The sequence below is a fragment of the Hevea brasiliensis genome, chromosome 14 (genome assembly GCF_030052815.1).
Source record: "Hevea brasiliensis isolate MT/VB/25A 57/8 chromosome 14, ASM3005281v1, whole genome shotgun sequence".
NCBI lineage: Eukaryota > Viridiplantae > Streptophyta > Magnoliopsida > Malpighiales > Euphorbiaceae > Hevea > Hevea brasiliensis.
Window position 1 is genome coordinate 17847804 of NC_079506.1, and position 72089 is coordinate 17919892.

The 72089-nt window shown below is 32.6% G+C and overlaps 3 protein-coding genes and 2 non-coding genes across 5 annotated transcripts; 2 read left to right on the forward strand and 3 right to left on the reverse strand.

Annotated features, from left to right (window-relative positions):
• Positions 1-6482: 6482 nt before the first annotated feature.
• Positions 6483-6589, forward strand: LOC131173547 (small nucleolar RNA R71). Its single transcript, XR_009143863.1, has one exon. It is a non-coding gene; the product is annotated as a small nucleolar RNA R71 (small nucleolar RNA).
• A 7986-nt stretch (positions 6590-14575) lies between these two features.
• LOC110645216 (L-type lectin-domain containing receptor kinase IX.1) lies at positions 14576-16702 on the reverse strand. The gene has a single exon (XM_058134346.1). The coding sequence runs from the start codon at positions 16700-16702 to the stop codon at positions 14576-14578; it is 2127 nt and encodes a 708-aa protein (XP_057990329.1).
• A 16925-nt stretch (positions 16703-33627) lies between these two features.
• LOC131173601 (small nucleolar RNA R71) lies at positions 33628-33734 on the forward strand. Its single transcript, XR_009143914.1, has one exon. It is a non-coding gene; the product is annotated as a small nucleolar RNA R71 (small nucleolar RNA).
• An 8631-nt stretch (positions 33735-42365) lies between these two features.
• On the reverse strand, positions 42366-47368 carry LOC110645215 (L-type lectin-domain containing receptor kinase IX.1-like). The gene is made up of 3 exons (XM_058134347.1): positions 47288-47368; positions 43600-43992; positions 42366-43370 (listed from the first exon to the last, which is right to left on the reverse strand). The coding sequence occupies exons 1-3, from the start codon at positions 47366-47368 to the stop codon at positions 42366-42368; spliced, it is 1479 nt and encodes a 492-aa protein (XP_057990330.1).
• Positions 47369-50429: 3061 nt separating this feature from the next.
• On the reverse strand, positions 50430-52607 carry LOC110645214 (L-type lectin-domain containing receptor kinase IX.1-like). The gene has a single exon (XM_058135143.1). It carries the CDS (start codon positions 52603-52605, stop codon positions 50587-50589), a length of 2019 nt encoding a protein of 672 aa, XP_057991126.1. The 5' UTR covers positions 52606-52607; the 3' UTR covers positions 50430-50586.
• Between the last annotated feature and the right edge of the window lie 19482 nt (positions 52608-72089).

Genomic DNA, 72089 nt, shown 5'->3' on the forward strand with positions numbered 1-72089 from the left:
GCAGACCCTTCCTTGCTGCAAAATGTCATTTTTTTTTTCCTCTCTGCATAAACCAGGTAGCAGACCTGCAAAGGTTATGCAGCAAAAATCAATCAATTTTGGGAGAGTTAAAGGATAAAATATCAGTTAAGGGTCACTCCCCAGCAGTTCACCAGCCTGTCTCCATTGAAATACATCTACAAGGACAAGATTCAACAATGTCAAAAATTGAATTTGGGGAGATTTAAGATAAAAATAAAAGTAATGTAGATAAAAGTAAATCAACAAAAAGGAAAATAAAAGAACTTGGGATGCCTCCCAAGAGGGCTAATTTATAGTCCTCAGCTGGACTCTTCATGCACTTCACTAAAAAGGGGTGAGGGATTGGAGAGCTTGTAACAACTTGCTCCCTTTATTGGGTCTCCAGTTATGTAATGTTTTAATCTATGCCCATTGACCTTAAAATTCCCAGATTTTTCACTCCAAATTTCAATTGCTCCATAAGGGAAAACCTTAGAAACTCTATATGGACCAGTCCACCTTGATTTAAGTTTTCCAGGGAACAATTTCAATCTTGAGTTGAACAATAAAACTGAATCACCCTCTTTAAATTCCTTTTTCCTAAGATGCTTATCATGCCAAACTTTAGTTCTTTCTTTGTAAATACGGGCACTTTCATAAGCATCCATCCTTAATTCTTCAAGCTCATTAAGTTGTAATAGCCTCTTTTCACCAGCTTGGTTGAGATCAAAATTCAAGGTCTGAATGGCCTAATATGCTCTATGTTCTAGCTCCACAGGTAAATGACAAGACTTACCATACACCAACCTAAAGGGAGTAGTTCCTATAGGGGTTTTGTAAGCAGTCCTATATGCCCATAAAGCATCATCTAGTTTGACAGACCAATCTTTCCGAGAATTGCTCACTGTTTTCTCCAAGATATGTTTGAGTTCTCTGTTAGAAATTTCAACTTGTCCTGAAGTTTGAGGGTGGTATGGGGTAGCTATCTTGTGCACTACACCATATTTCCTCATTAAGCTCTCAAATTGCTTATTACAAAAATGTGAACCCCCATCACTAATTACAGCCCTTGGAGCTCCGAATCTACTCAAGACAAATTTCTTCAAGAATTTCACTACAACTCTAGCATCATTAGTTGGAGTTGCAATAGCTTCCACCCACTTTGACATATAGTCAACTCCAACTAGAATGTATTTATTACCATATGAAGGAGGAAATGGCCCCATAAAATCTATTCCCCAGACATCAAATAATTCTACTTCAAGAATATCATTTAGGGGCATTTGATCTCTTTTTGACAAATTTCCACTCCTTTGACATTTATCACATTCTAGCACAAATTTCCTCACATCCTTAAAAAGATTTGGCCAAAAGAAACCAGCTTGTAAAATTTTACTAGCTGTTTTAGAGATTCCAAAATGCCCTCCATAATCAGAAGCATGGCAATGATGCACAACACTCTGTGTCTCCTCATCAGGAATACATCTTCTTATTAAACCATCACAGGATCTCCTAAAGAGTAAAGGATCATCCCATCTATAAAATTTTACCTCATGCAAAAACTTTTTCTTTTGTTGCCATGTCATTCCTAGAGGCAAAACTCCACAAGATAGATAATTCACAAAGTCTGTATACCAAGGTAATTTAGCAACAAGAGAGAAAAGTTGTTCATCCAAGAAAAACTCATCAATAGGGACTTCATCCATTTCTTCATCATCCAATTTCAGCCTACTAAGATTATCTGCAACTACATTTTTCGCTCCCTTCTTATCTCTAATCTCCAAATCAAACTCTTGTAGCATCAGAATCCACCTAATGAGCCTAGGTTTAGCCTCCTTTTTACGGAGTAAATACCTGATGGCTGCATGATCTGAAAATATAACCACCTTTGAGTCAATAATGTAAGGTCTGAACTTTTCCAATGCAAAGACCTAAAAATTCCTTTTCAGTTGTTGCATAATTTGTTTGAGCCTCATCCAGTGTTCTACTAGCATAATAAATAGCATAAGCCTTTTTTTTTCCTTTCTTTGACCAAGAACAGCTCCAATTGCATAGTTGCTAGCATCACACATAATTTTAAAAGGTAGGCTCCAATCAGGTGGTTGCATGATTGGTGTAGTGATAAGAGCTTGCTTCAACCTGCAAAAGGCATCCAAACACTCTTGGTCAAACACAAATGGTATGTCATTACTTAACAAATTAGACAAAGGTTTGGCTATTTTAGAAAAATCCTTGATAAAGCGTCTGTAGAACCCGGCATGTCCTAGAAAATTTCGAATTCCCTTGACATTGGTAGGAGGAGCCATCTTCTCTATCACTTCAACTTTGGCTTTATCAACCTCTATTCCTCTGTTAGACACCAAATGTCCAAGCACTATCCCTTCCTGAACCATGAAATGTCACTTTTCCCAGTTTAACACAAGGTCAGTATCTGCACATCGCTGCAAAACTTTAGAAAGGTTAGCCAAGCATATGTCAAATAAAGATCCATAAACAGAAAAGTCATCCATAAAAACCTCCATTATATCTTCAATGAAATCTGAGAAGATTGCCATCATGCACCTTTGAAAAGTGGCTGGTGCATTACACAACCCAAATGGCATCCTCCTATAAGCAAAGGTTCCATATGAACAAGTAAAAGTGGTTTTCTCTTGATCATTTAGATGGATAGGGATTTTAAAAAAAACTGAATATCCATCTAAATAGCAAAAATAAGAATGCATAGCCAGTCTTTCTAACATTTGATCAATGAAGGGAAGTGGAAAATGATCTTTTCTAGTGGCTATATTTAATTTTCTGTAATCTATGCACATTCGCCAACTAGTCACTGTTCTGGTGGGAATTAATTCATTATTTTCATTTTTGACCACTGTCATTCCACCCTTTTTTGGGACAACATGTACTGGACTCACGCAAGTCGTGTGACGAGGGTGGGTCCCCCATGTATGTAAATTTGGACCATCCATCAGATCCCGTTATAATTTCTCCTTTAAAGAAATCCAAGTCACTGGGCCTTTGGGCTGGCGGTAACGGGTTCCACCCATCAACCTTTTCCACGGGAATGCGGATTATTAAAAATAGAATAAAAAGTCTGGCCCACCGCCACAGACACAGATAGCGAAAAAGGAGGGACAGAGAATATATATATATATATATATACGTAAAACAGCATATATCCTAATCCAAACCTGAAATAGTTCTTCAGCCGAACCCAAAATTCTCCGCAGGTCTCTTTCTATCCTTAAACCCTTCTTTTAATTCTACTTCTCCTCTCTCTTCTTTTTAGGGCTTTTTTAAATTGGTTGTCGATTTTGTCGGTAATTACTATTCCTTATCCGTCGTCTCTCTGTAACTCAACTTGTCTCGTCGACGAACCAACAGCATTGTAAATTTTCAATTTGGTGGTGTTATTCTTCCCTTGAATTGTGCTTCTGCTTTCATTTATCATTCTCATTCTGCTACTAGGGAAACAGTGTCGTTTTCCTTGTGTTGGGACTTGGGAATTCCAAGGCCCTAAAGCACACGTGCGTTTCGTTTTTTTTTTTTTTTAATGAAACGTTTTGGGCTATGGGAGATATGCAGAAGTTTTGGCGGGTAAATGATGATTGTTTTTCTCTATAGGCTTTGTGGAGTTGTGGTAAAATTGTGGGGAGAATGTACGACAATTGGTTTTCTTTTCGCGGTAATTTGGTTCTAGTAATTATATCATGGAGTGGAAATCTGTGGTTGTATTTGGTTTTATTTAAATTTCGATTTAGTTACTTTTCTGCTCATGATAACTGATTGTAAATTTGGTAGGAATTAGTTTGAATGTAGACAAACACCAGAGTTTATGGGTGGAGGCATTTTGATATGGTAAATTCCTTAGAACATTCTTGCATTTGGGGGGTTCTGAATGATGAAGTAGCTCACAAAGTACATTGAGATGAAGATGTTTGTAGATGAACAAATCTTTTTTTTTTTTAATTTCTCATATTATGCTTGTTATTCAATTTCTAATCGTTGTATAGTTCTTGCAGTTTGAATAAACCTACGTGACTGATAAAGATGCTTGCAAATGGATACGTGCGAGGCGAGTCTTTGGCCGACACCAAGCTATCCTTTCTCAAAATTTGTCAATCAATCTCGGTTGGGAGCAAATGCTCTAAATCGATTACCCAAAATGACTGAATAGCTTTGAGTGGTAGCGCAAAGATCCCAGAATCAGTTTCTTTCGTGATTTAGTTAGAGAGAAAATGTAAGTTCAAAATCTCAGGCAACTTCAAAATTTCCTTTTTAACAACTTCTTTCATATTTGGGTTCAACCTCCTCTGATGTTCAATAGATGGCTTACAATTTTCTTCCAAAATAATTCTATGCATGCAAAAGTGTGGGCTTATTCCCTTAATGTCATCTATGGTATATCCTAAAACTTTCCTAAATTGCCTCAACACTCTTAACAACTTAACAGCCTCTAAGGTACTTAAGTTTGCATTTACAATTACTGGATAAGTGTTATTAGTGCCAAGAAATTCATACCTGAGCTGAGAAGGAAGTTGCTTAAGTTCTACCTTAGGTGCATCTTCTTCCTTGAATGATGGTTGCTTAGATTCGACTTTTTCCTTTTGTGTGAATTGAAAAACTGGAGCAGAAATGAATGGTGGACTACCCTCTAAATGTTGAGCATATGCAGCCACATGAGGGTTGTCATAGTCTATGCCTCCTCCATGAACCAAACAATTTTCAAGTGGATCTTCTGGATATTTCTTTCTGAAGTGTTCTTCAACCAGCTCATCAATGATATCAATTCTCAAACAAGTATCAGCTTCAGAATGATGCTTCTTCATAGTGCTATTAATGTTGAAAACCAATTGATCTTCACCAACTCTAAGAGTCAATTTTTCTCCCTTAACATCAATCAATGCTCCTGCTGTAGCTAGAAAGGGTCTTCCAAAGATGATTGGGATATTAGAATCTTCTTCCATGTCCAAGATGACAAAGTCAACAGGTATATAGAACTTCCCAACCTTTAGAGGCACATTCTCCAAAATCCCTTCAGGATACTTAATTGATCTGTCAGCTAACTGGAGAGAAATGTGGGTTGGCTTAAGATCTCCCATATTGAGCTTCTCATAAATGGAGAGGGGCATAAGGCTAACACTAGCCCCTAAATCACATAAAGCTTTTGTAGAACATGATTCCCCAATGTGACATGGAATTGAAAAACTCCCTGGATCCTTGAGCTTTGGAGGAAGTTTCCTTTGGAGGATAGCACTACATTCTTCTGTCAAAGCTACAGTCTCATGGTCTTCAAGTTTCCTCTTATTTGAGAGAATTTCTTTCAAGAATTTTGCATAAGAGGGCATTTGTGAAGAGCATCAATAAAAGGCACATTTATGTATAGCTTCTTCAAAACCTCTAAAAACTTCCCAAATTGCTTATCAAGCTTGGCTTTTTGAAATCTTTGTGGAAAGGGAAGTTGTGGCTTGTAGGGCTCTGGAGGTATATACTTCTCTTCCTTCTCTTCAATTTTCTCTTTACATTTTTCTGCACTCCCTTGTTTTTCACTCTCTTGTTTTTCATTCTCATCAATTTCTTTCTCATTTTCTCTCTTCTCACTATTTTCACTCTTCTCATTATTTACAACTTTCCCACTTCTTAAAGTAATAGCTTGACACTGCTCTCTTGGGTTTTCTGGTTGACTTGGAAGTTTTCCAAAAGACTTGATACTTGAGGAAGATGCTTGTTGTGCAATCTGATTTTCCAGCATTCTGTTATGTGTTTGCATCTGTTCTAGCCTTGCTTTCATCTCTCTCATCTCCTCATCATGCTTAGTTTGGTTAAGCAAGAATCTGTTGCAATAAAGCTTCTGTGGTGGAACTTTGTTCTTGCTGTTTTGGTGGAGGTGCAGGATTCATATTTCTTTGCTGAAAATTAGGCAATGGTTGCCTATTTTGCTAATATGGGATTCCTTGTTGCTGTTGTGGTTGAAAATTCTGATTTGGAACTTTACTTTGCTGATTTCCCCATGAAAAGTTGGGATGATTCCTCCAAGTTGGAATATAAGTTTGAGAGTAAGGATTCCCCATTTGTTTGTTTCCATAGTTACCAACATATGCAGCTTGCTCTCCATAGTCTACTCCACAGCTGGTAGTTCCTTCTGCATAAGCAACTTGTTGTGAACTTCCAGATGATGATGATGAACTAACCAACATACTCAAATCTTCCATCTTCTTAGCCAAGACATTTGTAAGTGCATCAAACTTTGCATTAATCATGTTGAACGGATCAAGGTCATACATTCCAGCAGCTTGCCTTTTTGAGTTGGAGCTGGTCCTCTTGGACTACTCCAAAGATGAGTATTCTTTGCAATTTTCTCCAATAGCTCATAAGCTTCATCTTCATGCTTCATAATAAATTCTCCTCCTGTTTGAGCATCAATAATCCCTCTAATTGCAGGAGTGACATTTGTGTAAAAATTCTGGTTTATCATCCATTTTGGAATGGCATGATGTGGGCATTGTCTCTCTAATTCCTTCCATCTCATCCATGACTCATAAAGAGTTTCATCTTCTCTTGGTCTGAAAGCTGTCATTTGATTCCTCAATTCTTGAGTTTTTCCAGGTGGAAAATATTGTGAAAGAAATGCATCAGTAAGTTGCTCCCAATTTGTAATGGAGTTGTGAGGTAAAGAATCAAGCCAATCCAGTGCTCTATCTTTCAAAGAGAACGGGAATAGCTTCAATCTTGCTGCATCATCAGACACTCCAGGTTGTTTTTACATGTCACAGATCATAGCAAACTTCTTTAGATGTGTGTGTGGATTTTCAGAAGGATGTCCCCCAAATTGGAAATTTTGAATCATTTGAAGAACCCCAAAATCCATCTTGTAACTATTTGCATCAATTCTTGGTCTTGCTATGCTCTCTCTCTAGTCATCAAAACGAGGAAAAGCATGATCCATCATACTTCCCCTAGGTACATTAGCATTTACAACCTCTTCACCTTGGGCTACATTTTCATTGTTTCGACCATTTCCAGCATTACCGCCACCAATTCTAATTCTTTCATCAGCCATGTCTGCTTCTAATTCAGTTTCTCTCAATGCTTCTTTCCTTTTTCTGGTTTCTTTCTTGTTGGCTTTACAAAATTTCTCAATTTCAGGATTAAACAATAAGGATGTGTCACTTGTGTTTCTAGCTCTTCTCATAAAAGATTAAGAGTACCTGAAAAAGAACAAACAAACACAAAATGAAAAGATAACAAAGATAAAACTATAAATAACTAAAATAATCAAGAATTCAATCTTAAACAAACAACTCCCCGGCAACGGCGCCAAAAACTTGATGTGGCCCAACCGCAAGTGCACGGGTCGTACAAGTAATATAAAAAAGATATCGTTCCCACGAGGAGTTGTGTTAATGATTGAATTTTTGATATAAAAAGTTGACTAAATTGAACTATTTTTGAAATTAAAGAAATAAATTGATGGGTATTTGAGTATGAAATCTATATGTGCAAAATTAATAATCTATCCAACAATGTATTAATTAAACTAAAATTGCATCAATTTGAAATAAGCAAGTTGAAATATGGCAAAATTTAAAATGGCAAGCAATTAAGTTTGATTAGAAATTAACAATTATAAAAAGGCGATTCCGGAGTTCGGGATTTCATATTCGGGCTATTTTGGGATTTCAAATTGGTTATCCAATCTTGTGGAACTTACGGGTTTTAAGGAGATTAATTCTTAAATCCTTTGAATACCCTTTCAAGTGAGACAAAGAGTGCCTTAATCAATCTAATTCTACTTTCGTGGAGTTAGAGTTAATTAAGACCCATTAGGTTCTTTAATTAATCTGTGAGTCCTCTTAATCCTTAGTCTATTTCTAGATCTAAGTTAATTAATTCCAATTTCTTGATTATCTATCACAAGGCCTTCTCCTTTCGGTGCCTCAACCATGGATTAAGAACATCACTTAATGGGATCCTACACTAAGCATGTCATTAAGCATACAAGAAATGAATAAAACTCATTAAGACCACAAAATATGGATTACCCAATCAAAATCCACAAAATATCTCAAATATTACATCCCTTACTCCAGAATCAAATTAAACTACTCACTATCCATAATGCTTACAAGATATTCTAAGTTTAAATGGAAATAAAGCTTTAATCAAAGCTAAGAAACAAAAAGCTCAACACTAGAAATGTAGAAAAAATGTAAGAAAAGAAAGAAATCTCCAAATCTGATTGGAAATGGTGTGAAAAATGATTGTGACTCTTCAGCTGCTGCCTTTCCTTCCCTTTTCTTCCTTTTCTTCTTCTGCTCCCCTTCTAAAATGGGAAATGAGACTATTTATAACATTTTTTGACATGGAGCCCTAAAATGGTGTGTTTTAGGAGAGATTTTCAGGAAGAATCTTCTGCCAGCTCATTAATGAAATCTTTGTGGGACTGCATAAGTGGACTGCATAAGTCATGCAGTCCCTTATGCAAGTTTCGGCTGGTTTCTGGTTCACTTATGCAAAACTGCATGACCAGGTGCATAGGTTATGCACAATTCCGTGAGATTGCATAAGGGGGCGTGAATCTGCATAAGCCATGCACTCTCCTTATGCACAATTCGGCAGGTATTGGAACAGTGATTCTTCTCCTTATGCAGATCTGCATGACTTATGCGGCAAGTTATGCGCAATTTGGCCAATGCATATTTCAACTTGAAAACTTGTTTTTTTGACATCTTTGGCTGTAGAGATCACTCCTCAATGGCAAAATTTCTTTTTAGTCCTTCAAAAACACCATTTTTCCTACAAAACAAAGTAAAATTTACAAATTAATCCAAAATTGACAATTATGAAAAACTAACTAAATAACTAATGAAATTAGCTAAAAGTGACTAATAATCAAATAAAATGGTTATGAAATTAAACCTAAATGATTATGCAAAATGTATGCATCAAATGTCTTATACTTGATATTAGTGGTGTTTATATTGAAGGGTTCACTCAATTAAAATATGCCACCTACAATAATGAGTGCAAGTGGATGAATTATCGGTGAATATGCAGGTAATTACAGCCATAAGGTGATTTTCCCTTTTAGATAAGTGGGTATAGATTATCATGAAAATTAGCCATGTCTTAGACTTTTTGTAGACTAGTTATGTCAGAAAAATCTTCTTAAGGGTTCTGGCATGTTTAATGTTACTGCAAGTCATTAAATGCTAGGGATCCCATCACAAAGGCGATTCATATTGTCAATTCTAGGAATTTTTATCTTGTACAACCACTGTACGTGTAGCTAGCGATTTAATTATAATAATTGATCATAGTAAGTGTTGTCCCAAAATAGTTCAAGAGAGGGGTGAATTGGACTTAAATAATTTTTTAGTCCTTGTTTATAACCTAATAAAAATTATCACTTTGTTCAACTAGGTGCTCCTATATATAGTGAAAGTGATATGTGTTTCAAGAATGTGTCTCTAAATTGCAATTCAAGCCTTAATCAATATTTATAACAATTTTTGACATAACATGCATCATAAAATATTCAACTAATTTCTCAACCTACTCAATATATCTTCAAGTATATCAACTCAATCTATTCAATCAACATTTAATATTATGCATAGATATTAAATTACACAAAAGTAAAGAGGTTAGGGTTAGAGAAATCAAACACAAGAATTTTTATAGTGGTTCGGCTTAACTAGCCTACATCCACTCTCTCAAAGAACCCTCTTTGAGCCTTCACTCCACTATTTGCTCTTTTAAAGGCAAGAAACCAAAAATCCTTTACAAATTTTTCAACACCAAGTTTTTACCAAAGTAGCTTGAAACCCTAACAAGTGCTATCCTAAGCACTCACACTCACAAGCTTCAAAAGGTGCTTGTACAACCTCTTTTAAATGCAATTTAATATTTCAACACTCACTCTCACACAATACAAATCAAACTATAAAGAAGAGATGAGTTAATTTGTCAATGGTAGCTCAAACACTTAAAGCCTCTTGAATAAAAGCAATAAATAAAAAATCAAGATTGAAGTACAATTGTAGACTTTCATTATTTAAAATGAAGTAAAAAAAGTGTATTTATAGTCCCAAATAATTTTAAACTGTTTGAAACCTTGTTGGAACGTTACATACTCTGTTCTGGACAAATTAGCCGTTATTTTATCTTTTTGCACGAAGTAGAATAACTCTGATCATTTAGCAAACTAATGAAATTTTGATAACATTAGCAAACTATAATTTTAGCAAACAAGTTAGCAAACTAATTTACCAGATGCCTGTTTCAAATTTTTAATCTTTTTAAAAGATTTGATTTAGACCTTAAAAGAAATATATATTCCAATAAAAATATTCAAGGTCATGATGAAAGAAAATTTTATAAAATAATTAAAAGAAAGATTTTTGAGCTCCAATTGACTAAAATTTTCATTTATTCTTTTTACACAAGTTCTAAGACTCAATTCCTAACTCTATGACTTTCATACATTCACTTCGAGTCTTAGCTTTCATAATCTTATTCTTTCTCAACTTGGACTCATCTTTGGAATGTATTTGAGTGTCTTTCCTCCTTAGATGCAACCTTAAGATTTCTTTCATGAATAGAAGAAGGAATCTACACATCACTTAAATTTGAGTTAGATAGATTTTAATTGAGTTTTGTTATCATCAAAATCAATACTCATTTTGAGTTACATGAGATCAACAATGAGATTTATATAAGACTCACTACAATTAATGGTTACTATTAAATCGTTGTAAAATTGGTGTCATTGTATAACTTTTCCAATTCCGATTGCTTGTTGAAGATAGCTCGTAAGGTCATATATATATATATATATATATAAGCTCATGATTGTGAGGTATTTTTGCATGACTGTTTCGTACTCTTTGTGCCTCTAGATACGCCACGCTCACTTCTGATGCTGGTACGTTCATCTTTAATATTTTTTATGGGTAAATTGGATTAACCGTTGCTCAATTTAGATAATTATTCATTTTAATTATGTAATTTTAATTTATTTAAATAAAATTCTTTAACTTTAATTTTCTTTAAGAAAAATCTCTTTAACTTGTAATAATAAGTTTCTAAGTTTTTTTTTTAATTAATACTAAATAAATCTATAAATTATTATTATTATTATTATTATTATTATATAAAAAACTAAAATATTGATAAAATATTATTTTAAAATTGAAAATTTATTATTATTTATGTTGCAGCAAATTAAAATTTGATTAATAATAAATAACATATGTAATTTTCTTAATAAATTTAGATGCATTAAGATAATTTTATTGATAATAATTATTAATTAATTTAATTATGAAGATAAGAAAAAGAAAAAGAAGGAAAAGAAGATAAAGGATAATTTTAATCTTTTTTTATCTAAAAACCTACTCAAGTCAGGGAAACTTTTTTTTTAAATCAAATTTAAAGTTGAGAGATTTTATTTTATTAAATTAAAATTAAGTAAATAAAATAAAATAACTATATAAGTTAAAAGATAATTAGTACGATTTACCCATTCTTGACACATGGCAAACTTTTAATAGGCCTTATGTTTATTCTTATATCACATGTATTTTTGCTAGGAGATCGGCAAATACTGTCACTCATTTGCTGGCTACTTCAATTCATTCTCAATCTGATTTAAAGGAGTGGGATTTTTGTCCCTCCTTTTTATTTAAATTTAATTGATTGAATGAATTTACTTTTTTTTTTTTCAAAAGTAAACTATATATAAAATTTTTCAGATCCTATCCGCGACAATGACAATTTCTTGTGCATTTAATTATTTTTTTTATATCATTTGCTTATTTATTTATTTTTACATTGGAAAGAAATTTCTTATTTCGATTTTATATATATATATATATATATATATATATTGTTTATTCTTGATGAAGCATCTAAATCTGTCAATTTCAAGAGAAAAATAGATTGAAACGATTTATTAATGAAACGATTATATGGAGCATCCCTTTCAAAACAATTCTTTTAATGAACTTTAATTTAGTTTGTTTCAATAGAATTCTGTTTAAATAAATTTATAATTATCAATAAATTTCTAAGGGATAGGTTTTCTTAAAAGAAAATAAAATTCCATTCATGATGATAGAAGTATATATATCAATCTGAAAATTAACTTGCTAATCAATGATAGCCTTGTTGGTCTGAGGAGGTTTCGACAGAACTACCTATGTTAAGATAATTTACTTAAGAGAGATGCCACCTCCGGTCACAAAATCTATTAATTGTTATCCGATATATTGGATCTCCACTTAATTTACAAAAAAAAAAAAATCTAAAAATAAATTTAATTATACCTCTCATTTCTCAGTCTAACCTCCTGTTGGATTGAGTATAGCGTGATCTATTAATGTATCATATCGTATCATATTGTATTGTGTAGTATGGTTTTTATTATTAACATATTTAGAAAAATAGTATAGTACATGATGGTTTAACAACTTTCTTTTATTTTGTTAGATAATATGATATGGCAAAATAAACATAAAAATTATTAAAATACCCTTTATTGCTATTTTAAATATATAAATATATAGTTTAAAATTTTTATATATATAAATAAAATATTAATTTATAAATAATATTATTATAATAATAATAATTAAAGACGCATTTTATTTTTTTAATTAATTATTAAATCTGCCTTATAAATATATAACATTAAAGCTATATAATTAAAACTTATATATTTCGCAAGAATAAAATAAAAAACTAAAAATTTTAAATCATGCCAAACTTTTTTTTTTTTTTTTTTTTTTGTTTAAGAATAATCTTTCTAAACATGTAAAACTATACCTTGTAAATATGAAAAACCATATCAAACCATCATCCAAAGTATAAAGGTTTATTTTAGTATATTCTCTGCATTGGTGATCACGAACTCCTGCAACATGAATTGGTATATTCCTTCGAATAATTGAGAGCAAACAAACTCCTCTTCTTCCTCTTGATCTTTTTCAGTAGTGATTATAATTTTCTTGTTTATATTAAAAATCTCTCATGCCACTTCATTAACATTCAACTTCAGCTCCTTTGAATCCAGTAAAGATGAAAAGGGACGGGCACCAGATGCACTTCCTGGGGATTCTGCTATCCAATTCACGATCTATTTCACCTTCCTCATTGATTTACAGGGAAATAATTATACATCCAGTGATGGGATTGCATTCTTTCTTTCTTTTTCTGTGGATTTCCAAAATTATGATTTAAAACAAGGAAATGGTCTTATTAGTCTTGCAAGTGGAAATCAGAAATTCAAAGGGACAGCAAATTCATTTGTTGCTGTGGAGTTTGATACTTCATTGGACTATAGCATCAAGAACCTTCATGAAGGCCTTGCAGACTTTTACCTGTTCACTCAGCTGATCCTGGAGAGGAAGAAATGTGTCACAAGCTGGCGCCAGCCCCGTAGAAGATGAACGATTGCTTGAGTGGTCAAAGCTATTAAAGATCTAGATCCATTAAAGCTTAAATTCCTTTTAGAATTTTTGAATTATTTAAGTAATTGGATTAATTCCACTCTTAACCTAAGTTACCAAACCATCTCTTTGCCACAGGCTGCCTTCATCCACATCTTCGTGAAGCCAACTCCTCAGCTGATCATTTGGCGAAAGCAGGCTGTTTTCGAGACGAATACTTCGTTGCTTACCTATAATTTTGCAAGCTATCTCTCCGTTCTGTGTTGTTATGGGTTTCTGTTAAGCAAATAATATGCCTTTAAATTAAGACAGACTCAAGCTACGGGTGATTTGTTTGCTTCCAGTTTAGAGGAAGTTTTTCATCAACAGAGGTTAGTAGTATAGGTAGGTATATGTGGTTGAATTTTCTGGTCCTGGAGTGCACTTCTGTTGGTTTTTTCCCCTTCGTATTCCCTTCTTTGTATTAATAAAATTTTGGTTTATTAAAGAAAAAAAATGTTATTTTTCTTATAATCATCCAAGTAACTTTTATTATAAAATAATAAATTTCAAAATTAATAAATTGAAAGCATATCCTTGCTCCTTATACCTTTAAATAATAAAAAAATAGATAATTTTTTTTTGAATTTTAAATATTATTTTAGAATTAAAATTATCCTATTAGGCATGGCTTTTCCATGAATTAATTAATTGATATGTATTGAATTCGTTACTAAATTTCATTTTATTTTATCAAAATTATATCATGTAACCTTAATTTTTATTTTGATTGAAATACTTTCCATTAAAATCCATCGAAAATTACCGCTTAGCCACTTTTCTAATAATATCTGTTTATAAATTAAAATTCAATAACTACTATACACTTAGCAATGGCAGAGCCTTTGGAGATTATAGGTCCTACAATGAATTGTAGTGACTTTTTAACTTTTTAGAATAACTATATAATTAATAAGGGTGAAGAAGATGGCTAAGGAAATAAAGAGTCCAAATAAAGCATTGAAGTTTTAATAATGTCTTTGAATTTCAAAGACTGCTATAGAGTATAAATTCAATACATGCAAAATCAAACAACGCTTAAAACGAAAATTGTTGAGAAAATCACAAATTCATAGGGTAGTATATATTCAATCTCCATGCAGAATGAGAGGGGATGTAGGAGATGTGAACTTTGAGGTATTAGTTGGGGAATCGAAGCTCGAATGTTGGGTTGGAGCTGTTCTAAAAGTTACATTACCAGGAGATGACATAGTCGACGATCCTGCTTGTGTATGAAGACAATGTCCTGGCCCTGGAAATTTTGATGGAAGATCAGGAAGTGCAGCAGCAAAATTAAGGACATCAATTACTTCGGTCATTGACGGTCGAAAAGAGTAGTCTGGGTAAGCACACCAGAGCCCAACAGTCATCAAACATTCCATCTGTTTCCTTGTAAAATCTCCGTGGAGTTTCTGATCAGCTGCCTTGAGAAGCTTTCCACTTCCATAGTACTCCCATACCCACTTTACTATATGTACCTGGCTCCCGTCTTCCCTTTGTACAAAGGGTTTTCTTCCACAAGCAATCTCCAAGGCCACAACGCCAAAGCTGAAGACATCTGATTCTTTGTTCGACTTTCCTGTGTCCAAACATTCAGGAGCAATATATCCATGGCTACCACCCTGTAAAGTTCGAGACCGCCCGTCATGGTCCTGAAGCTGAGCTAACCCGAAATCTCCAAGCATAGGGTTGAAATCTGAATCCAACATCACGTTGCTTGACTTGATGTCTCTATGCAACACGCATTGTCTTTGTCTCCATCCATGGTGTAGGTAATGCAACCCAGAGGCCAAGCCTTGAGCAATTTTGAACCTCTGCTCCCATTTCAGCAAGCTTTCCTTGTTGAATAGATGGAAATCCAGACTGCGATTTTCCAAGAACTCGTAAACAAGTAGGATTTCCTTTCTCTCATGGCACCAACCAATTAGTTGAACCAAATTTTTGTGCCTCAGCTGGCTAAGGATCATTACCTCAGCTGCATACTCTTTTATCCCTTGAATTGAGCTCTCTGATACCCTCTTAACCGCTACAAAAATGTCCAAATCTTTCAAATATCCCTTGAATACAGCACCAAATCCTCCCTTCCCAAGCATCTCTTTCTCATCAAAGTTATTGGTTGCCCAAACCAAGACATCATATGGAATATTCTTGGCTCCAGTCACCCGTCTGAATTCATTGTCTTGGGATTGCACAATGAATGAATCAACTTCTGCTTCCTCTGTATTCCCAACAATGGGGGAAACTATTTCTACTCCCCCCATGGAATGAGGGATGGATGAATGATATTCTTCTTTCATTTTGCTCCTCTTCTTCTGCCTGTAATACCGGATACCAAGCAAACCCAAAACACAAGCAACGAGTGAGCCGATCACTGCCCCTGCAATTTGTCCTGCCTGGCTTTTATCTTTTCTGGGAGAATTGGGTGCTGGCAAGATTGGTGGAGGAGAGGGAGTGGTTATGTTTTGATGGGTTTGAAAATTTGAATCGAAAGACCATGAACGAATTCTATGAAACTCATAACACACCCCAGTTGCGGCAGAAAACCCCAAAATAACCCATTCAGGTAAGTATCTCCTTAGATCAACTTCACAGCAAAGATTCTGTTCAACTATTATATTTTCTGAAACTCCTGTAAAGTTAACACAGAGATTCTTGGAACTAGAATTATAACTAATTCTAGCGTCCATTACCATCCCATCCATAACGCTACTGTACCATTTCACACTTTTTAAAGATTTCAAAGAGTTGATGTCAATACCTACATGATCGTCATCCATATCATCCCATGGATTGTAGTACGTATCAAACTCCACAGCAACAAATGGATTTGCTGTTGAGTTCAAGGTCAGGTTGCCACTGGCAAGACCAATACCACTACCTTGCTTTTCATCAGGCATTCTGTATTGTGGAGGAACAATGAAGAATGCAAGCCCATCAGCGTGTGAAGCATTGTTCTGTGCATCAATGGAGAAGGAGAAACTGGTGGCGAAGTCTGCAAGGCTTCCTGAGGCATTGTCCCAGAGATGCATTGGTTCCACATATATTGCATGACCTGTTTGAAAAAGCTGGTTTGGAGTAAGCTGTATGACAGAATCCAAAGGAGACGCATCTCCTTCGTACTTTATGTCATGGTTGCTTGGGTCGAAGCTTGTAATGTTGAATGATAAAGAAGAGACAAGTGGTGTTGTCAAGAAGAAAAGAACGATAATCATCATTAAAAAAGAATAAGACGTAAACGGAGAAGAAAATATCAAGATTTTCTCACAGCCATTACAGAAGCTTGGGCAGTTCACACTTAGTGAGGACATTTCAAGGTGTAATATAGCATCAAGATGACCGGCAAAGCCGTGGCCATCACGGTATTAAAATAGGTTCTTGGAAATGAATGGAAAGTGAAAAGAACAATAATAAACATGGATAATGACACATTTCGACAAATTGAAATTGCTAGGTAATTACTGAGCATATTTTAATCATATAGAATATAGTATTTGTCTCCATCAATTCAAATTATCACAGATGGTACGCAGTTTATCTGATCATTTTCGTTTATGCAAGAAATGATTTAATTTAGAAAAGGCAATATTTTGGCTCTATGCCATGAGTTGTTTTAAAATTAATAAATTTTGGCATATGTGCACCTGCAAATTTAAAATTTTACAGGAGAAAAAGTGTATGCAATTAAAAAAATAATAATAACAATAATAATAGAACTTGGAAGTAAAGGAAAAAGAAAAGATTTAATTGGCAAGTGATATTACTTTCCATTTTATTAATTAGACTTTGTTTATTTCGCAGAAAATAATTTATATATGAAAAATATTTTTTATAAAAAATATTTTTTAACATTTTCTTTAAAAATATTTTTCTTTATTTGGTTACAATGTTAAACTAATAGTATATGTTTATGTCAAGTATGCATAAGTGTTTTACACTTTAATAAAATTATTAAAGTTTAAAAAATGAAAAACTTAAAAATGGTATTAGTTTTCCTTTGAGTAGTTAAATATTTTCCATTAACTCATTTTTCTAAGTACCCCAAATGCTAGAAAATAGGGAAAATTTTTGAAAAAAAATATTTTTCATAGAACAAACTGACGCGTAGAATTTAAATCTTAGGACACATATCTATTTAGGTAGGTAGCTAGGATGCACTCATAAACTATTTAATTGGATTATAATAAAATAGAGGAGTGTTCTTGAGTGGCTTACTATTAAACTTATTGTTAGATAAGTTCAGGATCAATAATTTCTAACAGTGTATGCAAAATGTTGCAAATTGTACAGATTCTACAGCAGTTTCTTATGGAAATTATGAATCAAAGTTGAGGCAATTATGTCCCCTGTATAATATGCAAGCCTTTTCACAATGACATGCCATCTAACAACTATTTAATACTATTATTCTTCCAGAGAATGAAAGATCTCTTGGTTTCATGAATTTTCTCTCCAGCGACTATTTAATAACAAATTAAGGAAAAGACAGCCTAACCTGCATATAATGCAAGAAGAGCATCTAAGCATAGTCATTGCTAAACTTAATTTAAATAACAAGTCGTAAATGCCATGGAAACTTTCCTCATGAAGAGTGCAAAAGCAAACATGCAACAAGATAAAATTAAAAATAAAATATATGGAAAAGTTATTTAAAGTATCTGGTGTGTTTCGATTAGTGTAAAAAGTAGGAAAAGACATAACACATACATAAGAAGGTGACAGAAAATAAAAAGTGCAGATTATAAGAGGGGGAAAAGGGAAATATGTCACAAATAAAGAGAAAATATATAACGCAAAAACAAGTATTAATACAAAAAGGAAAGTAAAAGAAGAGCAGGAGAAACTAAAAGGAAACAAATGAGAATTTAAGATCAATAAATCCATCATCTATTGCTACAATGTAGATGTAAAAGATTTATGACTTTTCTAAATCAATTCTAGTTCTGAGACACAATCTCAATGAAAAAGGAAGGAGTAAACTAAACTAATGCCAACAAAGGAAGGCACAACTTTACAAGGGGACACTGTTGAGATATGTCTTATTTCCAACAAAGAGTACAAGAAGTGAACATACAAGTTGTTTCCAGCGCTATGTAATAGTTGTGTGTATGTTCCAACTTAACAAGTCTACATTTTGCCAGATCGCACAAGGAGGACTGAGTGATATAATGGGAAAAATGAATCACAAGGAAGCACATTTGAACCAATCATATGTTCCAACTTAACAAGTCTACATTTTGCCAGATTGCATAAGGAGGACTGAGTGATATAATGGGAAAAATGAATCACAAGGAAGCACATTTGAACCAATCATATGAAATTCCAACTAGGACATTTGAATTCAGTTTAGAAGCTGAAAGAAAGAGAGTTTTTATTTCTCTAACCTTCACTGCTTCTACAATATCTGTCTGCTTCCTTGACATAAATACCCACTGAAGTCTGTGATTTCCTCAGTATAGCAACCATCATCATCAAATGATACAATCAGAGTTTCCTCCCACAATATCAAAAAGAATATATATATATATATATATATATATATATATATATATATATATATATATATAAACAAATGATATGAAAGTAAAACGGAAAGGAAATGATAAAAATAAAGTGAAACATGAGGGAAACTGTTATTTTTGTAGCTTGAATTTTGGATATATTTTTCATGAACCTGAGTTGTAACATGACCCAAAAGTTTCACATTGTGACCCGATTGGGATAAAAAGTGAAATTTGTAGTGGTGGCAGAGGGCACGGGCTAATAGGCTCAGACCTGAAGCCCACCACTTATCTCCTTGGGGGTGCAGGGGCAACGCTCCCGTGGTATGGACTAGTATAGATATTGTAATATTCTATTCTTTGTGGTGGAGTTATGAGATATTCAGGAAACACACTGGGGTTAGGGTTTGAGAGTTCTGATTGATTGTATCTTGCTCTTTTCATCATAGTGGAACTTTTTTCTCTTGTCTTGCCTGTTAATATAGATCTTACGGTTGAACCACGTTAAATCCTGTGTTATTCTTCTTCTTTTTTCAATACTGTATGATTGTGCAATTTATGTGTGTGCCTTAGATTTGCATGCTTATTATAACAAACTGGTATCAGAGCTTTGTGCGCAAAACCTTGGGTTTACAGATGGCATCATCTTCAACAAAGTATGAGATGAAGAAGTTTGATGGTGGATCGAGTTTCAGTCTGTGAAAGATTAAAATTAAATCTTCCTTGATCCTACAAGGTCTATGGAAGGCAATCGAGAATAACTTTCCAGAAGGTACGAAAAAGGTGAAGAAAGCCTAATTAAAAGGAGAGAGCTTTGAGTACGATTTTCATGAGCGTAACTGATAATGTCCTACATGAGATTGCTGGTGAAAGCTCAGCATCTACGGCATGGAAGAAATTAGAGGAGTTGTACTCTGCCAAATCGTTGACCAACCGCCTGTATCTGAAGAAAAGGCTTTATAATATGAGAATGAGTGAAGGTACGCCAATTAAAGAACATCTGAATGAATTCAATTCAATCATTATGGACCTGAAGAATATTGATATTGAGATTGATAGTGAGGATCAGGCTCTTATTGTGTTATATTCTTTGCCACCCTCCTATGAAACTTTTATTGATACTCTGTTGTATGGGAAAGATAATATTTCACTAGACGATGTTAGTAATTCTCTAAAATTGAAAGAGTTGAAAAAGAAATTTCCAGATAACAGAAAAAGATTTGAGGGGGAAGGTTTGGTGAGCAAGGGAAGAACACATTCAAGGGAGGATTTTTCCAGAAGGGAGAAATCTAAGGTCAGATCTAAGTTAAGAATAAAAAAGGCTAACTGTTTTAAGTGCGGAGAGCAAGGTCACTACAGGAGAGACTGTCCCAAGTTGAAAAATAAAAAGGGAAAGCAACTAGAAAGTTCTGCAAATGTGGTTGATAGTTTTATTGATTCTGATGGTGATGATAGTGCTGGAATAATTTTATCTATAAGTTTAGATCATGGACAAAATTCTTGAATTCTTGATACTGGTGCTACTTATAACATGTATCCACACAGAAACTAGTTTGTCACTTACAAACAGATGAGTGGCAAGATGATTCTAGGAAATGATCATGCATTATCTATTGAAGGAATTGGTAACATCAGATTGAGGATGTTTGATGGCATTGTTAGAACTATAGAGTGTTGGGATGTTCTAGGACTAAAGAGGAACCTGATTTCTCTTGGGACACTTGACTCTCATGGATTCAGATACCATGCAGAGAATGGAGTTCTCAAAGTGTGTAAGTGGTACTCATGAATAGTAGTTTGGTTTCAGGATTGTATTTTCTTCAGGACAATACAGTTTCAGGGAAAGCTACAGTAGCATCCAGTAGCAATAATCAGAATCAGACTCAATTGTGGCACATGCGTCTTGGTCATATGAGTGAAAAAGGATTATTTGTGTTAAGCAAGCGGGATTTGTTGGACGGGTAGAAAATAGAATCTGTGGACTTTTGTGAACACTATGTGTTTGACAAACAGATCAGGGTGAAGTTCGATAAAAAGGCAGTGCACAAGACTAGAGGAACGGTGGATTATATCCACTCAGATCTATGGGGTACTAACAAAAACCCTTCCAAAAGCAGTGCCAGGTACTTCATGACTTTGATTGATGATTACTCTCGGATGGTGTGGCTATATTTTCTGAAAACAAAAGATGAGGCATTTTCAACCTTTGTAAAGTGGAACACGATGATTGAGAAATAGACAGAAAAGAAGGTCAAGCGTCTTAAAACTTGTTAGCATAATTACAGCAATTAGCATGATTATAGGAGATTTGTGAAGCATAGTTACAGCAATTAGCATGATTATAGGAGATTTGTGTAGCATAATTACAGCAATTATTATTCTTGTCTAAATTAGCTCATATTCTTATGTATAAATAGATGTAATATCTCTGTAAATAAGACACAGACAAATACACAATCCTTTCCTTCATTACTTGTATTCTTTCTTCTAACAAAACTGATAATGGGTTGGAATTTTGCAATCATGAGCTCGATGCATTCTACAGCAATGAAGTTATAGTGAGACATTGCACTTGTACAAGGACACCACGACATAATGGTATTGCAGAAAGCATGAACAGAATGCTTTGTAACAAAGCATGAAGCATGCTCTCACATTCAAGATTGGGAAAGGATTTCTAAGCTGAAGAAATTAATACATCCTATTTCTTGGTTAATAGATCTCTATCTACAGCTATTTAGTGCAAACTTCTTTTGAGATATGGTCTGGTTTACCTGCTGATTACTCTCAACCGAGAGTATTTGGTTGCCTTGCTTATGCTCATGTGAGAGATGGTAAGCTTGAGCCAAGGGCAAGAAAATGTATATTTCTAGGGTATGTATCTAGAGTGAAAGGCTACAGGTTGTGGTGCAATGATCCAAAGTCTCCTGGATTAATTATCAGTAGGGATGTGACATTTAATGAGTCTGCTTCATTAGATAGTTAGAGGGAGAAGTCAATAGCAGAATAAGATCATGGTGTCAGAGAATAGGTGGAGCTTGATATTGATACTTCAGCAGTTTAGTTTAGTGATTCAGAGGATGAGGTGCAAGATCCTAATCAATAAGAGGATGCATCTGAGCAACAACAACAGGAATCATATAGCATTGCAATTGGTAGAGAGAGAAGATAGATTAGACCACCGTAGAGATATGTATATGCAGATCTAGTTGCGCTTGCCTTGTCAATTGCTGAAACAGTTGATGTGCATGAACCCAACAATTATAGAGAAACTATTTCTTGTTCAGATGTAGATCAGTGGGTCGGTGCTATGAGTGAAGAAATTGAATCTCTTCACAAGAATCAGACTTAGGAGTTTGCAACATTGCCTAAGGAACAAAAAGTAGTAGGTTGCAAATGGGTATTCAAGTAAAAGGAAGGCACTCCAAGGGTTGAAGCACCTCGATATAAGGCATGATTGGTATCAAAAGACTTTACTCAAAGGGAGGGGATTAACTTTAATGAAGTATTTTCCCCAATTATGAAGCACAGTTCTATTAGAGTCTTACTTGCTATGGTTGCTCTTCATGATCTTGAGCTTGAGAAATTAGATGTGAAGATAGCATTTTTACATGGTGAGTCGGAGGAGCAAATTTATATGAGCTAGCCTGAGGGATTTGTCATTCCAAGTATGAAAAACCGTGTTTACTTATTTAATAAATCTTTATATGGTCTGAAATAATCTCCTAGGCAGTGGTACAAAAGATTTGATACATTCATAGTTCATAATGGCTTTAATCGTAATTCATATGACAGTTGTGTGTATCATAAGAAGCTTTTAGATGATTCCTTTGTTTATTTGCTATTGTATGTGGATGACATGCTTATTGCTATTAAAAGCATGTCACAAATTAACATTCTCAAAAAGCAGTTGAGAGATGAGTTTGAGATGAAGGATTTGAGTGCTGCAAAGAAGATATTAGGAATTGAAATTACCGGGGATAGAAGTGTTGGGAAGCTTTTCTTGTCTCAACAGAGAAGCTTTTCTTATCTCAACAGGCCTATGTTGAGAAAATGCTTAAGCGTTTCAACATGAATAATGCTAAGCCTGTGACTGTTCCATTTGCTGCCCATTTCAAGTTATCTGTAGATATGTCAATAAAAACAGATGAGGAGATGGGGCATATATCCAGTGTTCCCTATTCGAGTGCTGTTGGTAGCATCATGTATGCTATAGTATGCACCCGACCTGACATATCACATGCGGTTAGTGTTGTGAGTAGATACATGGCGTGTCCTAGGAAAGAGCATTGGTGGGCAGTGAAATGGATTTTGAGGTATTTGAAGGGTACTATAGATGTTAGTCTGACATTTAACAAGGCCAAGATGAGTGATTCAGTTATTGGCTATGTGGATTCAGATTTTGTAAGGCACTTAGATAAGAGGAGATCTTTGACAGGTTATTTGTTTACTCTTTTTGGAAGTGCTATCAGTTGAAAGGCAAAATTGCAAGCTACAGTTGCTTTGTCTACCATAGAGGCTGAATATATGGCCTTAGCAGAGGCAGTAAAGGAAGTTTTATGGTTACAAGGTTTGGTGAGTGATCTTGGGTTGATACAGAACAAGGCAACAGTGTTTTGTGACAGTCAGAGTGGAATACATCTCACAAAAAATCAGATGTACCATGTGCGAACTAAGCACATTGGTGTTAGTTATCACTTCATTCGGGACATTGTATCTCAGGGGATTGTAGTTGTGCAGAAAGTCTCTACATATGATAATCCAGCAGATATGATGACCAAGGGAGTCCCAGTCAGCAAGTTTAGGCATTGCCTAGACTTGGTTAGTGTTTGTATCTCAGTAATGCCCTTATTAGGACATATGGCAAGACAGAGTGTTTTGTGGTTATTTTGTTGATGATAGAGGAAATTCAAGTCAAGGGGAAGAATTGTCATTTTTGTTGCTTGAATTTTGGATATGTTTTTGATAGACCCGAGTTATGACCTGACCCGAAAGTTTCGCATTGCAACTCAATTGGGATAAAAAGTGAGATCTGTAGTAGTGGCAGAGGGCACGGGCCAATAGACCCGGGCCTGAAACCCACCACTGATCTCCTTAGGGGTGCGAGGGCAACGCCCCCATGGTATGGACCAGTATAAATATTGTAATATTCTACCCTTTGCGGTAGAGTTGTGAGATATTTGGAAAACACACTAGGGTTAAGGTTTGAGAGTTTTGATTGATTGTATCTTGCTCTTTTCATCATAGTGGAACTTTTTCCTCTTATCTTGCCCGTAGACGTAGACCTTACGATTGAACTACGTTAAATCTTGTGTTATTCTTCTTCTCTTTTCAATACTGTGTGATTGTGCGATTTGTGTGTGTGTCTTAGATTTGCGTGCTTGTTATAACAAACTAATATGTTTGCACAACTGCAAATGCTAGAAGAGAAAAAAGATTGAGGATTTGATAGCACTTGGCAACCCATTGTTCTAGCATTGGGTCAAGCAAATGAATGAAATAAAAGAAAACAAACATTGTTCTATATTCCAAAATCCATAAAAAGAAATTTAAAGCATTTTTAACACTAGAAGATGTTGTTAATCTGCAAGTGCATGGAATTGCACAAGTAATATAGAATAAGATATCGTTCCCACGAGAATTATCTTTAATTACCAAAATGTATATTAATTTTACTAATATCTAGACAATTGAATTAATTTGAATGAAAGAATTTAAAACAACTAAAAGCTAACATTAACTACAATTAAACTAAAATTAACTCAATTGAAAATTAACTAACAAAAGAAGCAAAGATAAGAGTTTAAAATCAATTAAAAGAAGGCAAGAGATTTTGACTTCACTTGACCCACTATGTAATTTTACTCAATTTTGTCATATAATCAATTTAACTATCCTAGCAAGGGTGATAACACAAAAATATCTAATAATCCTTCCCATGCATTATTGACCCGTGCACTTGAATTGAATAATTATTGGAGATTTGGTTCTCTTATTGATATCGATCCCACAGGGAATTGTGCTTAAATTGGAAATAAAAGTATAAGCTAATTAGAATGACAAAAATTAAAAGATATTAAAAATAAAATCTAAAAATTAAAATTAAGACAAAAATTAAAGGTGTAAAATGAAATTTGGAATTAAAATTGGTATTTAAGGAATTAATGCTAAATCAAACAATTAACTAAAATTAATTAAACTAGATTACCAAAAATTAATTTGAAATTTCTATTTATGAAATTAAGAAGAATTAAATCTAAATTCAATAAAAATAAAAATAAAGTGATTATAGAAATTGGATTTAAATTGGATTTAAATTTAAATTGCTATTTATGAGGTTTGGAGGATTTATATCTAATTTCAATGAAAAATAAATTGATTCTAGAGATTGGATTTTCAATATTGTTTGCATGTGATTTTTCCCTAATTTAGCCAAACACATGAGAATTGCAATTTTGAGGGAAATCAATTCTTAAATTTTTGAAACCTTTTTCAAGCATCTCAAAATTGGTTTTCATTAAATCAAACCCTGTTTTCACGGTATTTCAAATCTAACAAAAACCCAATTAATGCTCTAATTGATTTTTGGAAAGTTCCCCTTAATCTTCTTAGCTTATTTCTAACACCAAGAAAATAAAGTTTATTGCAAGATTATCTATCCCCAATATTCACTTTTCAGTCCATCTATTAAGGATTAAAACTTAACTTAATGAGGGCCCATTCATCAAGCAAGGAAATAAGCACACAAGCAATAAATCAAAATATAACAATCTTCATTTAAATGGCTAAATCAGTTCAAAACCACAAAACAAATCAATATTTACAAACCCATCTCTAGAATCTCAATAAACTACTCACAAATCATTGTTTAAAGACAAACCCAAATGAAGAAATGAAGAAATAATGGAAATGTAAACTAAAAGGGGTAGAAAAACCCAGCAGATTTGCAGCAGGATCTCTGCAGAAAAGTGCAGAAACTTGATCCTTGCTGCTGCTGGAAGAAGAAATGCAGAAAGTGCTCCCTTCTCTCTTTCTAATCTTGCCAAAAATGCTTCCCTTGCTCTCTATATGGAAAGAAAGTGATAAAATGGGTCTTTATATAGGCTAAGGGACTGTTCTAGAATGGGTAAAAGGGGGAAGGATCCAGAAAAGGTGAGGTAAAAAGCTGGAGTAACGGAAATGCCACGTCAACAATTTTCCAGTAAAAACGACATAAGCCGAGTCGGTTGTGTCGCGGGTTGTGTCGTTCTCGGTGTGAATATCTGACGATCGATACAACCTTCGACATAAGCTAATTTGGTTGTGCTGCAGGTTGTGTCGCTCTCGGCCATTTTTAACTCAACTTCAAAATTTTTGCATTTCGACTTTAATCTCCTCCAAATGGCTATTCTGATCAAAATTCATCAAATTTCTCCAGATTTAACCTACAAAGCAAATAAATTCAAAAATTAAACTAAGAAACGTGAAAATTGTAAAATTGACTAAATATATACTAATATCTATAATAATGGCTATGAACAAGGGTAAATTATGTGCAAAAATTACTCCTAAATGATGATCTAAAATGCATGCATCAAATTCCCCCATACTCAAACTCTTGCTTGTCCTCAAGCAAAATTTCATTAAAACTCATTTGGAAGGGAATAGAATCAGTCTTTGAAAACACAAAATTCACTAATCCAAACTACCAACTTACCTCTAGCCACCAACATTCCAAATTCCCACCAAAGAAAAGCACAAAGAATGAAGCAATCACTCTCAACAATTATATAATAGCTAAGAATTAACCAATCAACCCAAGCAACAAATACCAACCAGCTACAAGAGTCAATTGTGCCAAAACAAACCTAAATGAAATAGATAGCCAATGTGTCTCAAATAGATGGTGAGTAATGTATGGAAGATTATATTGCCAAACCCATATGCAAGCATAAAAGATCTAACTCTACTAATGTAACAAGCATTTTTCAAAGAATCATTAGGTCTTTTTAAGGGTTGTAATGGGGTCTAATGGGGTAAAATTGTGGTTAACAAAGAAAGGGAATAAGGTAAACAAAATATGAGAATAATATTAATCATGAAACTCAAAGTGCATCCAATATTTTTTCTTTTTTTTTTTTTATATCAAGAGGAAAGAAATTCACAATGAATCTCAAGTGCTATCACAATGATTATATAAAGGGACTACTTTATATATATATTTTTATTTTTGATTTTGTATGTGTCCCTATTTCACGTCACACCCAAAATTACCTTTGGGATATTTTGGTGACCTTTTCAACTTTTCACAATTATTTTAGCACTTTTCAAGATGTTTCAATCCTCCGAGATTTTTTATTTTATTTTTATTTTTATTTTTATATTATCATTTTTTTTTTTTATGCACTTAATTGCTAAAATACTATTCTCATAGATAGGTGGTAGTGTTTAGGTTTAATGGCTAGGTAAATGATTTGGGTTCCAAAGAAATTAGAGATTTAAGGTTCAAGGGGGTTTGCAAGGGTTAAAATGAAATTAAGGTAGGTTAAGGCTAAATGTGAGGTTTAAAATATGAAGAAATGCCTAAATCATATTCTTATCAAATGCAAGTTAAAAATTTCGCTTTGAAAGATCTAAGATGCTTGTTCTAGGAATGGTGAGACGACAAGGACCATTTTCTTCCTTAAAGGCTTATCCAGACACTCAAAACTCAAAATAACTAATCAGAATCTGCATACCTAGATGAATGTATTAATTTTCAGCTATTAAGTAAGAGAAAGAATAATGCTTAAGACTTTGTACCCAGCTGGAACTTTCATTCCACTAACCATCTAAAGGCAAGTTGGTTTGCTTGAATAAGTGGCTTATGGAATTCAAAGACTGGTTTAAAAATCCAAAAATTTTAAATGAAATGCATGAGTGTATAAATGTATAGTCAACCTATATGCAACTAAGTACTAAGTATATATGAAGCTATATGCAGTGTATATATGTGAATATGTACAAGTATGAAGTAATGAGTGTGTCACTATATGCAAATGAAAAAGGAAAAATAATTTTTGCAAGGAAAAATAATTTTTGCAAAAAATTTACCCTCTCCCCCATACTCAGAATGAACATTGTCCTCAATGATAAAAATGTGCAAGGAATGGGATAATTTGGCTATATGTGCATAGAGAAATTATTACCCTGTTGCATAAGCGATAGCACAACTTGTGTTGAAAGTGACACAAGCTGAGATAAGAAGTGTTACCTCATTGAAGTGCAGCCAATTTAATTAAATAAAATTTGGACAGCTGCTGCACTCATTACAAAAGAAACAGTGCAATGGAATCCATTAAATCAATTAAACTCAAAAAGTTGAAATAGGAAGTTAAGCGCAAAAATATAGCCATCAAGTGTAAATTCGAAGTAGCACATAAAAGCAAGTGAGCAATGTACTAAAAACATAAAAGAAAAATGTATTTTATGAGGAACTAAAAAAAAACTGAATAAGTAAATGGTTCAAGTAAAAGAAAAACAACACAAGCAAAATATTAACTAAATAAGTTCAAAATGCGAATTAATTAAGCAACGAAAATAAAGACATGAAATTTTTTTTTTTTTTTTTTTTTTTTTTTTTTTTTTTTTTTTTTTAAATGCTCATTTGCTTGCAATGCATTGCATCCCATCTGCACAAGGAAATTAGAACAATGTTAAACTCTGAATAAAGAGTATAGAAAAACTTAAAACAAATATATATATGAAAGAAAATAAAAAAAATCAATGAAAAATTGTGAGTTATGCACAAAAATGCTAAGTTTAGGTCTTTAGCTTGACCATACTCACTCAAGATTTTATGGAGAATGAGAAAGATAGCAAGTTGCTATCTTCTCAATTGGCTCACCAACTGAATAGTGCCTCAACCTTTGTCCATTTACCTTGAAATTACCAGATTTTTCACCAAAAATTTCCACAGCACCATGAGGTAAAACTTTCACAATTTTGAATGGACCTGACCACCTTGATTTTAATTTTCCTGGAAAAAATTTCAACCTTGAATTGAATAAGAGAACCAAATCTCCTTCTTTAAAGTCCTTTTTCTTGATATGCTTATCATGCCATTTTTTTGTTCTTTCTTTATAGATCCTAGCATTTTCATAAGCATCAAGTCTCAATTCTTCTAACTCATCAAGTTGCAAAAGTCTTTTGTGTCCAAAGACTTGTAAATCAAAATTGATTGCTCTTATGGCCCAATAAGCTTTATGTTCTAACTCTACGGGCAAATGGCATGATTTCCCAAAAACTAACCTATAAGGTGTAGTTCCTATGGGGGTTTTAAATGCTGTTCTATATGCCCAAAGAGTGTCATCTAATTTAAGGGACCAATCTTTTCTAGACTTATTGACAGTTTTCTCCAAGATTTGCTTGATTTCTCTATTTGTGATTTCTACTTGGCCATTTGTTTGAGGGTGATATGGTGTGGCAATCCTATGTTTTACCCCATATTTTCTCATCAATTTTTCAAATTGGTGGTTGCAAAAATGGCTACCACCATCACTAATTATGGCACGTGGGGCACCAAACCTGGTCAAAACAAATTTTTTCAGAAATTTCACCACAACTTTTGCATCATTGGTAGGTGTAGCAATAGCTTCTACCCATTTAGATACATAGTCTACCCCTACCAAGATATATTTATTCCCATAAGAAGATGGAAATGGCCCCATGAAATCAATTCCCCATACATCAAATAATTCAACTTCTAATATGGACTGTTGGGGCATCTCATCTCTCTTGGAAATGTTGCCTACTCTTTGACACCTATCACACCTGCTTACAAAGTCTCTCACATGTTTAAACATATTAGGCCAATAGAAACCTGATGTCAAGACCTTTTCAACAGTTTTTGAAACACTAAAATGACCACCATATTCAGAGGAATGACAATGGTAAATAACATCATTTATTTCTTCCTCTGGTATACATCTCCTAATTATTCCATCATTACATCTTCTAAACAAAAGAGGTTCTTCCCAAGAATAAAATTTAACATCATGCAAGAATCTCTTCTTTTGCTGCCAAGATAAATCAGGTGGCAAGACACCACAAGACAAGAAATTCACAATATCAGCAAACCATGGAAGTGCAGATTTCAACACATACAACTGCTCATTCATGAAAAACTCATCAATTGGCACAATTTCATCATCTTTATTTTCAGTTTTTATCCTAGAAAGGTGATCAGCCACCACATTCTCAACACCCTTTTTATCTCTTATTTCCAAATCAAATTCTTGAAGTAACAATATCCATCTAATCAACCTAGATTTAGCTTCTTTCTTGCTCATTAAATACTTTATTGCTGCATGATCAGTGAAAACAATTACCTTTGAGTTGACCAAATAAGAACGAAATTTATTGAGTGCAAATACTACCGCAAGGAACTCCTTTTCAGTTGTGGCATAATTAACTTGAGCTTCATCAAGGGTTCGGCTTGCATAGTAAATGGCATAAGGTTTTCTATCTTTTCGCTGGCCAAGGACAGCTCCAACAGCAAACTCGCTTGCATCACACATGATTTCGAATGGCAAAGTCCAATCTGGGGGTTGCATGATAGGAGCTGTTGTTAATGCCGTCTTTAACCTGCAAAAAGCAACCATACAATCTTGATTAAAATCAAATTTAACATCATGATTCAAAAGATTTGTTAAGGGTTTAGCAAGTTTAGAAAAATCCTGAATAAATCGCCGGTAAACCCGCATGTCCAAGAAAACTCGCACTCCTTTGGATGGTGGTGGAGGGGGCATTTTTTCAATAATTTCTATTTTAGCTCTATCCACTTCAATTCCCCTATTGGAGATCAAATGCCCTAAAACGATCCCCTCTTGGACCATAAAGTGGCATTTCTCCCAATTCAACACTAGATCATTATCAGCACATCTCTGCAAGATTTTAGACAAATTAGTCAAGCATGAATCAAAATTAGTGCCATATACTGAAAAGTCATCCATGAATACCTCCATAATTTCTTCAATAAAATCAGAAAAAATGGCCATCATGCACCTTTGAAATGTGCCAGGCGCATTACACAATCCGAATGGCATCCTTCGATAGGCAAAGGTGCCATAGGGACAGGTAAAGGTAGTTTTTTCTTGGTCATCAGGATGTATTGGAATTTGAAAGAAACCAGAATATCCATCTAAGTAACAAAAGAATGAATGCTTGGCTAATCTTTCTAACATTTGATCCATAAAAGGAAGGGGAAAATGGTCTTTTCTTGTAGCATTGTTCAACTTCCTATAGTCTATGCACATTCTCCAACCTGTAACAGTTCTAGTGGGTATCAATTCATTATTCTCATTTTTAACAACTGTCACCCCACCTTTCTTTGGTACAACATGCACAGGACTAACCCACTCACTGTCAGAAATGGGGTAAATAATTCCAGCAGCTAGTAATTTTAGGATTTCCTTTTTCACAACATCCTTCATTGTAGGATTCAATCTTCTTTGGTGTTCAATGGAAGGTTTACTATTTGGCTCAAGGAAAATCCTATGCATACAAACTGTTGGACTAATTCCCTTTATATCATCAATTGCATAACCCAAAACTCTTCTATATTTTCTCAAAACTCTCAACAATTTGTCAATCTCAATATTAGTCAAACATGCATTAATTATAACAGGATATGTTTCATTTGGTCCAAGAAAAGCATACCTGAGGTTGGAAGGAAGAGGTTTAAGATCTACCTTTGGGGCATCCTCTACCTTTAATGATGGTGGTTTGATCTCCAAATTTTGTACTCCTTCAAGTTGAAAAATTGTGGCTTCAGGATGTGGTGGAGAGCTCTCCAAGTGTTGTGCAAAAGCAGCTATGTTGTGATTATCATCATCAATGCTCCCACCATGGGCTAAGCAATTTTCAAGTGGGTCTTGTGGATAACTTTGTCTGAAATGCTCTTGAACAATCTCATCAATAATGTCTACCCGCAAACAAGACTCAACTTCTTCATGTTTCCTTTTCATGGCTGGATTGATGTTGAATATCATTTGATCATCTCCCACTCTAAGTGTCAATTGCTCACCCTTCACATCAATTAATGCACCAGCTGTTGCCAAAAAGGGTCTTCCCAATAAGATAGGAACTTTTGTGTCTTCTTCCATATCCAAAATGACAAAGTCCACCGGAATGTAAAATTTCCCAACCTTGATAGGCACATTTTCAAGAATGCCTTCTGGATACTTAATTGAACGGTCAGCCAATGAAAGATACATGTTTGTGGGCTTCAACTCTCCCATATTCAACTTCTCATATATTGAAAGAGGCATTAGGCTGACGCTAGCTCCAAGGTCACATAAAGCATTTGCCACACAATTATCACCAATATGACAAGGGATGGAAAACACACCCGGATCTTTGAGTTTGGGAGGTAACTTTTTCTGAATTATAGCACTGCATTGCTCTCCCAAGTTGATGGTGTCATAATCTTCTAGCCTTCTCTTGTTGGAAAGAATCTCCTTCAAAAACTTGGCATAACTTGGCATTTGGGATAGTGCTTCGGTGAATGGCACATTGATATATAACTTTTTTAGCACTTCAAGGAACTTGCCAAATTGTTTGTCTAGCTTGTGCTTGATGAATCTTTGAGGGTAGGGAAGGGTGGGTTTGTAAGGTTCAGGTGGGATGTATGGTTTCTCTCCCTCATCTTGCTCACTTTTGCTTTCTTCTTCTTTTTCATTTTTCTTGCTCTCAACTGAATTTTCTTCTTTTGTGCTCTCTTTTTCTTCTCTCTTGTTTTCACTCTCTTGACCAACTTTTTACCACTTCTCAAGGTTCTGACCTTACTTTGTTCATGAGGGTTTTGTGGTTGGCTAGGTAGTTTCCCATAGGAATTGCTTCCTGATGAGCTTGCTTGTTGCGCCAATTGAGTCTCCAACATGCGGCTGTGGACTTGTAATTGATCCATGGTTTGTCTCATGTGTTGCATTTCTTCCTCCAATTTGCTATTCATCTTACTTTGTTCAGCAAAAAATTTCTCCATCATGCTCTCCAAGGATGGCTTCGGTTCATGAGGTGGAAGGGATTGTTGTGCTCTTGCTTGATATCCAGGTGGTGGTTGTCTTGTGGGCTGAAATTGAGGCTGAAATTGAGGCTTGTTCTGCTGCATAAACTGCTGGTTATGAGCATAATTTGAGCTTTGGCCTTGTTGAGCAAAAGTTGCTTGTGGTCTCCATGTTGAGTTGTTCATATTAGAATAAGAATTTCCCATAGGTTTTTGTTGATAACCTCCTGCATAAGCAGCTTGTTCTTGCAAATAATCATCACCATAAGAAGAGTAATCAACTCCACAACTTTGAGTTCCATCTGTGAAGGCAACTTGTTGCATAGTTGTAGGAGTAGAGTTTGTTGCCTTTGTGCAAAAATCACTAAGAAGCTGAGTCAACTGATCAAATCTTGCATTCATGTAGCTAACTGAGTCTAGTTCATAGATCCCAGCTTTCTTTGGCTCAAGTGCTCTAGGATTTCCCCATAAATGGGTATTATGAGCAATCTTCTCTAATAGATCATAGCATTCTTCACTTGTCATTCTCATGAAATCTCCTCCTGCTTGTGAATCAATTGTGTTTCTTATGGCTGGAGTAACTCTGGTGTAGAAATTTTGAACAATCATCCATTTGGGTATTTCATGATGAGGACATTGCCTTTCAAGCTCCTTAAATCTCATCCAAGATTCATACAAAGTTTCATCATCTCTTGGTTTAAAAGCTACCATCAAATTCCTCAAATGAGTAGTTTTCCCGGGTGGGAAAAATTGAGATAGAAAAGCTTGAGATAGCTGCTCCCAAGTAGCTATAATAGCTTGTGGAAGTGAATCATACCACTCCAATGCTGAATCCCGAAGAGAGAATGGAAATAAGGTGAGTCGAATAACTTCATCAGAAACTCCAGGTTGTCTTTGTGTACCACATATCATCAAAAATTTCTTCAAATGAGAATGAGGATTTTCAAGTGGGCTACCTCCAAATTGTGAATTCTGAACCATTTGAATGAGACCAGTTTTTAATTCAAATTGATTAGCTCCAATAATAGGTCTGTTATCTCTCACATCAGTACATCTAGGAAAAGCATAATCTAACATGGATCTTCTTTGAGGATCATTTTGATTAACATTTTGTCCGTTTTGCTCATTTCCTCCATTATCTCCTCCAATAGCTCTATTTTGATTCTCCATATTTTCTATTGTCTCCTCTTGCTCAAATATTTGTTGTTCTTCTTTTTCTGCTTCTTTTCTTCTTTTGTATTCCTTTTTGTTGGCTCGACAGAATTTTTCAATTTCAGGATTGAACAACAATTCAGTGTCACTTGTGCTTTTCGATCGTCTCATAAACAAGAAAAGTACCTGAAAAACACAAGGAACAATAGTGAAAATAAAATAAAATAAAAATTCTAATTAGCTTAAAACAATTAAAATCCAACTTAAAACAAACAATTCCCCGGCAACGGCGCCAAAAACTTGATACGGTGTGTCCGCAAGTGCACGGGTCACAGTAGTATAGTTTTAAAAATTGATATCGATCCCACAGGGAATTGTGCTTAAATTGGAAATAAAAGTATAAGCTAATTAGAATGACAAAAATTAAAAGATATTAAAAATAAAATCTAAAAATTAAAATTAAGACAAAAATTAAAGGTGTAAAATGAAATTTGGAATTAAAATTGGTATTTAAGGAATTAATGCTAAATCAAACAATTAACTAAAATTAATTAAACTAGATTACCAAAAATTAATTTGAAATTTCTATTTATGAAATTAAGAAGAATTAAATCTAAATTCAATAAAAATAAAAATAAAGTGATTATAGAAATTGGATTTAAATTGGATTTAAATTTAAATTGCTATTTATGAGGTTTGGAGGATTTATATCTAATTTCAATGAAAAATAAATTGATTCTAGAGATTGGATTTTCAATATTGTTTGCATGTGATTTTTCCCTAATTTAGCCAAACACATGAGAATTGCAATTTTGAGGGAAATCAATTCTTAAATTTTTGAAACCTTTTTCAAGCATCTCAAAATTGGTTTTCATTAAATCAAACCCTGTTTTCACGGTATTTCAAATCTAACAAAAACCCAATTAATGCTCTAATTGATTTTTGGAAAGTTCCCCTTAATCTTCTTAGCTTATTTCTAACACCAAGAAAATAAAGTTTATTGCAAGATTATCTATCCCCAATATTCACTTTTCAGTCCATCTATTAAGGATTAAAACTTAACTTAATGAGGGCCCATTCATCAAGCAAGGAAATAAGCACACAAGCAATAAATCAAAATATAACAATCTTCATTTAAATGGCTAAATCAGTTCAAAACCACAAAACAAATCAATATTTACAAACCCATCTCTAGAATCTCAATAAACTACTCACAAATCATTGTTTAAAGACAAACCCAAATGAAGAAATGAAGAAATAATGGAAATGTAAACTAAAAGGGGTAGAAAAACCACAGATTTGCAGCAGGATCTCTGCAGAAAAGTGCAGAAACTTGATCCTTGCTGCTGCTGGAAGAAGAAATGCAGAAAGTGCTCCCTTCTCTCTTTCTAATCTTGCCAAAAAATGCCTCCCTTGCTCTCTATATGGAAAGAAAGTGATAAAATGGGTCTTTATATAGGCTAAGGGACTGTTCTAGAATGGGTAAAAGGGGGACGGATCCAGAAAAGGTGAGGTAAAAGTCGAGTAACGGAAATGCCACGTCAACAATTTTCCAAAAAACGACATAAGTAAGTCGGTTGTGTCGCTGGTTGTGTCGTTTCTCGGTGTGAATATCGACGATCGACACAACCTTCGACATAAGCTAATTTGGTTGTCTTTGCAGTTGTGTCGCTCTACCATTTTTAACTCAACTTCAAAATTTTTGCATTTCGACTTTAATCTCCTCCAAATGGCTATTCTGATCAAAATTCATCAAATTTCTCCAGATTTAACCTACAAAGCAAATAAATTCAAAAATTAAACTAAGAAACGTGAAAATTGTAAAATTGACTAAATATATACTAATATCTATAATAATGGCTATGAACAAGGGTAAATTATGTGCAAAAATTACTCCTAAATGATGATCTAAAATGCATGCATCAATTATTAAACCTTTAATTAACCAATATAACCCAAATTTTCCTGTAACACCCCAATTTTTGAGAAAAAAAAAATAAATATAGTTGTCATTAGAAATAAAAATAAAATTTATAAAGTTTTAGGGAGAAAATTTTAATTTAATTTTGGACCTAAAAGTAAAGTTTTAAAAGTTTTCAAGTATAAAATATAATTTTTGGATAATTCAAGGACCAAAAGGGATATTTTTCTTTTAATGGCATCTAAGGTCACAAGATGGAGTTCTCTAGTAGCTTTAAGAAAAAAGAAATAAATAAATTATGAGCTTTTGAATGGGAAATTAACTTTTGGAAAGTTGAAGGACCAAAATAAAATTTGTTTAAAAAAGATGGATAGTGGGCATAGCTCTCCACCAGATAAAAGGAAGAGAGAAAAAAAAAAGGATAGAAAGAATAATCAAGAAAGAGAAAAAAAAAAGGGAAAGGAAAGGAAAACAGAGAAAGAAAGAAAGGAGAAGAAGAAGAAAGGAAGAAAGGAGATAGTGCTGGATTTTCTGGAGTTTCTCTAGCAAGAAAGAATACCAACAAGGGAAAAAGAAGGATTTTGGTCTATGATATAAGAAATTAAAAAGAGAAAAGGGAGAAAGATGGTGAAAAGTATCAAAAGTAGGACTCTGTAGGGGCAGCAGCTTCCCCATCTGTTCAAATGAGTTTGGTAAAATTTTCACTATTAATTTTTTGATATGTTTAAGTACGATATGTGTAGAAGTTATGGCTAAAATTTGAGAATTTTTCAACTGTTGGATTTGGAGAAATAAATTATTGAGCATAAGCTGTCTGCATATAGAATTGTGAATTTTGGCCATTGAAATTTGAGAAAAATAAATAGTTAGGATGCTTAGAAAATATAATATTTGGTAGAGATGATCTTTAGGATGTTGGAGTTATTGTGTTAAAATTTAGTGAATTTTGGACTTGTAGTTTATAAGATATAAATTATTTTGTATGAGTTGTCTAAGTAAGAATGATTTCTGAAAAATTTAGAATTTGACGGGTTGGATAAATATGTTGATATCTCATGATGTAGTGATAATTTGATGCTAAAAATGGTATTGATGTTGCATATGGACATATGGTTAAAATTTAAGATTTATCTGAGAGTTGGATATTATATATAAATTTAAATGTACAAAGTACTAAATTGGGTATTAAAGATTGAGCTAAATTGAATAAGTGATTTTGATGGAAATAAAATTATTTTGAGATGGGATATAGTGTTTACTAAATTATTAAGTGATTGTTGAATATTTTTGAGAAATAATTATATGTGTTTAGTTGAATTTTAGTGATATGAACATATTTTGAATATTTGGGTTGAGATTTAGGTATAAAAGGGTGGTATGTATGATTCCTATGGGTTCTTTAAATTTTATATACTTGGTTGAGAATGGAAAAATTATATTTGTGAATGGTTAAATATGGGGTGAATGTGAGCATTAGTAGTTGGAAAAAATGATTTGATGTTGTTGTAACTAATTATAATTGAAGGAAGTAAATTGCCTTGAAATGGAAATTTGAGTTTATGGAGGAAGTGGTGGTGAAATTGTAACTTTAGCTATGCAAGTTAATATGTTGATATAATTTTGGAGTTGTGGATTTGATATTTGTGACAAATAGTTTAGTTTAATTTTAAGAGGAAATATTATCGAATTTTCATTAGATTATTAATATGAAAAGTAGAGCATGTAGTTGATTTTGATTATTAAATTATTGATTTTCTAGGAGGAGTTTTTGAGTATTAATTTATATGGATAGAGATGTCTTTTTTTATTTGTGAGTTGATACTTGCTATCAAGTGAGTGGTATTTAACAATATATAGCATGAATTTGCTTCTTAATTAATTCTTATTTCTTCAAAAGTTGCGATTTGCTTCTGATATCATTTGCTATATTCTAATAATTTGATTTTATTATATAATTGTTCATTATTATTCAAATCTTATTTCATGCATATTAGCAAGTCTAGAAAGAGAGTTAAGAGATTGTGAGAATGGAAATAGTAGTGAGATTAGTAGCACATTATGGAGCGATAGCAACAAAATTTAGCAAATATGATTTAATAGAGACATTTAGCATAATTATGTTATTGGAGATGGTGAGTTTGATGGTTTATGGTTTTGACAACTATGATGTGCCTTAGTATCTTTATGAGATATTGAATTGTATTTAGCATGTTTGCTCCTACTAGAGGAATGCCGATTGTTTAATTATTACAGTAGGAAAGGGCTGCCATAGAGAGGTGGAGTCGCCACTGCAAGGTTAGCACAATATGGATATGATTTTGATATCTATTTTGATACATTGGCATATCCTTGGATGTCAAGAGCCAATTATCAATATTTTTACATATGTGAGGAGTGATTAGAGACTAGAAAGAATTTAATTTGAAATTGATATGGAGATCTTAGAATTTGCATAGCATGCATGTTGAAATTTATAATCTACGTTCTAAAAATTTTATTATTGAACTTATTCATTTAACTTCTTATTCTCTAGTTTCTTCTATTGCATAATATATATTGTAAATGCTAACTTACTGAGCTTTTCCCCAGAAGCTCACCCCTCCCAACTCCCTAGTTTTGCAGGTGATGTAAGATGGATGTTGAGTATTAGTTTGATGGTTTTAGATGCTCCAATTGGCTAAACTTCACATTCTTGGAAAGCAAAGGAAGAATGATTTTCAGTAGGGATAAGGGTGTTATATTCCCAATAATAATTATTTGTTTAATTAAAACATTAAAAATCCAAGTTATCAAAATACCCCATAGTAATTAGCTTTAGTTTCCACTCTTAGCCAAACAACTATGTTAATGGTTGTTCTAACAAGATTCATAAGATGCTTCCCAGCCAAATAATGAATCAAAGATCATTCAAGCATTATATCAAACACTTAAAAACATTAAAATCAAAACAACCATTAATTGCTAAAATAGAGAAAATGGACAAAAATTGATAAAATACTTAGGTCAAGCTACATTAAAATCTCTAGCTAAAATATTAGCCACTCATATTAACAAAAACAAACTCAAATACTCAAATTCAAATCAAACACTATCAACAAAAATGGGTTTCAATCCAAAAGAAAAAGAAAAGAAAAGAAGAAACTCTACATTTAGATGGTGGAATTTCCCCTCCAAGAGCCAAATCTTCAAGAAATCCACCACTAAAAGCTTGATTTCTCCTCCAAGATGGATTCTAAAGGGCATTTGGGGCTTTTTGGGTGTAGAAAATGTATGAAAAACTGTTGGAAAGTCTCCCAAAACCATCTCCCTTCTTCTTCTCTCGCCAAAGTCAATTATAAGCTGAATCAATGATTCACATCCTGGCCGTGCTGACACTGGCCTTTCACACCCAGGGTGTGAATTCTCATATGACACCAAAATGAGCATTTTCTTCAATTTTTCTTCAATCAGTCGTAAGTCTCTCACCTTGAGGTATGAATTGACTCCTCTTTCACATCTTGGGCATGAAAATTTAACTCTAAAAACTCCCAAGTGATCACAATTATGTCTTTGCAAACTTTTCTTCAATCATTGGCCATTTTTCACTTAAAACATTAAAAAATCAATAAAATCAAACTTAGAACAAAAACATTAACATGATTACTAATAAAAATAAAAATTAAAATATAAATAACTTAGATAAAAACTAACAAAATTAATTAAAATAAAAACTATATTTACACCATATATCAGAAGGCACTAGTTAACACAAACGGGATACAAAAGGATGGAGTATATACATATACAAGAGAAATCTAAGCACTTTCAGCCTCATAGGCCTTCAATTCTTGAGTAACTAAATTTTGATAGATTGGCAGAGGAAAGGTGAGGTAAAGTCTCCCATGGTCACTATGCTATAACCTTTATGGCTTTATCCGACAAGACAATGATGCTTAGACAAGAAGCAAACATAATTTCAACTTGAAATAGGAAACCCAATTACTATAGACTAGAGTAACTTATAATTTGTAAAAAATTACGACAATTCAATTCGTAAACAGACCTTCAAGGTCATGTACACTAGACCCTTCTCATAAAGCTGTGAGAAAACCCACCAAACAGTACCCATGCAACAACAGTGCATTGTCCGGTATCCATTCTTTATAAATCAACCCATCGGCCACTCCTGGTTTCCACCCACTTCCATTCCTCATAAAACATAGTGACTATACTCCTACACACCTCATTGTATTTATCTGGGACGATGCTGCGTACATCGTCCCTATCTATTATCCCAAGCTTGCGGTTGGCATCCTGCTCTACGGGGAAGCCATGGCAGTGAGAATGGGGCCAAAATGGGACAGGCCGGCGGCGAACAGAGGGCCATCATAGAAAAACATGGTTGGCAAGGTGTTTGGTGAGGTGAAGCTGGGTTTGAAACGCATTAATCTGGGAACAAAAGGACAAAATCTTTTCCTCCTAGGCCGGGAAAGAGAAGTCCTTTCCCTCGCAAACTTCTTGCATGAGTAAAAAATATCTCTCTTCAAAAACTCTCTCTCTTTCTTTCAATCTCTTGTTCCCTTCCCTAGATTCAAAAATTAGAAAAGAAAAACAGAGAGAAAGGAAAAGATGGAAAGTTTTGGGGGAGAATTGTCTGGTGAAAGGAAAGATCTTTGAGGATTGGAATTAGTTTGGAAGAAACTTATGGAATGGAATTCAGTTTTCTTCGCTTAGGCTTTCTAGGATTCACATTAATCCTCTTTTGGCTTGACTTAAAATTTACTTTTTTAATTTATAAATTAATTTAAAAATAAATAATTTATTATTTAAGTAAAATTATTTAAAATAAACTATTTAAAAATTGATTTCAAATAGTTTGAGTGTTTAGTTAACCTATGCTAAAAAGAGTTTAATTTATTAAAATGAGAATGGTATTGATAAAGAATAATTTTAAAATAAGTAAATAAGTTATAACTAAGAGTACCTTATTTATTACTTTTAACTCATTTTAAATAGATTTGATTGAGATATAAGTTGAACTAAATACCCTCTAAATTTTTACTACACTTTAAGTAATTTTTTTTATTGAATTGATCCGACAGAGTTTTCAATGGCTTTGTTTAGACTAAATTATTTAAATAAAAAGTTTAATTAAATTCTTATCTTAATTTTTATTTTTTAAATAATTTTAAATTAAAAAAATAAATTCTTTCATTTTAAATATAAAAATAATAAAAAAATTAATTAAATTGAATTTTTGTAAAATTTTAGGCGAGAATATATTTTACATGTAAACCATGAGTCAAAATACAAACGAAGACCTAATTTATTTATTTATTTGTAAAAAAATTGAATTTCATTTAATAGATCATAAAATGGAATTTAAAATAAATTTCATAAAATTTATGTAAATAAATTATTTTGGCTGCATTATCTCTATCAAAAAATTTACTCACACCAATTTTTCCCTCTATTCACCTTTTTATTTCTCTCTCAATGGTCCTCTCCCTCTCTATATATATTTATGCACACGAGACATAATTTATTTTATATTCATATATTCGTTGATTATTATAAATTTCAATTAAATTCAAGTCTTTTAAGAGATAATGAAATTATAATTTTTTATTTTATTATTTAAAATAATTTAAAAATAAAAGTAAATAAACTTCAATTATAAAATTAAATCAAATATGAATTATTTAAAATTTAATTCAACTATGAATTTTAAATTGTATGAAACTCATTTACAAATGAATTATAATAAGAATTTATTTAAAATGAATTCTAATTTTATGGTTGGACTGCAGTGGCGTAAATTATTAATTTATTATTTTTGAATTTTGAATTATTAGGGAATTGAATAAATATCAATTTTAATTATTGAATTAAATATAGGGTCATCAAGTCATGATAAGCGTAAAAGATGGGGGAATTGCAAACAAAATAGGAGTTTAGAGATAGAAATTAAAACAGCTCCTCCTGAAAACAAGTCTGAAACTGATTGTGAACTTGTAATCACTAGAAAGCATGGGTATACTGAAATCATTTATATTAAAGGAATTAAACACAGATGCACATATAAAACAGTACAGGCAATTGCAATATTGTTTAAATAATGAAAAGAACAACACATAAAATGCAGAAAAATCTCCAGTGATATGTTTTCTCAAAATAAATCAATGTGTTGTCCTGATCCCATGTACAATTAGAGAAACTGTTGAAGGTGAAGCCAACTTAGTTCAATGAAATTAAAGAAGGGACTTAGCTGTTGAGAAATTCGTAGGAACGTTGGAAAGTAAGGATTAAAATGATGGTCCTGCAGGAGCAGGAGCATATCTTGCCTCTGGAAATTTTGATGGAAGGTTTGGTGGTGCAGCATTGAACTTGAGCACTTCCAAGGCTTCTCCTGCTGAAGGACGATGAGAAAAGCCAGGATGTGCGCACCATAGTCCCACCATCATTAAACGTTTCATTTGATTCTCATCAAATTTTCCGCATAATCTTTGGTCAGCTGCCTCAAGAAGATTGTCTCTTTCATAGTGATCCCACACCCACTTCACTAAGCGTACATGGTTTCCATCGTCCATTTGCACAAATGCTCTTCTTCCACATGCAATCTCCAAGGCAACAACACCAAAACTGTAGACGTCAGACATTTTGCTCGACTTTCCTGTTTGGTGACATTCAGGAGCCTCGTATCCATTAGTCCAACCTTCAAGTGTTTGAGACTTGGCATCATGACTCACAAGGCGAGCTAACCCGAAATCTGCAAGCTTCGCATTGAAATTTGAATCTAGCAACACATTACTGGATTTTATGTCCCGATGTAGCACACATCGTTCGCATCCTTGGTGCATGTAATGCAAAGCAGAGGCCAAGCCTAATGCAATTTTATACCTTTCCACCCATTTCAGCAACTTTGTTCCTTTAAAAAGATGGTAATCTAAACTCAGATTTGGCATGTACTCGAAAACGAGTAGAAGTTGTTCCTTCTCATAGCACCAACCTATCAGTTTAATCAAGTTTTCGTGCTTCAGCTTGCCAGTGATCATAACTTCTGATGCATAGTGCTTTAACCCATGGATGGACACCCTTTTGAATTTCTTAACGGCAATATATTTAAACATCAAAAACCCCCTATAAACTGCACTAAATCCTCCCTCCTCCAGCTTATTTTTCTCATCAAAGTTATAGGTTGCGCTATTCAATTCGCCATATGGCATCATCTTTGCCGCTGTTGCTGTTTCAAATTCTTGTTCTGTCAATTGTGCAGTGAAGGATTCATCTTCTTTCACTTTGCTATTCCCCTCAAGCAAGCCAATAATCCCAATTAATATAAATAAAAGTACAACTAGCCCATACCCCTAACTAACATCAACCGTCCAATGTAGCATTTTATCATTTCCCAGTGTAGAAGTGAAATCCCAGGAGTTGCATTTCCTGTGGCCCCAGTGAAGCCAAAAATTACCCACTTGGGTAAGTACAATCTCAAATCCAGTGCATAATCAAAGGATTGTTCCACTGTCAGGTTATCACAATTCCGGTGAAGACAACACTCAAAGTTTTTGTACTGGAATTATATGATATCCACGCGTCATTTAGTTTCTCCTTCCTAACATCACTCAACCATTTCTCATTTTTGACACACTTCATTGAGTTGGCATCAATGCCAACATGGTCGTAGGGTGGATCCCAATTGTCTCTAAATATGCTGAATTCTATCGCCACGAATGGATTGCTTGTAGAGTTCAATTCGTCTCCATCACTTGTTAGACCAAGAGTGCTGCCGTGCGTCAGTTGGGCAGGAATTTTCGAACCTTGAGGTGCCATAAAGAAAGCCATGCCATCTCCATATGCAACATTGTTTAGAGAGTTAATGACAAATGAGAAGTGGGTGTTGAAGTCTGTTACTATACCCGTCCTCTTGTCCTAAAGCCACAAGGGCGCGTGATAAGTGGCTCGACCAATACTTCCTGTCAAAGGCTTATCAGTTTGATTTGCTGTTAGTTGAATGGCTTGGTAATTTACTGCGGAATCTCCCTCATATATGATTCTATTGTCACTGGGACTGAAACTGTTGAAATTGAAGGATAAAGCAGTTGTGAATGAGCTGGTGTAGAAGAAGAAGAAACTAATTATGAAGAAACAGAGAAGCAACAAATTGGAGTGGCTAGTCTTAAAGTTGCAGGTAGCCATATCCTTGGCTAGCTACCAACCAGTTTGCAAAGCTCCATTAATTTTGCAGTAGGGGCTTGTTCCATTTGTTGGAAAGTCTGATTGTCACTTCAAATTAAATTCAGCTCCATAGTCATGACGCTACTTCCTACTTGACCTTTGCCATGGAAGCCCATGTTTCCTATCACATCAGGAAAGAGAATGAGACATTGACGGGAAGCGGTAGTTATCACGCTAAGGAGACTGTGAGATGTCACCATTGATGAACAGATTAAATGATAACAAAAGGAAATTTTTTTTTTTTTTTTTGGTAAATGGCCAATTTGAACCCTTAAAGTATAGCTCAATAATCATTTATACAGATGGCAGTGTAGTGTTTGTATTTTAAATGGCTAAAAATACAGCCAATCATGCTCTTATTTATTTTAAATGGCCAATTTTATTTTTATTATACTTTTAGGCTTTTATTATTTATCTTATATATTGAATATTATCTATAATTTTAAAATTCATATTTTTTTATAATATTTTAAAAAAATTTTAAATTTTGCTCTTTATTTTATTTAATGGTAATTATGCGTATCGAACATATATATATATATATATATATATATATATATATATATATATATATATATATATATATATATATATATATATATTTTATTTTATTTATTTTTTTTTTTCTGGCGATGAGTTTCTTTCTCACTTGCCGGGCCATTACACTTCATGCATGTTTATAATGGGTTCCCCTAAGAACCAACAGAAAAAGAAAAGTCTCTTTTCACGGAAACAAGCAAACTATTGTATTTTCAAAATTAGATTGCAATAGAAAAAGATATGATGTGGACTACTGCAAATGCACGGGTCGTTCAAGTAGCATAGAAAAAGATATCGTTCCTACCAAAAATTGTGATTTCAATTGAATTTTTGATGTAAAATAAATTATGTTAAAATTGTATTTTAATTAAACAAATAAAAAATTTTTGGAATTTAAAATTTAAGATATGAAAATGCAAAACTAAATTCAAACAATGACTAATTTAACAATTGGCTAAATAAAGAAATTTAGAATATCAATAATGAAAATTGATAAAATGAGATTAAACTAAGCACTCAAAAGTAAAATTTCAAACAACAATTGATAAAAGACGATTATGGAGTTAAGGGTTCATATTCAAGTTAATTTGAGATTTTCCCTAGCTAGCCCATTCTATGAAATCTATGGGTTTAAAGGAGATTAATTCTAAAATTCTTTGAAATCTCTTTCGAGTGAATCAAAGAATGCCTTGGTTAATTAAATCCTACTTTCGAGGAGAATAAAATTAACCAAGACCTATTAGATTCTTTAATCAATCTATTAATCCTCTTAATCATTAGTTTATTTCTAGATCTAAGTTAATTAAATCCAATTTCTTGATTATCTATCACTTGATTTTCTCCTTTTGGTGCTTCAACAAAGGATTATGAACATAGCTTAATGGGGCCCTTTATTAAACATATAAATAAGCACACAAGAACTGGATTAAACCTCATAAATTTCATTAATTTGGAACTAACTCAGTTCAAATCCACAAAAATAGCTCAAATATTACATCCTCAACTCCAGAATCAAAGAAAACTATTCACAATCCATGTTTAGTATATGAGATTCTAAGTAAAAGAGAAAATAAATCATGAACATAAACTAAAACTGAAGAAACCCGATAGATGAAGTGTAGAAAATGTGAAGAAGAGAAGAAGAATCGAATTTTCTAGTCCAAAATTGGAAGTGGCGGCTGCTGCTCTCATTTTCCTTCCTTTCGCTTTCTTCCCCTTCTCCGCTCTCCCCAAATGAGGTAAAAAGTCTCTATTTATATTCTCTGACAAAAGCCCTAAAATGGTGTGTGTGAGGTAACAATTCACATGGGAGAATCTCTTTTTCAGCTCATTTATGAAGATGTGCACAGGTTATGCAAGATCTTGTGCAAATCTGACAGTTTCCAAAGGCTTTTATAAGGTTACACAAGCTGTGCAGGTTGCCTGTGCAAGTTCCTGAGTGCTTTGAAGTCTTTTGTAAAAGTACACAACCAGGTTGCACAGGTTATGTAGCAAGTTGTGCAAGTTTCAGCTAGTTGGGACAATTTTTCGTGAAGCTGCATAAAGAGTTGCACAAGTTATGTAGCTAGTTATGCAAGTTTCAGCCATTTGATATTCCTTCCGTGAAACTGCATAAGAGAAGGCGTGAAAGTGCACAAGTTCTAGAGGATGATGAAGTGACTAGCATGCTTAAATCTTCCATCTTCTTTACTAAGACATTTGTAAGTGCATGAAATTTGGCATTGATCATATTGAATGGGTCAAGATCATACATCCCAGCAGCTTGCCTCTTTTGAGTTGGAGCTGGCCCTCTTGGACTACTCCAAAGATGAGTGTTCTTTGTAATTTTCTCTAACAGCTCATAAGCTTCATCTTCATTTTTAATGATGAATTCTCCTCTAGTTTGAGCATCAATAATTCCTCTGATAGCAGGAGTGACATTTGTATAAAAATTCTAGTTTATCATCCATTTTGGAATAGCATGATGTGAGCATTGCCTCTCTAATTCCTTCCATCTCATCCAAGACTCATAATGAGTCTCATCTTCTCTTGGTTGAAAAGCAATCATTTGATTCCTCAACTCTTGAGTTTTTCCAGGTGGAAAGTATTGGGCAAGAAAAGCATTAGTGAGCTGCTCCCAATTTGTAATTGAATTATGCGGTAGAGAATCAAGCCAATCCATTACTCTATCCTTCAAAGAGAATGGAAATAACTTCAACTTTGCTGCATCATGTGATACTTCAGGTTGCTTTTGCATATCACAGATCATGGCAAATTTCTTAAGATGGGTGTGAGGATTTTCTGAAGGATGAGCTTCAAATTGAGAATTCTGAATCATTTGTAGTACTCCAAAATTCATCTTATAGCTATTTGCATCAATACTTGGTCTTGCTATACTCTCTGTCAAGTCATCAAAATGAGGGAATGCATGATCCATCATACTTCCGCTATGCACATTAGAATTGACTACTTTTTCCCCACGAGCTTCATTTTCATTGTTCTGATTATTTTCACCATTACCACCACCAATTCTAACTCTTTCTTCAGCCATTTCTAGCTCAATTTCAGCTGCTCTCAAAGCTTCCTTTCTTCTTCTGGTCTCTTTCTTGTTGGCTCTACAAAACTTCTCAATTTCAGGATTGTATAAGAGAGATGTGTCGCTTGTGCTTTTGGCTTTTCTCATAAAAGATCAAAAAAGTACCTAAAAAGAACAAACAAACATAAAATGAAAAGATAATATTGATGAAAACTATAAACTACTAAAATAATTAAGAATTCAATTTTAAACAAATAACTCCCTGGCAACGGCGCCAAAAACTTGATGTGGACTATCGCAAGTGCACAGGTTATTCAAGTAGTATAGAAAAATATATCGTTCCTATGAAGAGTTATGTTTTCAATTGAATTTTTGATGTAAAATAAACTATGTTAAAATTGTATTTTAATCAAACAAATAAAAGAAATTTGGGAATTTAAAATTTAAGATCTGAAAATACAAAACTAAATTCAAATAATGACTAATTTAATAATTGGCTAAATAAAGAAATTTAGAATATCAATAATGAAAATTGATAAAATGATATTAAACTAAGCATTCAAAAGTAAAATTTTAAGCAATAATTGATAAAAGACAATTCTGAAGTTAAAGGTTCATATTCAAGTTAATTTAGGATTTTCCCTAGCTAGCCCAATCTATGAAATATATGGGTTTAAAGGAGACCAATTCTAAAATCATTTGAAATCTCTTTCGAGTAAATCAAAGAATGCCTTGGTTAATCAAAACCTGCTTTCGTGGAGTTTGAAATTAACCAAGACCCATTAGATTTTTTAATCAATCTATTAATCCTCTTAATTCTTAGTCTATTTCTAGATCTAAGTTAATTAAGTTCAATTTAATACAAGAGATTCTAAGTAAAAGATAAAATAAATCATGAAAATAAACTAAAACTGAAGAAATCCGATAGATGAAGTGCAGAAAATGTAAAGAAGAGAAGAAGAATCAAATTTTTTGGTCCAAAAATGGAAGTTGCGGCTACTGCTCTCCTTTTCCTTCCTTTCTCTGTCTTTCTTCCCCTTCTCTGCTCTCCCTAAATGACGTTAAAAGTCTCTTTTTATATTCTCTGATAAATGCCTTACAATGGTGTGTGTGAGGTAACAATTCACGTGGGAGAATCTCTTTTCCAGGTCATTTATGAAGATGTGCATAGGTTATGTAAGATATTGTGCAAATCTGACAGTTTCTAGAGGCTTCGGTGAGGTTGCACAAGCTGTGCAGGTTGCCTGTGCAAGTTCCTGCATGCTTTGAAGTCTTCCGTGAAAGTGCAAAACCAGGTTACACAGGTTATGCTGCAAGTTGTGCAAGTTTCAGCTAGTTAGGACAATTTTCCGTGAAGCTGCATAAGGAGTTGCACAAGTTATGCAGCTAGTTGTGTAAGTTTTGGCCATTTGAAATTCCTTCTATGAAACTGCATAAGAGAAGTTGTGAAAGTGTATAAGTTATGCGGTACGTTGTACAGATTTCGACAGCTGTAGGATTTCTTCCATGAAGTTGCATAGGGGGCTTGCATAAGCTGTGCAGCATGTTATGCACTTTTAGGCAGTTTTACAATTTCTTCTGATTCTTATGCAGAAATTACACAGCCTGTGCAACAAGTTGTGCAGATTTTGACAACTTTACATTCTTTAATTTCCAAGCTTCATTTTAGCACTTTTAGATTCGGAAATCACTCATCACTTGCACAATTACTTTTTAGTCTCTCAAAAACATCATTTTATCTACAAAACAAAAGCAAAAATTACAAATTAGTCCAGAAATTGACAATTATGAAAAATTAACTAAATGACTAATAAAATTAATTAAAAATGATTAATAAATCAATAAAATGACTATGAAATTTAACCTAAATGGCTATATAAAATGCAAGTATCAATATATATAAATATATTCTAACTTTTTAAAATAATATTTAGTCTTAAATACATTAAATCATATATATCTTTTAGTTAAAGATTACATAATTAATAAATATGTAAAAAATAATATAATATTCTTATTACAAATATTTTTTTGAGATTATTATTATTATTATATTAATGTTAATATTATTATTTTTTGCTATTGTTCTCATATTAGAAATTTAATATTGTATTTTCTATTTTAAAATAAGCACAAGAATGTTGTAGTTTTAAGCATAAAAAATTAATATTTGAAATAAAATTAGAATAAAATTTGATCAAAATAGAATTGAAATTGTACTGAAATTGCTTAAAACCGAACCAGAACCAAAACCTGAACTGAAATTGAATGTTAGTTTCAAGTTTGATTCTTAAAAATCAAAGAACTACATGTTTGATTTCAATTTTGATTCTTAACTAGAACCCTATCATAACCAGAACCGAATACCCTAATGGCAATTGTGACCCTGTATAAGCATCTAACGTTAACTGCCGAATGAATCAATCTGCTGCATCTTATATGCGGCAGGTATTTAAATGGCAATTGAATGCAGAGTACGATAAACTTTTTGTTGCTTTACATTGTAATTCACTATCGATTAAGCCATATGATTTGTGGTAATATATTAATTTTAGTAAAATTTGAAAAGTATCTTTCCCTAATTTAAAAGGATAAATATTTACCAACTTGATAGAGAATTACTCTGAATAGAGTATGATCTTTTTGAATTTTTCTTCTCTGTACCGGGACTACTATAAACCCATCTATTAAATGAATAGACCGACATAATTAATTAAGTAAAATGAGGGGAAAAAACTAACTGATGGTTTATTCAGAGGCGGCAGGTTAACTCTAATACTCCCATCCTATAAAAATTAAACCATAGTTAATGGAAAAGCCTTAAAACAAAAGACAACTACTAGAAAACAAAATAAGAGTTAAGAGATGAAATTAAAGCAAACCCTCTAGAAAACATGTCTGAAAGTATTTGTCAACTTGTATAATCATTAGAAGGCATATAGTGTAATCATATTTGTTAAAGGAATTAAGAACTGATACACACAAACATATATTAAACAATATATGTAAATGCATGTGACTCACCTAGCAAAATGCCAGTTCGAGTCTCTATTGCCCATCCCCCAATCCCTCTATAAAAAAAAAGTACAGGTAATTATTGTACTAATTGTTTAAATAGTGAAATGAACAACCTTGCAGAAATATCAAATGATACGTTTTCTAAAACTAAATTAATGTGTTGTCTTGAACCCATGCACGGAGAATTAGAGAAGCTTGTTGAAGGCGGAGCAAACTTAGTTCTGTGGATGGGATGTAGCTATTGAGGAAGTCGTAGCAGTGGTGGAAAGTAAGGATGAAACTGATGGCACAGCAGGCGCAGGAGTATATCTTGCCTCAGGAAATTTTGGTGGAAGGTTAGGTGGTGAAGCATTGAAATTGAGCGCTTCCAAGGCTTCTCCTGCTGAAGGTCGATGAGAAAAGTCAATATGTGCGCACCACAGTCCCACCATCATTAACCGCTCCATTTGATCCTTATCAAATTCTCCGCATAATCTTTGGTCAGCTGCATTAAGAAGATTGCCTCTTTCATAGTGATCCCACACCCACTTCACTAAGCGTACATGGTTTCCATCGTCCATTTGCACAAATGCTTTTCTTCCACATGCAATCTCCAAGGCAACAACACCAAAACTGTAGACATCAGACATTTTGCTCGACTTTCCTGTTTGGTGACATTCAGGGGCCTCGTACCCGTTAGTCATACCTTCAACTGTTTGAGACTTGGCATCATGACGCACAATCCGAGCTAATCCAAAATCTGCAAGCTTCGGATTGAATTCTGAATCTAGCAACACGTTGCTTGATTTTATATCCCGATGTAGCACACATTGTTCAAGTCCTTCGTGTAAGCAATGCAAAGCAGAGGCCAAGCCTTGTGCAATTTTATACCTTTCCTCCCATTTCAACAACCTTGTTCCTTTAAAGAGATGGGAATCTAAACTCTGATTTGGCATGTACTCGAAAACGAGTAGAAGTTGTTCCTTCTCATAGCACCAACCTATCAGTTTAATCAAGTTTTCATGCTTCAGCCTGCCAGTGATCATAACTTCTGATGCATAGTACTTTAGCCCACGGATGGACACCCTTTTGAATTTCTTAACAGCAATATATTCAGACTTCAAAACCCCCATATAAACTGCACTAAATCCTCCCTCCCCCAGCTTATGTTTCCAGTTATTGGTTGCGTTAACCACTTCGATATAGGACATCGTCTTTGCCCCTGTTGCGCTTTCAAATTCTTGTTCTGTCAATTGTGCAATGAAGGATTCATCTTCTTTCACTTTCTTCTCTTTGTTCTTAACCTTACGCAACCAAAGAATCCCAATTATAAATAGAGCTGCAACTAGCGCAGACCCCAAACAAACAGCAGCCAATAACCACCACGGCATTCCATGTTTTTTATGAGAATGCGGTGGAGACGATGAAGGAACTATATTATCATCTTCCAAGCTTGAAGTGAAATTCCAGGAATAGATGGTGTGGATAGCAGTTGCATTGCTGGCCCCAGTGAAGCCAAAAATAACTCTTTGCGGTAAATATAATCTCAAATCCAGTGCATAATCAAAGTATTGCTCCACTGTCACGTTATCGACAATTCCAGTGAAGGCAACACTTAAAATTTTTGTGCTTGAATTATATGATATCCAAGCTTCATTTAGTTCCCCTCCCGTGATATTTCTCCACCATTCCACTTTTTTAACAGACTTCATAGAGTTGACATCAACGCCAACGTGGTCGTAGGGTGGATCCCAAGTGTTTGTCAATGTGTCGAATTCTATCGCCACAAATGGATTGCTTGTAGAGTTCAATTGCTCTCGATCGCTTGCTAGACCAAGGGTACAGCCATGCTTCAATTGGGCAGGAATTATCGAACCTTCAGGTGCCATAAAGAAAGCCATGCCATCTCCATATGCACCATTATTTAGAGGGTTAATGACAAATGAGAAGTGGGTGTTGAAATCTGTTACTGTACCCGTCCTCTTGTCCCAGAGCCACATGGGCATGTGATATGTGGCTCGACCAATATTACTTCGTATCAAAGGGCTGAGACCTTGATTTGCTGTTAGTTGAATGGCTTGGTGGTTTACCAAGGAAGCTCCCTCATATATGATTCTAGTGTCTTTGGGACTGAAACTGTTGATGTTGAAGGATAATGCAGTTGTGTGTGAGCTGGTGTAGAAGAAGATGCTAATTGTCAAGAAGCAGAGAAGTAACAAGTTTGAGTGGGTAGTCTTGAAGTTGCAGGTAGCCATGTCGTTGGCCGGCTATGAACCAGGTTTGCAAAGCTCTATTGATTTTGTAGTAGGTGCTTGTTAAATTGGACCCAAAGAGTCATGACGCTACTTCCTACTTGGCGGCCATTGCTGTGGAAGCCTATGTTTCCTATCACATCACGAAAGGAAGGAGACATTGACAGGAAGCCGTAGTTCTCACGCTAAGGAAATTGTGGGATGTCACATTGCTGAACAGACAAATTAATTAATGACAGAAGAAAAAAAAAAATACATATATATATATATATTTCATCTTCCCTATGCTGAAAATTAATATAGGATCTCTTTTGCTTACTAGCTTGTGTTTTTGAAGTAACAATTATTTGATCTTATCATTCAAGATGACAGTTGCTGTGTTCCTGTCATATGCATTGCTTTCATTTCCCAATCACCATAAAAGGAAGGCCATCATTTCTCTGTTTCTTCCTATGACATCAACTTTTGATTTTACTTCTATATACATCAACATCCTCCTGTCCCTTTCTTATTATGAGTTCCTTTCTCACTTGCCGGCCTATTACACTAAATGCATGTTTATTATTGGTTCCCCTAATAATCAACAGAAAAAGAAAAGTCTATTTTCATTATTATATAATGTAATTAATATATTACTAGCTTATCAACATTTGGCAGTATGAAATTTTTTTGGGTATGATTAAGTTGATGGATATGAAAGATAGCTTTGAATATAACGAAGTATTTATATTTTTATTGATAGTAAAAAGTGCCATGCTAATAAATGGTACTATCAGTAAGGTTTTTTTTTTTCAAGTAAAAATCTATTATTAACAAATTAACAGAAAAATTCAGTATGAACATCTGTAATCCTTTTTCTGCTTTACCACCAGCTTGTTGGTTAGAGCATGAACATGCTAGTGGTACTATCAGTAAGTTGATTGCTCTAGCCAACATAAGGCACATCTGGGATAATGAGGAGGATCAAATTAAAAGTACCGCTTGTTAAATTATGAATTTGATGAAAGAGAAGACAAATTAAGAAGAAAGTAAACCGAAAACAATTTCATACTTGAAGGCACTTAATTCTAACATTGATTTACAAGATACCAGATATGAAAACTCCATATTCACTAATGGATTATACATATCCATATATATATATATATATATATATATATATATATATATATATATATATATATATATATATATATATAATAATGACACAAATGAGAAAAAGTTCCAGGTGTTTTGATGTTGAATTCAATACAAGCTAGTACATTCAGTGTGAAACTAATCCAAACGTGTCACACCCATTCTCCTAATTAAGACATGAGAAACCTGAAACTAGACTATAGTTTTCTATAAATAACTGATCAACTAACTATAAATACCTCATATAAACATAATTTTTTTTCCAAGTGACTAATTAAATATATTAATAAATCAATTTATATATTAACACATCATATTTACAAATATCATTTTAGATTCAAATATTTAGAGAACTAGAAAGAGGAACATTGAAAGCAAAAAGAATAAAATTTTACCTCATTTGGACCACACCCGAAGGCTGCCTACATACCTCCATTTTTACATGGAGGATCAGGTCCACGTAGTTCTTAATATATATGATAAACTTAGTGTTATAACTTCACTCAATTGAATTATCCATATAACTAGGGTTGAGCATTCGGTTCGAACCGAACTGAATTAAATTATAAAAATCAAATTACATATTTTAAAAATCGAACCGAATCAAAATGAGTGAAAAATCAAATCAAACCGAAATGCTCTATTTCGGTTCGATTTAGTTTAAACCGATCGGTTTTGATTTTTTATTTGATTTTTTAATTTAGACTTGATTTTCAAGTTATTTGGTTTAATTTTGACTTTGGTTTGAACCGAATAACCATTAATCAATGAAATTAAACAATTAATATATATATAATTAAATATAATTCATAAATTATTCATAAAAATAAATAAATTCAAAAATCGATTCGGTTCAATTTGAATATATAAAATTACTATTCGGTTCGATTCGATTTAATCGATTTTTTCTCTTTAAAACCAAATCGAACCGAAATTTTTATAATATAAAATCGAATCGAACCGATCTGATCTAATTAAATTTTAAAACCAAACCAATTGAACCGAATTGATTCGATTCAGTTCAATTTTTCGGTTTGAACCGAAATCTGCTCACCCCTACATATAACAATGGAACTCCCGTTTTAACATGTTATCTAAAAGCCTCTAAAGTTCTACTAAAATTTTGACATCTCACTTAAACTAGGATTGTTTTGTTTCCCCTATCAAAATTTCTTTTACATACAGTCTTTAGTAGGCACCATAATCACAAGCTTTAAAGCTTAAGTCCAATAGTTTGCGTTTTATAGTCCATCATTTAAGACAAGAAAAGATATAAATGTTTCCAGTGAGAAATACAACATTAAATTTATCTAGAACACTATATGAAAATAAATAAATAAATAAATAGAAGTATAGAATAAAAATAACATACACATGTTAGTATATTTCAAAGATTTTCTAGATGATGCACTTGATTATTACTCATATCAAAAGTAAATTAAATATGCATATTTTTCCTGAGTACAAAAGGCCTTGTGGGTGTAGCTTATCACTTGAGATGGTCCACTCATTGTACCATGGCTAAAATCTGAAAAGAAAAGAAAAATATAAATTTGGTTTCTTAGCTTTTTCGTCCATCTTTTCTCTCTCTCTCTCTCTCTCTCTCTCTCTCTCTCTCTCTCTCTCTCTCTCTCTCTCTTTATAAGTCAATATCACAATTGTGAGAATGTGAATGCAAGAGAAGCAATTTACTAGAATTAATCAAGTCTACCACCATAGCATGGCCAGGAAAGATACATATAGGAATAACAAATTACAAATAAAAAGAATTCATATTTCACTACATGAGCTCATATAACATATTTGCTATAGTTTCATTGTATAACTATTGATTAATTATTATCACTAAGGTCAACGATGAAAACTACACTTAGTTTACTTTAAACTTTGTCAGAATGGATTAAAAAAAAAGACTGACATGTACTTCTATAGAGTATAACCTGGTTTGAAATGTTTTATTCTTGCTCAAAATTTAAGATTTTCAGGTCATAGAAATGAACTGCAATAGACTAGTTCAATTGTTTATAACTTTATGCATGCACTTGAATAACTTTGCACAAGCCTAAGCCTCATTCACATTCATCAATGTTTGTCATGCACAGAAATGAAGAAAACAGATCATTTCAGGGGATATCTTGATCATGTAGATCCATTCAGGTATTTTATAGTTTCTAGATTCTTTTAATTATTAATTTAACCTAAATGAGTACAACCGTAGTCTACTTGTGATGCCCCTTACCCGTCTATTGTATAGCCGAGCAAGAAGTGCCACATTCGGTGCCGGAGCACCCTGTCTTGTTTTATCATATCTATTGTAAACTTTTGATGTCATTTAAAAACATATATTCTATGTGTAGAATTTTTTTTTTTTTTATATCTTATATCTGTGGAGACCCAGACAGAGCCTCCCTTATTTTATTAGCATATGGCGGGTTTCCACTAATCACCTGTTAACATGTCCATATTCATTTCACACATTTCCATATCATATTCTCTTGTATCATATCATTTATAATTATTTATGAGATCTAAAAATGAAGTATCATCTATTGCATTCATATGGAAATTCATAGATAATAAATTACAAGTTTTCATTTCAATCTCAAGTTTAATTTCAAGTCCAAAATGAAATACATTATAAACTAGTAATTACATCATGACTAAACATAATGAATCAAAATACTAGTCTACACATGGGCCCTACCAAAATACAACTGTAGAGGTGACTAGTAAACACTGGCAGATCTGATCGATCTCTGTGTGAGCACTACTACTGCTGCTGCTATGGCTGCTGGGACTGATCTCCAGTACCTACGCGATAGAAAACAAACGCGCTAAGCATAACGCTTAGTGGTACATAATTTATAATAACAATAATTTAACAATTGAAATAATATCTGCAAATCATAATTTCTGGGTCTTTTATATTTTTATTGCGATTTGGAAGCAATTAACATTATCAGGATCTTTTATGATTACTTATTGTATTTTAAGTCTTAATTAATTTTTATCATTGCCCAAGAAACCTATAACAAATTATAAAAGCTGGATGCACAGGTGTGTACTGGTTAGACAGCCATATGTCTATCCAATATACGTCTGTCAAGCACGAGGCCAGTTATCGAGCAAGAGACCTGCTGTCAGGCTTGTAAAGCCAGAAATAAAGTAGGCACAATGGCCAGTAAATAGGCATATAGCCTATAGAACAATCATACCAGACATATATTGTCAGTTCATGATTTTCTCGGTAGGCAGTACTGCTATCTGTAGTCCCTAATTGATATACTAATTTATCCAAACTAAATAAATAAGTCTATGTATACTATGGGCAATTAAACATTTTTAATTATTTTAGCACTATTCACTGTTACTATTTTCTGGTACTGTTCATTGGTACCATTAATTTCATATTAATAGGACATTAGTCCCAATTTACATATTCATATCATTTTTAATATTTAATTATCCTTATGAGTATTTTAATTATCATATATAGCATTTTTTCCATGAACTTTTCTTTAGGTTCATTTTGATGTGTTATCTTTATCTAGGAATTTGACTAGGTTAGGATGTCTATTTGGCCACACTTCCTTCATAATAAATGCTCCTCTATGTTTAAACTTGAATTTCAGTTTTTGAATCACTGAATTTGGGGTTATAGAACTCAAGTTATGGTCAAAATACCATAACTGGTCCCTTTGCCTCTAAGCTGTCCAGAATTTATAATTTCTGGTCAATAAACTTTGACCAGTCATTTGATCATTTTATGTTCATTTTTAGACTTAGGTTCCTTCACAAGATATGTTTCTCTATGTCTTAGGGACTCTCAGGTACAATTTCATAATTTTTCAAGCTCAGTATAGAGAGTTATAGTCAGTGTATTAAACTAGACTCTCAGTCCTATAAGGGCAATAACCAACTTCAGGGCAGTATGTTTGACCCTCTTTTTAGGGTCCTTACACTTAGAATTTGATAAAGGTGTCCACATATGTTGTAGCCCTAAGTATCATTTTTCCATTGATATTATTTTAGGTCATTTGGACCAGTATAGAGAGAGTTATGACCAAATGAACACGTACTATTCATTTGGTCATTTTCTGGATTGGCAGTTTTAGTGACTCAAATTGTGCTAACAATTTGATTTGGTTAAAAGAAAAACTTGGTCAAGTGGTCTTCATGAAAAGTGTAGCCCTATGTCTAAGCTTTCCATTGATGTAATTTTAGGTTATTTGGACCAGTATAGAGAGAGTTATGACCAAATGAACATGTACTGTTCATTTGGTCATTTTCTGGGTTTCAATGTTTTAGTGACTCAACTTGTGCTAGTAATTTGATTTGGTTAAAAGCAAAACTGAGTCAAGTGGTCTTCATGAAAAGTGTAGCCATATGTCTAAGCTTTCCATTGATGTAAGTTTACGTCATTTGGACTAGTATAGAGAGAGTTATGACCAAATGAACACGTACTGTTCATTTGGTCATTTTCTAGGTTGGTAGTTTTAGTAACTCAATTTGTGATAACAATTTGATTTGGTTAAAAGCAAAACTGGGTCAAGTGGTCTTCATGAAAAGTGTAGCCCTATGTCTAAGCTTTCAATTGATGTAATTTTAGGTCATTTGGACCAGTATAGAAAGAGTTATGACCAAATGAACACGTACTATTCATTTGGTCATTTTCTGGGTTTCAATGTTTGGTAATCCAAGTTTGGGCAAAGAATTGGTCATGATTTTGGCAAAATTTGGGCATGGTGTCTACATGAAAAATGAGCTATTTTGAGTCTATTTTCACCTCCAATTGGCCTCATGGCAATTGGAGTCACACATTTTCAGTTATGAGTCAATAAACCCACTGGACTCATTGAGTCCAAACCTGCAGAAAATTGAACACTCCTAATATCTCAATTCCTTCAACTTCCTTACTTCAATTTGCATGCAATACACTTCTATAAGTAACAATCTCAACTCAATAGGTCAATTTCAATATTTACACCAATTCCCCAAGCATTTACACAAATCCTAATTTTCAAAGTTTTAAATTTTCACAAACACTACACAATCAAACACCCAAACATTCCAACTCATCACACATTCTCATGGAACCATTTTTTATTACTTAAAAGAAACAAACTTCAAGTTCCATGGCTGCCAAAAATTCAAGGGTTCTTTCCTCAAGATTTTCTTTTTATTTTAATGATATTTATGCTTGGCTAAACATGTTTTTCATGTTTAATAAAGAGAAGAAAAGGGATTAGTGCACTAACCTTACTTGAGCTTCTCAAACCTCAACTTTCTTACTTCTTATGGGTATCTATGGCTTCCTTATGGAGTGGGGAGTATTTTTTGTAAAGGGTATTAAAGGTTTTGATGGGTAGAAGCTTGGGAAATCAAGATTGAAAGCTTGAATAACAATGGAGGAAATGGGGGACAAGGGTGCTAGAAGAAGAGAGAGAGAAAGAGTGGAGAAGAAGATGAAGTTGATGGCTTTTGTCTTCTAATGGGTGTGTATATATATATATATATATATATATATATATTATTGCGTACTTTAAATTTTAAAATTTCCATAAGCTTTTTTTTTTCTTTTCTTTTCCTTTCTTTTCTTTTCTCTTCTCATTTTCCAAATTCAAATTCATAAATTTAATTTATGTTAATTATTTTATTTCTTAATTTTAATTTGACATTTAGGTCAAAATTCACCTCTATGAGTGAAATGACCAAAAATGCCCTTCATGGTGCTCATAGGGTTGTTTTTATTATTTTATACCAATTAATAAATTCTCTAAATTTTATTTTTTTTTTCAAAATTTTTTTTATATTTTTTTAATATTTATTTCATTAATTTATGCCTCCTCACTATAGTTTAAGTGTAGTTCCAGACATCCTGACTGTCCGAACAGACATTAGTCGTCGAAACAGTAAAATGTATGGACTACCTACGGTAAGGGCATTACAATTCTTCCCCTCTAAATAAAATTTCGTCCTCGAAATTTACACAGTGTAAATAATCTAGGGACCGCTCTCTTCTTGTCTTTTCGCCTTTTTGTGTTATAATACTTTACTTTTTCTTTAGTCTGTCTTATTAATCCTAGTTCTACAATCTTATCCTTATCTCGATTTACTATTGGAAATACGTAGCTCTACACAATAGTCCCAAGTCGGTACTGTAATCTGCAGCTTACAGCACAAACATCAAGAGCATTGCATAGTTACCACGGTATATCCCAATAGACTAACTCCTTTTTTTTTTCCTCAATCAGTTATGTACTCATCTTCTTTCATCTCATATATAGCCTCCTTCTCATTTCCATCTATTATCTTTGATATGATCCTTTTCGGTTGATAATCTACCATAATCTTATGGTTCAAAGGGTTGGTGACAAGCATGTCATCTTCTAACCCATCTCTCGGTATCCTCTTTTAACAGGAGGTACAATGTATATATAGGGGTGAATATAATTAGGGTCTATCAATACATACTTAAAGGTATTATAATTAGGAAATGTACCTCTGATAACGTCTACCGGATTTGGCTCCTCTCGAGCCATAGCATACACACGGCGTGCTACTCCAGCCTCAAGTCGTTCTGTAGTCTCAGAAGCCCTCTATGATGTACCAGCTGTCTCAGGCCTCACAGGTCTTCTACCCCTTTGTGCTGCCGGGGTAGTCCTCTCTGTCTGTGGTAGTGCAGTGGGAGCACTCCCCTGTGGACAACTTCGTATGAAATGATCCGTAGACCCACATCTGAAACATCCACCAGTTAACAGTCGACACTCCCCTCTGTGTATCCTACCACAGTGGGTACATTCTGGCACTGAAATTGATTCTCTTGTTACTGTACTCGGGGAACTAGCTATAGATACTCCAGACTGGCCCCTCTGGCCTTGTGTCTGGCTCTTTAAACCCTTATGCTTTTTACTACTAGTAGCTGGTGCACTAAATTGGCCTTGTCCAGGACCTCTCTTACGCTGTCTGTCCCTCCTGGACTGCTCCTTATTTCTGACTCTCTCCACATTCAGAGCTGACGCTACTAATAGGGAGAAATCTATGAAGTGGTGAGATGTAACTATCAGTCGGATGTTGTCATTCTGTCCATCCTCAAACCTTCTGCACTTATCAACCTCTGTAGGCATCAGCTCTAATGCATATCCACTAAGTCTCACGAATTCCCGCTCATATTCGGAGACTATCAGCTGCCTCTGTCTCAGTGCCAGGAATTCTCTCCTTCTGGCCTCCAAGTACACATGACTGATGTATTTTTTTCTGAATTCAGCCAGAAAGAACTCCCAGGTGATCTGTGCAGGCTGTACTACTCTAGATACTATCACCCACCATCTATATGCATCCTCCTATAGCAGTGACAGAGCACACTCCAACTGCTGCTCTGGAATGCAGTGCAACTGCTGTAATACCCTCTCTGTCCTCTCCAGCCAATACTCTGCTGCGGCTGGATCGTCATCCCTCTTACCTCTGAAGTCAACTGCCCCATACTTTCGTAGTCTCTCTAGTGGAGATCTGTGTACAGGTTGTGGCAGTGGGGGTGGAGGTGGCTGTACAGGTGGTGGTGGTGGTGGTAGTGGCTATGGCTGTGGAGGTGGAGGTGGCTGTGGCTGAGGAATGGCTCCGGCGACCTGACAGAAGAGCTGTGTCATCTGTTCATAGAAGGCCTACTGTGCCCTACTCACAGTACCTCGAGATGACTCTGCTCTACTACCACTTCTCCCCCGACTAGGAGCAGGTGCGTGACTCTCTACTTCCTCCTCTATCGGTCCTAGAGGTCCGTGCTCTGAAGGATCAGATGCCATCGATCCTATAAAATAGACAAAGAACATATCTGCATTAGTGTCACCTTGACTCTATCTAAAGGCCCATGCATGTGATGCAACTATTTCTTTCTTTCTATCTATCTAGGTATAGGACCGCCTAAACCTCTGCTCTGATACCACTAAATGTGACGCCCCTTACCCGTCTATTGTATAGCCGAGCAAGAAGTGCCACATTCAGTGCCAGAGCACTCTATCTTGTTTTATCATATCTATTGTAAACTTTTGATGTCATTTAAAAACATGTATTCTATGTGTAGAATTTTTTTTTTTATATATATATCTTATATCTGTGGAGACCCGGACAAAGCCTCCCCTGTTTTATTAGCATCTGACGGGTTTCCACTAATCACCTGTTAACATGTCCATATTCATTTCACACATTTCCATATCATATTCTCTTGTATCATATCATTTACAATTATTTATGAGATCTAAAAATGAAGTATCATCTATTACATTCATATGGAAATTCATAGATAATAAATTACAAGTTTTCATTTCAATCTCAAGTTTAATTTCAAGTCCAAAATGAAATACATTATAAACTAGTAATTACATCATGACTAAACATAATAAACCAAAATACTAGTCTATACATGGGCCCTATCAAAATACAACTGTAGAGCTGACTAGTAAACACTAGCAGATCTGATCGGTCTCTGTGTGAGCACTACTACTGCTGCTGTTGTGGCTGCTGGGACTGATCTCCAGTACCTACGTGATGGAAAACCAACGCGCTAAGCGTAACGCTTAGTGGTGCATAATTTATAATAACAATAATTTAACAATTGAAATAATATCTGCAAATCATAATTTCTAGGTCTTTTACATTTTTATTGCTATTTGGAAGCAATTAATATTATCGGGATCTTTTATAATTACTTATTGTATTTTAAGTCTTAATTAATTTTTATCAGTGCCCAAGAAACCTATAACAAATTATAAAAGCTTGATGCACGGGTCTATACTAGTTAGACAACCATATGTCTGTCCAATATACGTCTGTCAGGCATGAGGCCAGCTATCGGGCACGAGACCCGCTGTCACGCTTGTAAAGCCAGAAATAAAGTAGGCACAATGGCCAGTAAGTAGGCATATAGCCTGTAGAATAATCATACCAGACATATATTATCAATTCATGATTTTCTCGGTAGGCTGTACTGCTATCTGTAGTCCCTAATTGGTATACCAATTTATCCAAATTAAATAAATAAGTCTAGGTATACTATGGGCAATTAAATATTTTTAATTATTTTAGCACTATTCACTGTTACTATTTTTTTGTACTGTTCATTGGTACCATTAATTTCATATTAATAGGACATTAGTCCCAATTTACATATTCATATCATTTTTAACATTTAATTATCCTTATGAGTATTTTAATTATCATATATAGCATTTTTCCCATGAACCTTTCTTTAGGTTTATTTTGATATGTTATCTTTATCTAGGAATTTGACTAGGTTAGGATGTCTATTTGGTTACACTTCCTTCATAATAAATGCTCCTCTATGTTTAAACTTGAATTTCAGCTTTTGAATCACTGAATTTAGGGTTATAGAACTCAAGTTATGATCAAAATACCATAACTGGTCCCTTTGCCTCTAAGCTGTCCAGAATTTACAATTTCTGGTCAATAAACTTTGACCAGTCATTTGATCATTTTATGGTCATTTTTAGACTTAGGTTCCTTCACAAGATATGTTCCTCTATGTCTTAGGGACTCCCAAGTATAATTTCATAATTTTTCAAGCTTGGTATAATGAGTTATAGTCAGTGTATTAACCTGGACTCTCAGTCCTATAAGGGTAATAACCAACTTCAAGGCAGTATGTTTGACCCTCTTTTTAGGGCCTTTACACTTAGAATTTGACAAAGGTGTCTACATTAATGTTGTAGCCCTAAGTATCATGTTTCTATTGATGTAATTTTAGGTCATTTGGACCAGTATAGAGAGAGTTATGACCAAATAAATACGTACTGTTCATTTGGTCATTTTTTGGGTTGGCAGTTTTAGTGACTCAACTTGTGCTAACAATTTGATTTGGTTAAAAGCAAAACTGGGTCAAGTGGTCTTCATGGAAAGTGTAGCCCTATGTCTAAGCTTTCCATTGATGTAATTTTAGGTCATTTGGATCAGTATAGAGAGAGTTATGACCAAATGAACATGTACTGTTCATTTGGTCATTTTCTGCGTTTCAATGTTTTAGTGACTCAATTTATGCTAACAATTTGAGTTGGTTAAAAGCAAAACTGGGTCAAGTGGTCTTCATGAAAAGTGTAGCCCTATGTCTAAGCTTTCCATTGATGTAATTTTAGGTCATTTGGACCAGTATAGAGAGAGTTATGACCAAATGAACACGTACTATTCTTTGGTCATTTTCTGGGTTGGTAGTTTTAGTGACTCAATTTGTGCTAATAATTTGATTTGGTTAAAAGCAAAACTGGGTCAAGTGGTCTTCATGAAAAGTGTAGCCCTATGTCTAAGCTTTCGATTGATGTAATTTTAGGTCATTTAGACTAGTATAGAGAGAGTTATGACCAAATGAACACGTATTGTTCATTTGGTCATTTTCTGGGTTTCAATGTTTGGTCATCCAGGTTTGGGCAGAGAATTGGTCATGATTTTGGCAAAATTTGGGCATGGTGTCCACATGAAAAATGGGCTATTTTGAGTCTATTTTCACCTCCAATTGGCCTCATACCAATTGGAGTCATACATTTTCAGTTATGGGTTAATAAACCCACTGGATTCATTGAGTCCAAACCTGCAGAAAATTGAACACTCCCAATATCTCAATTCTATCAACTTCCTTGCATCAATTTGCATGCAATACACTTCTATAAGCAAAAATCTCAACTCAATAGGTCAATTTCAATATTTACACCAATTCCTCAAACATTTACACAAACCCTAGTTTTCAAAGTTTTAAATTTTCACAAACACTACACAATCAAACACCCAAACATTCCAACTCATCACACATTCTCATGGAACCATTTTTTATCACTTAAAAGCAACAAACTTCAAGTTCCATGGCTGCCAAAAATTCAAGGGTTCTTTCCTCAAGATTTTCTTTTTATTTTAATGATATTTATGCTTGGCTAAACATGCTTTTCATGTTTAATAAAGAGAAGAAGAGGGATTAGTGCACTAACCTTACTTGAGCTTCTCAAACCTCAACTTTCTTGCTTCTTATGGGTATCTATGGCTTCCTTATGGAGTGGAGAGTATTTTTTGTGAAGGGTGTTAAAGGTTTTGGTGGGTAGAAGCTTGGGAAATCAAGCTTGAAAGCTTGAATATCAATGGAGGAAATGGGGGACAAAGGTGCTAGAGGAAGAGAGAGAGAAAGAGTGGAGAAGAAGATGAAGTTGGTGGCTTTTATCTTCTAATGGGTGTATATATATATATATATATATTCTATTGTGTACTTTAAATTTTAAATTTTCCATAAGCTTTTTTTTTTCTTTTCTTTTCCTTTCCTTTCTTTTCTTTTCTTTTCTCTTCTCATTTTTCAAATTCAAATTCATAAATTTAATTTATGTTAATTATTTTATTTCTTAATTTTAATTTGACATTTAGCTCAAAATTCACCTTTAGGGGTGAAATGACCAAAATACCCTTCATGGTGCTCATAGGGTTATTTTTATTATTTTATACCAATTAATAAATTCTCTAAATTTTATTTTATTTTCTCAAAATTTTTCCTATATTTTTTTTATATTTATTTCATTAATTTATGCCTCCTCACTACAGTTTAAGTGTAGTTCCAAACATCCTAACTGTCCGAACAGACATTAGTCGTCGGAATAGTAAAATGTACGGATTACCTACAGTAAGGGCGTTACACTACTAAGGTAGCATTATTTATGATAGATAAGAAAAAGACCATGCAAAACCAAAGGAAATAAGGTACTTTAATAAATTATAAACATGGTTATAATTAACAACCAGCTGCAATATTAATAAGAAAGTTTAATAGCCACTACACCTCAAAGAGTAAATGTTTGTCTAGTATTTAAGCATGAGAAAAATTGCAATTATAATACAAACAAGCTCAAACCAAACTAGCCAAAACATAGCAGAAATATGGCACACTCTACAATCAATGGCGTTAAAGTTTTGATACTTTCATAATTTCACTAAACTAATCCTCCCAATAATATTTATATATATATATATATATATATATATATATATATATATATATAATATAAAGAAAACTCACAGTTGGGTTAAGGAAATCATCCAAGCCAAGTTGAGTTTTGGAATTTCCCCTTCACTTTCCTTGACTTAGATGGGTTCCTTTTGTTGAGAATTTAACCAAATCTTTGATGGAGTGTTGTTGCAGAAATTTTCCTATTCCCTCTCCCTATTTTCGCACTCCTCCACTTTCTCCCTTCTCTCTTCTTTTTCACTTGAACTAAAGGCTAGAGAGGTTTCATTATTGATGTCCCAAAATATGTCCAAGAGGGGGGTGAATTGGACTTTAAAAATAATTTTTCGATTCTTGCTCAAAACCTTTAAAAAATTGCAGTTTGATTCAACTTAATTTTTTAATATGAAATACGTGCAATACTGCTCAATTGATAAGTTGATACGAAGTTGGCTCATATGTGGCATGACCTGTTCGCTGAACTTGGTATTTGTTGAGCTGAAGCACAGAATCCAAAGAAACAGCATCGCCTTCATATTTTATGTCTTGATTACTTGGATCAAAGCTGGTGAAATTAAATGACGATTGAGTAGCATGAGAGTTTATTAAAAAGAAGAAAATTATAAATCGTAATTGAAGATGGATATGAAGAGGAGGATAGAAAGGACTGTAATTATAGAACATTTTAGGAATTCCAACTATTAGCTAGATTAATATTAGCCTCATAGCTATACGCAATCAATGATATTAATTTAGTTATATACAAATCCAAGGTGAAGTTTTCACTATAAAATGTGTTTTCCAATTCAAAATTAGTTGATATAAATATTTTATATACTTAACATAATATTATATTTTATTTCTCTAAGTTTTTTTAATAAATTTAGTCATATATAATATATTTTCTAGTCTTTAATATATATATATATATATATATATATATATATATATATATATATATATATATATATATATATATGCCTTCTAGTTAAAGATTTTATAATTAAGAATTATATGTAAAAAATAATATAATATATTTATTAATGATTATATAAATAATATGTTTTTTTTATGTTAGTATTGTTATTTAGATGTTAGTATTATTATTTTTATCGGTATTTTGATATTAGAAATTTAGAATTATTTTTATGAGCTTATGAGCAACACAATAATGATATAATTTTAAGTGCTGGAATTGAGACCCAAATTAAAACCAAATCAAAATTACTAAATAGAATTAAATTGAAATTGAATTAGACTTCAATTTTGATTTAAAAAAAAATAAAAATTGAGACTAACTTGATTTCAATTTTAATTCTTATGAATGGAAACCAAAATTAGAGTTGTGTTCCCTATCCAAAATGTGTAGATATTATCTACATGTAGCATTATTGGTCTTTTTTATTTAAAGTGTTTTAAAAATTTTAGTTATTGATTATCTTTTATTTTAATATTTTAAAAAATTTCAAAAAAAAATAATTTAAAATTTTTATATTTTTAAATTTATATAAATAATTAAATTATTTTATTTATTAAAATAATTAACTCGATCAATATTACAATTTATTTATTTTTATTTATCCTTTAAATTTTTATTTTATTTTTTTTTTCTAACATCCTCTCACTGCATGATTGTCAATCGACTGCAACAACCTTTTGGCGTTTACTGTGGAAGGATGTGCTTTGTCTTATGCACATTTTAGTTAAGAGAAAATTTCAAATTAATTGGAATTTAAAATAATAATAATTTTATGGTATAATTAATTAGTGATAACGAGATGGAATGTGACGTTAAACCGTGGTTATTACGCTAAGGAAACACTATAATTAAACAAATAAAAAACAATAAATATATGGAAGAAGTTAAATATTATATTCTTTGATTAGAAGTTATTATTAAAATTTAAAAATATAAATTAATAAATTAGAAGTAATCTTGATTGAGTACCGTAACTAGGAAGTAGGAATGCTAAAAAAAATAAGGAAATATATCTATAGGAAAATTTTATAATATACTGAAAATACAAAAATTTAGTGATTTCCCAATCATATAAAAGTAAATATCATGTGATAAAAGAGAGAGAATTTTATTTTTATACGAGTGCATTGAATAATCTATTTTATTAATTTATTTTTTATAAAATTAAATATTATTAACTTGATATATATTAAAATTTTTGAGATTAAGGAATTATGTGCAGTGTTTATTTTTTTTTTATTAATATAAGATTAAGGACCTATTTGATATTATTATTGAAGATAGTGTTGAAAAAATATATTTTTTAAATATTTTAGTTAGATAATATTAAAAAATAATTTAAAATTAAATTTAATAAATTTTAATTATAAAAATAATAAAATATATTTTTTAAAATTAATAACTTTTAAAATAATAATTTTTTAAAAAACAAAATTAGCCTTTTAATTCAATACCAAATAAATGCAAAGTAAGTAAAGTGTTTTTAATTTCAATACCAAATAAATTAAACTGTGAGAATTTTTCAAAAAAAAAAAAAATAATAATAAACTGTGAGAAACTGTCAGCATGGCAAAGCACAAGTTATCACACAGTTGACAAGTCATGTCCTGCGACTTGCTTTATTTCTCCTTTTTGCCTATTTTATTTATGTCTTTTGGATTTTATATTGACTTCATCTAGTGATGGACAAGGGGTCGGCCGCAGGCCACCTCTCCTTAAAATTCTAATTTTTAATTAAAAATAAATGAAATACAAATATATTTTAATAAATTTTCATATTTAATTTCTTTTTAATTTTAATATAAATTACAAAAAAAATTATATGAATTCAATTAAATAAAAAATTTAAGATAAATGTGCTAGTTTTTCCCATTCATTTTTTATTTTATTTTATTTATACTACCCTCTTTAATAATTATATTCTAATATCAACATTGACCGAGTGTTTCTTAATTAAATAATGCATAATAATATTCATATAGTGTAAGAAATAATTAAGGTTGAGCCTAAAATTATATGGCGGTGTCCTTTTATATTGTTATAAAATATCATATTAAAGAGACTATAGCAAATGATCGATATTCAAGGAGTCCCTTATGAGAAAAAAATGTTTAATAATATTCATATAGTGTAAGAAATAATTAAGGTTGAGCCTAAAATTATATGGCGGTGTCCTTTTATATTGTTATAAAATATCATATTAAAGAGACTATAGCAAATGATCGATATTCAAGGAGTCCCTTATGAGAAAAAAATGTTTACAAGGGAAGAAAATGTTTTTTTTTTTTTTTTTTCTGAATCTTCTTCTTCACAGAGTCACACATAAAAATATCTAAATTTAAATATTACGATCATCAACATAATTAAATTTTCCCTTTCTGGTAAAAAACATAATTAATTTTTTTCTTTGGTACAAAATTTTTATCAAAAGATATCACAATTTTCTTTTCAATGTCATGTATGCTTAAGCAATGGATAGAATATCTTCTCATGATAAACATAATCATATATATATATATATATATATATATATATATATATATATATATATATATATAAAACTTCATTTACGAGTTCTTTTTTTCTCCAGGAATTAACCATGAATAAATTTTACAGTGCTTAATTTGGATTATTGATCCATTGCACAAGAGGAATTGGTTTTCAATTTGGACGTTCATTCTCTCCTGCAAAAGGCGTTGATTATTTTTTTTTTTCAAAATAAAATATTTAAAAATCAATAAATTATTTTTATTATTAAAATCATCAATAATATTTTTTTTTGAAAAATTTTAGATTGAAATAGTAGACTTTTTTTAATAGGAAGTGAGGGAACAGGCACTCCATCCTGAATTCTGTCAATTAAATATGTTTTTAATCACTAGGCAAATGAGACTAAGTAAAAGGTGCAGACTTATTTAATACTAAAGAATTACCTGTATTAATATATGTATCTATTAATAATTTTAATTTATATATATATATATATATATATATATATATATATATATATATATATATATATATATATATATATATATATATATATTTAATTCTAATATATAAAAATAATTTAATTTTTAAATTTTTTATTAATTATTTTAAATTTTATTTTTATTACTTTTATCTCTTAAATTTTTTAATAAAAATTTCATAATATAAATAATTAAAATCTATCTATATATAATATAGATATAGATATATATAATCAATATAAATTACATATATTTATATATTAATATATTGTAAGTTGCTTTATAATAATAGTTACTTATTATAATATTAATGGGTAATTATTAAATAATTTAATTATAACTTACATATGATAGAGAATACTGCATGAAAATACTATGAAAGAAAATACAATACTATAAAAGAGAATACCACATAATATTTTCTTATAAATATCTTCCTATTTTATATATGAACAAATTCAAAGTTTGTGGATTGCGCAAGAATCTTTATAATATGAAAATATAATTGTCTATATTATTCAAAACTTTAAATAAATTTAAAATATATAATTTAAATAAAAAAATTAGATCAACATAAGGAAATTTAATTTAGAAATTTCTTACGTATATTTTCAAAAAATAAAATAAAATATAATATTATTTAAAATGAAAACAATTAAAATGATTTAAAATTTAAAGATATTAAATTACGTACTCTTTTGATATTTATTAAATCATTGAACTAAATATTTCTATGAGAAATATAATGGAAAAGTAACACTATATTTCTTACCTTTTATTTTGATTATACTTTCCTCAAAGAGAAAAATATTTAGAGAGCCAAATTAATATATATAATAAATATTATACATATTTATTATGAGCATATGAGGATACTATAAATTTTATAATTTTATTATATTTATTTCAGTAATATTGCTACAGCAAAAATTTTATTTTAGTTTAATTACGTGATTTATATTAAATTATATTTATTCAAATGACCTGTTCTAACATAGTAGAATTGGTACTATTAAGTATCAAAATCTTATCTGTGCCTTTTTGTTATTTATTTATCTACTCACTAAGTAGTTGTATTCATTCTCTTAATTTTTAATATTTCAGATTCTTTTTGGTGACTCTACCACTAATAGTCTCTCTCTCAGTATTGTCCTCTCTTTCAGTTCATCAGCTATAGAGTCTAGTGGAGGTCGAGCTAATATGTTTCTTTTAGATATTTACTTTATGTAATTTATTGTATATATATAAAGATAGTTAGACGCTCTGATCTGCAAATTATTACGAGTATATGAGGATATTACAGATTTTATGATTTTAATATATTTATTTCAGCAATATTTGTTACAATATGAATTTTATTTTAACTCAGCTATATGATTTATATTAAATGATATTTATATAGCTGACCGGTTCTAACATAGCAGAATTGGTATTATTAAGTACCAAAATCTTATTTGTTCCTCTTTGTTATTTATTTATTTGCTCATAAGTACTTGTATTCACTCTCTTAATTTTTTAATATTTCAATTTTTTTTGCTGACTCCATCACCAGTAGCCTCTCTCTCAATATTATCCTCTCTTCCACTTCATCAACTATAGAGTCTAGTGGAGGTCGACCCAATATGTTTCTTTTAGATATATAATTTATGTAATTTATTATACATATGTAAAGAGAGCTAGAATATTTGATCTGTAAATATTTTCTTTTGATCTTTACAGAGAGGATATATATATATATATATATATATATATATATATATATATATATATATATATATATATATATATATATATTCTAGTTAAAGATAATATAATTAAGAATTATATGTAAAAAATAATATAATATGCTTATTAATGATTATATAAATAATCTATTTTTGATGTTACTATTATTATTTATGTTGGTGTTTTGGTATTAGAAATTTAGAATTATTTTTACTAGTTTATGAGAAACACAAGAATGATATAATTTTAAGTGCTGAAATTGAGACTCAAATTAGAACTAAATCAAAATTACTAAATAAAATTAAGTTAAAATTGAATGGAGACTTCAATTTTTTTTTTTTTAAATTGAGACTAGCTTGATTTCAATTTTAATTTTTAAGAATAGAAATCAGAATTAGAATTGTGTTGCCCTATCTAAAATGTGTAGATATTATCTACATGTAGTATTATTGCTCTTTTTGATTTAAAGTGTTTTAAATTTTAGTTATTGATTTTTTTTATTTTAATATTTCGAAAATTTTCAAAAAAATTAATTTAAAATTTTATTTATTTATTATTGATTGCATTTCTATTAAATTCAGAGAAAATATTAATTAATTATATATTAATTTATTTTAATTCAAATTTATATAAACAATTGAATCATTTTATTTGTTAAAATATTAATTCAGTCAATATTGTAACTCATTTATTT

Bases quoted from the DNA above. Each gene is read 5' to 3' on its own strand.
- LOC110645216 (XM_058134346.1), bottom strand. From the start codon at position 16,702: ATGATGATTATCGTTCTTTTCTTCTTGACAACACCACTTGTCTCTTCT.
- LOC110645215 (XM_058134347.1), bottom strand. From the start codon at position 47,368: ATGGCTGAAGAAAGAGTTAGAATTGGTGGTGGTAATGGTGAAAATAAT. The intron at 43,993-47,287 runs GTAGTCAATTCT...TTGTGGCTTTAG, and splicing joins ATGAAGCTCGTGGGGAAAAA to GACAAGAGGACGGGTATAGT. The intron at 43,371-43,599 runs GTGATAACCTGA...GGCTTGCTTGAG, and splicing joins GTGTTGTCTTCACCGGAATT to GGGAATAGCAAAGTGAAAGA.
- LOC110645214 (XM_058135143.1), bottom strand. From the start codon at position 52,605: ATGGCTACCTGCAACTTCAAGACTACCCACTCAAACTTGTTACTTCTC.